Source organism: Lonchura striata, chromosome 10 (genome assembly GCF_046129695.1).
Source record: "Lonchura striata isolate bLonStr1 chromosome 10, bLonStr1.mat, whole genome shotgun sequence".
Taxonomy (NCBI): domain Eukaryota; kingdom Metazoa; phylum Chordata; class Aves; order Passeriformes; family Estrildidae; genus Lonchura; species Lonchura striata.
In genome coordinates this window covers 17,518,832-17,590,367 of record NC_134612.1, presented here as the reverse complement: position 1 = coordinate 17,590,367, position 71,536 = coordinate 17,518,832, and the positions used below count along the sequence as shown (strand labels likewise).

At 47.5% G+C, this 71,536-nt stretch overlaps 1 long non-coding RNA gene across 1 annotated transcript; it reads left to right on the top strand.

The window, feature by feature from the left end:
* Positions 1–23,685: 23,685 nt before the first annotated feature.
* Positions 23,686–25,632, top strand: LOC116183974 (uncharacterized). The gene is made up of 2 exons (XR_004148692.1): positions 23,686–23,744; positions 25,475–25,632. It is a non-coding gene; the product is annotated as an uncharacterized LOC116183974 (long non-coding RNA).
* The last annotated feature ends 45,904 nt before the right edge of the window (positions 25,633–71,536 follow it).

Genomic DNA, 71,536 nt, shown 5'->3' with positions numbered 1-71,536 from the left:
TCAGACAAGCCCAAATTGCTGTGATTTTCCCCTGACAGAGCAACTGTGAAATTGCAGTGGGACAGCGTGGTGTGACAGATTATGTGGGTGGCAGGGGATGATAGCAAATCCATGGCCCTGGAGGGGGCTGAGCTGTGCTTCCAAGCACAGATAATGTGAGCTGGCTGAGCTCAGTCAACAGTTTGTTTGCAGGACCTTGTTTTGCTGGAAAAAAATAGACCCAGAAAAATCCCAGAGCATTATTTCCTTCTCTTTTTTTCATTTCCAAAAGTTTGGCCCTGCTGAAGCTGGTGGGTGTTGGACCATGATGTGAGTCACTGCTGGTCCTGATAGCATCAGCCCCTGCTCACATGTCTGGGGTTCACTGCAATTCCCTGTAGCTTGTAACTCTCAGCATTCAGGTCTGCAGCCCTGCTCCAGGTGTGTCACTTTCTACACTAAATGCAGCCTCTTTCTCCTCTTGGGAAACCTGAGAATAAATGCCCTGGGAACCCAAAGCTTCCTGCTACAGCATGTGCATTTTTTCTCAGGACCAGTAGACCTCCTGAAGCTCCCCAAAGGGGGAAACCCTCTGCCCTGGGTGGCTGTAGCTACTTCTAGACATGGTGGTGAGGATGTGATGGATGTGGAAGCCTGCAGGTCTTTGTTAGCTGCAGCAATGAACAATCCCATCCCTGAGGGTGTTGTGTTGGGTCTACCTGCTCCATGGGGTCTAGGTTACAGTGGCACCAAGTAGAATGGTGACTGGGGAGCAATTTATCCTGAGTGGTGGCTCCTGAGGCTGCCGTTTGGTCCTTGGTGGAGCAGGGGTAGGCAATTGCTTCCTCTGAAGCTATTTATTGTGTGTCACTAGTGCTGGGGACACTGCCCATGTGTGCCATGAAATAAATGCAAATTTATGCTTGAGGCCCCTGTCTGTGCCTGTGGTAGGAAGAATTTTTAAGGCTGGTGATGTCCTCACGATGCTGGCTATCTCAAGAACACGGCCTGGAATGAAAATGACCCCAAAAAGGTTTGGTGTACAGAGAAATGTCATGGTGACATCTGCTGCTTCTGGACTTGGTGAGGCCAAAACTGTTGCCCTGGTGCTGGGGCTGCTTCAGGGATGAGGCGGCTCGTACAGACATCTGTGCCAAGTGACTCATTTCCTCCTGGCCACAAGGGGAAACTGCTGCTGCCAGCATGGAAACCCACATGTTTGTAGGGCCTTTCAGTCACTCCAGGGATCATCCCTCTTGCTTTCCATTTCTGGGGTGGGACATGGCAGCTGGGCTGCTGAAGAGTTGCTAAGGCTGGAAGGCAAGGCAGGAGCATGGGGGGGTTGCAAGAAGGAGAAGGTGTCTGAGACACATCCTTTGACACTGGTGCACACTGTGGTACTGCTGAGGAGACCCCCGAGCCCCCACAGCCACGGCTGGGTGTGTGCCTTGCACCTTTCACCCAGTGCAACATCCATGGCAGAGGCCTTATGTCCCCAGCATCAGTTTCTCATGGTGCCATTGGACATGATGACAATTGGACACAATGACAATGCAAATGTTGAGGCCACCGAGCCACTAACTGGTAAATGTGCTTCCCAAGCTGCTGCCTCTCATGTCCCAGCCCACCAAGCTCCCCCACCCAAGAAGGGTTTGGCTATTTAACCCTTCCACTGGCCATCCCTTGGAGCAGCAGGAGGAAGACTGGAAACTTGTGGCTGTGTGCAGACAGGGGAGTAGAAGAGGACTCGGGGGCTGAGGGATGCAGGAGAGGACCTGAGCTGTTTGCTGCCTCTGTGCACTGCTCTGAACGGGCTCGGGAGCTGTCGTTCTTCATGAGGGCTTTGTGAGCCTTGCTGTGGAGGATTATCGACAAGCAGCAGCTCTGCTCTCATTACAACCCGTAAATCACCCACCGCGGGTTGTTAGGGGGTGTGCAGAATGGCAGGAAATGCATAATCTGTTCTGTAGGCTGAAGGTGAAAACAGTTTATAGATCACATAGCTGGAGACAGGAGCATGGGGGGGTGGGGGGCTGATTTCAACAACTCACCTGGATATATGAGACCCAGCGATGGGCCATTAGTTCTCTTCAACATCTGCTGTGGCTTGTGCTTTTTGGGACAAGCACATTTACAATGTTTTTCAAATCACATCTTAGTTTTTACTCATTCTCCAACCAACCCCTCCAGGACATAAAAATTCAGCTGATGATGAGCCATGGGTTTGGGAAAAGCAGGTTGTTAGTCCTGAGGGCAGCAGTGGGCAGAGAGGGATGGTGCCCTGAGCTGAATTTGTGGAGAGCAATTTCTGCATTATTCATTCATGAGTGTGCTCGTTGGGAGTGGATCTGAGCATAAAAAATGATAGTGAACATTTGTAGCATCACAAATTGACTGCACACAGGTGATTTCACTTGCTGTCAGGACGTGGGGGCAGAGTACAGGTACCTGAGCACGTCACCAGTGCAGGGGAGAGACTGGGCACACTGGGCAAGGGAGAAGTCTGAAGCCAATGTCTGCCTGAGCCACTGTCAGGCAGCGACTCAGACACTGTGCCCTTGCTTATGGACAGAAGAAATTTAAACATCAGTTTTACAGCTCAGGGAAAGCTCTGCAGCCTTGGGCCATGGCTCCAGACTGTGCACCCATCTCAGAGCAGGGTGCTGAGCAGGGCTGGAAGCTGGGGGTTAATGGTGCTTGCTGGTCTGACACAGCTGCACTGGTTTTGCCTTCAGACCAGTTAGAAACTGCAGAAACAGCTACAGAGAAGCTGAGAGTCATTTTGTTATCCTGGACTTTGGGAAGGCTTTCCCCATGATTCCCTTGCTCTGCCTCCCTCCTCTGCTGTTTCCATCAGGCTTGGGGCACACAGGAGTGTGAGAAGCTGCTCAGAAAGCTGAGGGATGCAGTTTGGGTGAGGTGTGGTGTGCCTGGTCTTTAGGAAAGCTTGCTGATTTGGGTGGGGGCACCTGTGGCCTCCTGCAGGACGAGGATGTAGGCTTGGCTTGCCCGGGAGGACTTCCTTGCAAATGAGCTCTGTCCGATTTCTCCTTAATGTTATCTTCAGTGGGGGCTGAGCTGGGACTCACAAACCTTTTTTCAGATCTCAGTCTGGACTCCCTGGGGAAAGCCAGTCTGTGAAGAGTGGGGGCCAGAGGGCACAATGTGCAGGGGATAAGCTGTGTCGATAGCTAGCGTAGGTGGATGAAGATTCTGTGTGCTACCATGCTATAAACAGTAACAAAGACACCAAACCCACACAGACAGGTCGCTGATGAGACACCAGCAGCCTTAACAAGACACTGAGGAGCCATCCAGCTGCCTCCAGCAGGTGCTGGTGGTGAGATATGCTTCATGTCTCATCAGTGCTGGGGAAGTGCTGACAAGGAAAACAAAAGGTGTGAGCCGGGATGGAGAAGGAGAAGCTGGATGGAAAATGTGTCTTTAGATCCATTTCTAAGTGAGAAAAATCTTGAACATATTAGAAGACTGCAAGGGGAGGGGTTGGGCCACTCAGCAGGGTTTGGATCACCCCATGGCAGCACTGCAGCACGATGGGCTCTTGGTGTAGTCACTGAGAGCACCAGTCTGGGCTGTGCATCCGTGCAGTGACTCCAGCAAACACTTGTGCACCAGTGCTGTGAGCAAAGCTGAGCTGGATCCCAGATCCTGGGCCACTTACTGCTGGAACTGCCAGCCTGGGAATGTCCTGTACCTTCCTCTGATGCAACTAACTTTGGGAACTGGGTGATGAAGGAGGGTACAGCATGGGGTGGCTGTCACTCCCAGCCTGTCCCATCTGCTTTGTACCAAGGTCAGAAATGTTTTGTGTTGTTTTTTTTTTTTTAATTTGGTTGGCTTTTGGAGTCTTTTTTTCACCCCCTAGCTGTGTAATTTCATCTATAAAATGCTGAAGTGTCAGCTGGGATCAAGTCCTGCCTTTCATTTTCTGTTTCTGCTTAAATTAATATTGATGTAGTGTTTATCTTTATTTAATATTCATGATGATAAAAGACTTGGAGTCATTCCCTTTTAATTACATCCCTCTCACAGAAACAGTCTAGTGCAATTAGAGGCCTTCCAGTGCATGAAAGAAAAACAAAGTTTTTGCCCCCACTTCTGGAAGTGCCAAGTGGGGTTCCCAGGGGCAGCCCCCTTCCCTCTGCTCTGGTGGCCTCTGAGCAGGAGTTCCTATGCAAGGCTCCTCTGGGCTGTGCTGTTAGGGAATCCACAACACTTGGTGACCACCTGCAGCCCTCTAATGTGGAGCAGTGTCTGGGAGAGATAGGAAAGAGGCAAATGTGCAGCTCCATTGGATGGGGGCAGGTGGCTTTGAGTGCAAGGAAAAGCAGCTGGGGTTTCCTGAGGGGGGGTTGTGATGTGGGAGCTCCATTTCTGTCCTTGCAGCAGCCCCCCTATGCTTGGATGGGGGGGAATTGGAGCCCCTGTGCTCTCTACCCTCCCTTCTGGCTGGGGATGTGTCCTTGTGCAGCTCAGAGTCTGTCCTTTCCCTCCCAGCAATAACCACTTAAATAAAATCTGGGAAAATGACCATGGAGTGATGCCTTGATGGCAAGGCAATGAGCAGCTCTCCTCTTTAGCACTCAGGCAGCATTCCTCCTCTCGCCCATTACCTTATCCACGAGCAAATTGTTATATTGAGCTGTGCAAATTGCCCAGGAGCTTCAGCTGGGAGCCTGAACCTTTTCTGACACATCAAGCCAATCTGTCTGAGCGTGCCTAATGTTCAGACATGGTCTGGTGATCAGCATCTCTTTTGGCAGCTGGGCCAGTGGTGGCTTCTGCTCTTGGTGTGGTTGGTGACAGGAGGCAGCAAGCCTGAGGACTTCCTGTGGACTGTGACAACTCTTCCTGCTGTCTCAGAGCTGGGTTTTCACAAGTCTTTGAAAATTTGAGCCCTGAAGAGTTGGATGTCAGCATCCTACATGGAAACATCCCATGTTCCACTCTGTTTGGGGACCCCTGTGCCAAAGAACTTTCTGTTCTTGGGCTGCCTTTTAATCAGATAATTAATCAGATAATTTAATCAGATGTTGCTGCTCACATCCTGCTCACAACCAGCTGATTGCTACCTGCAGCTTTCTCATGTTCAGTGGCTGTTTCCAGCAGCAGTGTCCTTTGGCTGAGACAGCACCTTAATGAGGAGCTCCTTTAAAGTCTCTGCTCTGTTCAGGCAGGGCTGAGTGCAACAGGCCGATCATTTTCACCCTGAAAAATGTACATAATTCCATTTTACATAGGGGATAATCACTGCAGAACTGACTCTTATTTCCATCCTTTCCCTGCTGTAATTACTATCCCCCTGCTGGATGTCTGTGCATGATGAGTGAAAATTTAAACTGCCCTGGGTGATGGGACATAGACCTTGCTGAAAAATTTAAATGTCTTGTATCCAGAGAAGGCTGGCCCATAAATAAAGGATGAAGTCTCCACTGCAGGAGGGGGAGAGCTAGTGCAGCTCCCTATTTAACACCTTCCTGCCCACCTCCATCCTTGCTTGGAGCTGTGGTTCTTCTCCTTGCTGAAATCTAGGAACTTGTAGGAGCCCTAGAGCGTCAGAGGCTGAAGCCACAGAGCTAGGGGGCCTGGCTGAGTCACTGTGTGTGTTTTAAGGAAGCCTTGGATTTAGGAGTAAATTGAAACAACCATCCTGAGTTTAAGTGGGCATGTTGATCCATTTAGCCTAAGAGCTAAAGCTGCTGGTACCTGTGGAGCAGAGAGGCTTAGCTAGAGCAGAAGTAATAGGCCAGTTTTCTTCATTGAAAAATGAGGACTACAAGTAATTAATCTCCTTGTGACACAGAGGGGGTGCTGGGGGAGAATGATTATAACATGCCCTGAGCACTAGCATGAATAACTCACTATCCCTTCAAAGGTCAGAATTTTTTTAGTTTCACCGTAGAGAACTGTTTCTATTCCCACATCTCTTCAGAGGTACTTTACACTCATAATTTGCAGATCAGCCCAGACAGTCACAGATGAAATGACAGCTTGGTGAAAAATCTCTCCCAGTAGTAAGTTGCTATTTCTGTGCATTACTGACTGTGCTGCTTGAGTTCACTGTAAAGAACAGGAGTTGGAGACCTAAGGCATCATCAGGTCTGACTCCCTTCTGTCACATGCACAACATCACACAGACTTCAGGGATCCCTCCCCCATCTTCTGCTGCCAGCAAGGGCTCAGCCAGCACACAGAGATAAGGGTCAGTCTCCCCAGCATGTCTGTCCTCAGTCCACACTGATTTAAGCAGTTGCACTGAGGAGGAAATTGTGTGGGATGGACCAATGTTTCAGGAAGAGGCAGTGACTCTTCCTACCTCACAGGTGGTAAATTTGCTCTGAATGTGAAATCTCTCATTTCCAGTTTAATGTCCCAGGAATGAGCTGAGAGGCTCCTGTCTCTCACCCCAGCACCAGGCACCTTTAGGCAACTGAAAGTCTCAAAGATGTTAAATTCCTCTTCAGTTCATTGAAAAGTGGAAAAGAAAGACCCAAATTGGTGTCTCCAAGGGATGAATTCAACAGCCTCAGACGTGCAAATCCACTTGGGAAATTCCCTAAAAAGCCACCTCCATGTATCTGCTGTCTGTGGAAGACTGGGTGTGATGAGTGGGATGCAGGCACAGACATGTTAAAAGCTGTGCTTAGATGGCTCTGTGGCACCTTCTGCCATCAGCTCTCAGGGGTGGGGAGAGGCAGTAAGACAGGCAGGATGGAATATTTGCTTCCATTAACATGGGTAATTACTTTGTCATTCCCTTTTCAGAGCTGGTGCAGTGAGCTGTGCAGAGCAGATGGAAATTGCATTGGTACAATTTGGGGGTGATGTAGAAATTGGCTAAACTGCCAGGACATCCTTCACTGGGGTCCTGTGGAGGTGGGTGACTCCACTGTAGTGGGTGTGCTAAAAAAAACATCTTATGGGTGGTATGGGGTCACAGGGATGGGGGAGCTCATTCCTGGACTTGATTCTTAGCGAGGTTTGTGTGGGTTCCTCCAATTAAACCATTACACTTAATTACTTGGAGCTCCCTGTGGAGGCTAACAGGTAACAAACTTGAGAGTTGATCTTTATTAACTGTGGGTTAGGATATTGGGTAGGGAAGTGCAGGTTGCTCTGGAATTTGCTGTCTGAATCCTGGAGAAACTCTGCTCCCATCTCCTGAGTGTCCCTGTCCCAAAGGCAGGCAGTGGAACACAGTCCCTGTTAGCACTGCATTCTCTGCAAGGTGTTTCCATCAGGTGGCTCTTCCCCTTCCCAGGACTGAAGGGGCTCCGGATTTTGCAGGATGACCTCAAGGGCCACAGATCTTTTGTTTGCAGGGCTTCTTTAGAGGGAAACTCCCAGAAATGGAATGTTACCCCAGAGTGCAATCAGGAAAGATCATGTTGGTGGCTTGGGGGCTCTGTAACAATCTGGTAGAGGTGACCAGAGATGCCTATCTGTTCCATCTTCCTGCATTCCAGCTATTTTTCTGTGCTGGAGACTTTAGATGGAGATTTTCTAAAGGCCAGAGCAGTTTATCCAGCTCTATTCCAGCTGTGTTCTGCCTGCAGCAAGTAGTTTGTAATAGTTCTTTTTTCTTGCCTTGTGCTGCCTGTTCACACCTCTCTGGTGTGGCCCATCCTCCCCCAAGCACAGTGAGGAAGCCCTTTCATCTTGCAGCTTCACTGTGAAGAAACAAGGAACTCTGGGTTTGTATTAATTTTGAAGAAATAGATATTTTGATTGTCAAGTCAATCCCAGGTTATTTTGGGCAAATGCAGTTTGACAGACCATTATTTTGAAGGGACATGGATCATTTAACTAAGCCTAATTGCCTCTGTGTGACAATTAGTCACTCGGGCTGAGGAGGAATTGGTGTCACCATCATTTTGCATCTGGGAGCCAGTGACTAAATCTAACAAAAGTGTTTGAATCAGAACTTCTATGTACATACATTCATTTTTATGCAAAATTGGCCACATCTCATGGGTCTGGGCAAGACTGTGTGAGTGTGTGGTTGTGCTGCAAGGGTGCAAAGAAGTGCTGGGGATTTGGGAAAATGAGGAGGAGAATGAGGTTTTCAAGTGCCTTCTTGGCTGGAGATAATGGGGAGCTGCTCCTGTAGGTATGGGGAGCAGTGCTCAGTGCCAGTTTTGCTCTGAGATACAATTAACCTCTTGGCAAGGGTGATAGGCTCATGTTTGCAGTATAAACCTAGTGGAGGGAGGAAAACAGCCAAAGGTCTGGAGAAGGGAAGGGTTCCACAGTCCTTGGACTGCTCCATCACCTGGTGGAGTCACCTTGAAAAGCAAGTCAAGAAGCTTGAGACCAAGGGTGCAAGGCTGTTCCTCAGGATGAGGTGAAAGACTTTCCTCTTTAATTTCCAGGAGGTAAATGAGGCTCTGTGGTTGTGTCCTGGCAGTGGTCAGGGTTACACAGCAAGGAGTAAGGGCTTGCAAGTTCCACTGCCACCCCGTAGCACGCCATGTGATGCTGAGGTGGTTTATTTGCTATTTACACTTTCAATGTGTCAGGTAAATCTTGCCAGATTTTGAGGCTCTCAGTTGTCTTCAGTGTTGAATTCAGTGGTGGGAATGTTTTGTGAAGGAAAGGTGGGAGGGCAGTGCTCCTTTGCTTCAGGTGCCACAGGCACTGGAATGCCACTGCAGAATTGGAGGGTGGTAAGTGGCTTCTGGGAACTTGCTCTCCTGTCCCACAAAGCCCAAAGTTTCCAAAGTCTTTCACTTTTTCAGAGAACTGCAGACTGTCAGCTGAACGTTGCAAGCCAGCAAAGGAGCCAGGAAATGAACTCCTCCATGAAACAAAAATCAAACTGACTCATTTGTTTTCAAGGTTCTTTACCCCAGCAAAAATGAAAGCCATAATCACACAGGGGAAATAGGAAGATAAATTGGGTGTTATTTCAAGTATCGCTTGCTCACATAATTTTATTGTGATGTTTGCAAGAATGGGTATTTGTTCCAAAGCTTTGGAATCTGGATTCAGACAAATTCTTGTTACTCTAAGCTTTTAGAAAAAAAAAAAAAAAAAAAAAAAGATGTCTTATGCCTCATAGTCATAGAGCACAGCTTGAAAATTGTGGCCTGAGATTGACTTAGAAGCTCAGCAACCAGAAAATGAGTAAGGAGAACTCAGAGGACACTTTGTCAGATTCAGGCCAGGAGGCCTTGCCTTTGCACACCTCTGCCACGATGCAGTGCAGATAATGAATGTGTCTCAATGTCTGGGGACACCGAGGGGTTGGTGTGTGAGCAGCCTGTGACCAAAGCAGCCTCCTGGGGAGCTCATTTGTCTGCAGCATCTCTGCAGCTGGAACCTCCTGGGAACAGGGGAGCAGGGTACCTGGGTTATTTGTCTCACTGAATGCAGGAAGGACTTGGTGCTGACGTCAGGGAAGATGTTGTGAGAGCTGCCAGACCCTTTGACCACCAAATTTCTGATTTTATTGTGCCCCAATGCTGTCATCAGATGAATGCAACTCCCGCTCCTCCTCTGAACAGCTTTGACAGCTGCTCTGATGGAAACAAAACTGAATTGGCCCCTCTCCTGTTTTGATCAAGACAAATGTGCTTTCAAACAGCCAAACACACATTCTCAGGACAATAAATTTTAGGGACATATCAAGTAATCTGTGTGTGAGATGGAAAGCAGTGCAACATTGAGGGAGATTTGGATCTAACACAATCTTTTCATGCTCTTGAGAAATCAAATACCCTGACTCACTATGGCCTTAAGGGAAGGGAGTGAAGGGGAGACAGAATCAGTGTGGTACAGTTGAAGTAAGATTGTGCCAGGTTCCCTCACATCTCCATCCCACTCCCAGCAGATGGATGCCCATCACAAGGAGACCCTGGTGTTACACACACCATTTCACAGCTGTCTGAGCCAAGTGAAGCCTGGATGGCTGCTAATGTGCCTTGCAGAACTGTGTCCCCTCTTCATTACTGATGTTTAAATCCATTAATTTTGCCATTGCCTTGGTGTTGAGGATCCAGCACAGACAATGTTGAGTGCTCCTGGAGGCAAAAGTCTGGCTGAAAACACCTCCCACTCCACTCAGCTGCTGTCCTCACCCACACTGCCCAGGAGGAGCTGGACTCAGGTCCTTTGGTGCAGGTGCTGCTGAGAAGGTCTGCTTCAATGAAGAAGAGAGAAATGTCCTGGTGAATGCAGGGGATGAAAAGTTTTATCTTATCCCTGTCCTGCTTTCATCTCCTCCCCCACAACTTGTTCAGTGCTGTTTTGGGCATTGTCCTCCTTTAACTGGCCTATGATGCATTTTCTGAGGTGGGTGGCTGCCACCTGTCACTCCAAGGTGTCACACCTTTGAGAGCAGAGATTATTTCAGAACAGAATAGTTATGAAGTAGCAATAAGAAGAAGCTGGGGTTTTAAGAAATAATCCCAGCAGTCTTTGAGGGAAATTCTAGCTATCCTTTTGCCCCCAAGAAAGGGAGAAACAGTCAAAAGAAACAAGGTAATATTCAGCAGGAAGAAGCAAAAATTCATCTGATATGTCAATGCTCCCTGACTGGTTCTGGCCAAGTAATTCACATCTCATGGATGTAGCCCAGCTTGTCTGGACTCTAAGGCTGTCACAGGAGATGATCTCAGCCCTGTAACAATCCTGTCCCAACCAATAATCAGCTTCACTCTCTTTCAGTATTTCAAAACTGAGTTTGGCTGACTTCTGTTCCTAACTAGGAGACACTGAGCAGGATCAGAGTCTCCTCTGCAGGGACCCACTAGTGAGCATCTCATCATTAGGAAATGACAATATGCATAAACGTGTAGGCTAGGAGCTGTTCCTCCCTTAACTTAAATATTGAGTCTCTGGGAGCTACAAAGCCTGGCTCTGCTGCAGTTAAGAACTTTCCATGTGATGTCCAGAGCAGCAGCAAAGTCTCTGATGCTCTGCATGGCTGCCTGTGCTGCTTAGCTAGAATATTGCATCTCCTAGTGAAATGGTCAAAGCTAAAGGTGGGGAGGAAAACCTTCTTGCACTCATGAAAGTGATTTACCTGCCAATATTTCCAGTCCTTAAGGGATTTCCTTGTTTCTACTTTTGATGTACCCTTGCCATGCCCCTGAATCTTATACCACAGAGTGAGCTCTCCTCTCCATGGAAGTGTAGTGGGGCAGGTTGTTGGCAGATGTGGGTTTCTTAGCAGCTTCAATGGGGACAGGTACATGCATCTTAAACATCAAGCTCTCGCCTTGGTTTCCCTCCCCACCCCTTTTTCATTTTAGGCTTGTACTGTTGACATAAACTGTGTTTGAACTGCTTGCAGAGTTGACAGCCAGTAGTCAGGCAGCCTGTTACACTGATGCTGTGCTCTGGTACCAGTCACTCCCTGAAACGTGGGGCAGGAAAACGTTTGGTCCAACTCATGGCAAGAAACCATCTCCCACTGGTGTGTAAATAACTCCCCTTCTGCTGATCTGCAGATTTATGTTTGTCTTTCTGGGTCCTTTGCTATGTCCCACAAACACCCTGTTTCCTGTTTGCCTTCCTGATCCCTGCCCCAGTGCTCAGGTATCCAATGGAGAGCTCTGACTCCCCAGTAAAACTGGGATGAGGCAGGGAGTGGGGTTATGCTGAGGTGAAGCCAAAAGGCTGTAGGAGGGAGCCAGGAGGATTTTTGTCCTGCTTGGTTCTTCTACTCGTTTTTATGTCCTGTGGGAGATGAAGCTGAAGGCCTGGGATGAAACTGTGGGATGGCTTTAGACCATGAATCTTTGACCTGGAAGACAAAGTTTTGTTGGCAGAGGGAGTTCAAGACAGAAAAGGAGGCGTGTGTGACCCTGGCCATGATGCAATGCTGGGACTAGGACAGGTCAGAAGAGTTCCTGGGGAAAGATTTTCCATGCAGTGCAGGTCTCTGGGCATCCCCTAGGGCCAGAGCATCCTGCAGTAGAAAAGGCCAGGCTTCTCCAGATGGAACATTGATGAATTTGGATGGATTTGCTGTCACAGCCAGCTCCAGCACTTGGACAGCTGCAGATCTGACAGCTCCCACAATCAGCTGCGTGGCCAAGTCTGTGCTGGGGATGGAGCTGCTGCCAGGCACGCCACAGGTGCTGTGGACATGGGTGGCAGGTCTGCGAGGTCTGGGATGTGTCTCTTGGTACCTCTGGCAGAGCAGGGAGTCAGAAGTGTTTGGAGGAGCAGGAAGTGGCATCTGAGAGGTGGCTGTGGCAGCAGGGAGACAGGGATGTAAAGAGGGAGGGGGAGTCCAAGGACCCATATTTCTGGGCTAGGGGGCTGTCCAGCTGTGGCTTATTCAGGTGGATGCTGTGGGGAGCAAAGATCCCTCCGTGCGGGTTTGGGGGCCAGATTTCCTGGCTTGCAGCCACTAGAGGCTGCCCTGCTCCAGCTCCTGAGCTTCCACTCCTTGGGATAACTGCAGCTTTGCTGTCTGTGCTGGAGGAATCAGGAGAAGACCTGAAGTTTTTTTTCTTCTCTCTTCTACTGGCAGGTGTTGCAGCAAACCTGTGACCTCAGGGCTGTACCTTGTGTCCCTGCTCACAGGCAGAGGAACTGAGGTACCAGAAGCTGCGTGAGGGACATTATCACAGAACCCAGTGCCTGTCTGTGGCTGCTGCCACGAAAGGGGGCAGGAGCACACCCTGTGTGTGTCTGTGTGTCTGTCTGTGTGTGTAATAGCAGCACAATCCGCAGAGCTGCTGGGGGAGCCTGGGGGGACCCGATTCTGGGACCAGCTGGACAAACCTGATGGCTGGGACTGGAAACACCAGAGCTTCTCTGGGAGACCTGTAGCGTCTCCAGCTGCAGATGCACCCTCAGTCCTGCACTCATACACCTCTGCAAGCCCAGCACCCCTTTGCTAAGTCCCTGTGCTGGGGGAAGATCACTTCTTCTTAACTTCACTGTCGACACACCCACTGCAATGTCCTATTCAACAAAAATCCTGCTAGTATGGTCCAGGCATTTCTGCCCTGCATGGTGGCAGATGCAGAGATGTAGCTGTAGAAAGGTAAGACCTGAGCTGTGCTGAGTGGGTTGGAAATATCCCTGAGACAAATCCTGCTGCCCTGAGACAAAGCCATGGTGATGGAGATGTGAATTCCAGGCAGGATGCATGAGGTGATCCCATGGGGGTGCTGAACAGATTATCCTGATGGTCCCTCATAGCCTTCAGATGGCCCAAAAGCTTCTGGGCTGATATCACCACGTCCTCAGCACCAAACCTGCCTCTCTGTCCCTTTCATTTGAGGGGGAGTGTGTGGGTCCCACCCCGGTTTGCAAGGTGCCACACATGACACTGGGCTGGCTCACGGGCCAGGTCTTGTGTCACTGGATCTGGCACAATTCCTCGATGTCCCAGCCATCCCAGAAACAGCTGTGTGCTCCACCGTGTGGCAGCAGGCAAGGCAGTGCTGGGGAGGGATGGTTCCCAGGGAGTCAGGCAGGTTTGGGGTGCTCATGGGTCAGAGCCACCACTCCTCTGTTTCTCCTTTGATCTCATTCATTGCTGCTCCTCTCTTTTCTCCCGTGCCCTACAGAGGTTGTCATAAATCTCTGCTCCTGCCCTGCTGCTGATGGGCTGCGTTCTCCAGAGCCAGCAGGATCCTCAGGTGGTGTAAATTGATGTGGCTACCCTGTGATGAGGGTTCTGGCACACAATTAACCTAGATGAGGATCTGCTCTATAGTCTCTATTTCATTGTTATCGAAGTCCAGGCTTGGTTTCCAGTGCCTGAAAGTCGCTGCCTTCTATCACATTTGGTCTTTGGCAGACCAGTGTGTTGACAAAGACATTTTCGTTTATCTTCTCAGTGCATCTGTTGCAGCCGGATTCTTCTCTGACCCTCATGTTTTCAATAATCTTTTTCCTCCTTCCCTCCAGCATTACAGAGCCTCTTATTCATTTGAGAGGTAAGTATTTATGTATGTGATGGTGAGGAAAACTTAATCAATAATGCCTGTGAATAACATTTCTTTGTGTGTTAGACCCATCAGATCTACCCCCACCCCCACCCTCCTTTGTTTTGTTGAGCATTTGGAGTGGGTTTTTTGTTTATTTTTATCCTTTCCCTGTAGAATTCACATTCTGCTCTGGGCTCTTTTTTTTTTTTTTTTTTTTTTTTTCCCCATAGTTCAATTGTCAGAGGAAGAAAGTGTACTCCAAGTAAAAGCTGATCTCACCAGTCCCCTCCACCTGCATCATGTCTGTCCAGGGGGCTGCTCACCCTGCAGCCCCCAGCCTTTCCAGGAGGGATAGGGAAGTCTCTCCCTGAAAATTCAGTCTCACATCTTCTGAACACAGACTTCTCTGTTGGCAAGTGGTTCCCCAAATCTCCACATTTCAGAACTGAGTGGTGAAATGCAGCTCCAAAATCCTCATGCACAGATTTGGGTTTTTTTGTTTGTTTGTTTGTTTGTTTATTTCTTTTCCCTCCAGGTGATTTAAAAATAAGAGACATGAAATTGTGTCTTCCAGAGCAAAGAGTCTTAATGAGGCTGCAGCTGCTCTCTTTGCAAGGGCAGGATGCTGTGGGCACTGGACTTGTTGCCTTCTCAGGGTGAGCTGGGGCAGCCCAGAGGTTGCTCTTGCCAGGGATTGTGATGGGATGCTCCAGCTCCTGCTGTAGCTGAAGGGCTGGATGCTAGGAAAACACTGGTGGGAAAACCCCCTCTAATCCTTATCCCTGCTGTATTTTCTATGCAGTGGGTGCCAGATGGGTCTCATGTAAACCACACTGTGCTGGGACAGTCTCAGTGTGGACCAGTCCCCACCCAGTGGTTCAGCTCAGCTCTTCCACACCTCCCCACGGCGTTTCTGGCTGTTCTGGCCATCAGCATCCCTGGGGATCCTGCTCTGGACATGGCTGAGCTGCTCTTCCTGTGCCCTGCAGCACGTGTGGCAGCTACATGTGCATTCTGCCCGGTGTCTGTGGTAGTCAGAGGGAAGCTCATACACCGTGGTGATGCCTCTGTGTTTGTGGGAAGCAGCTACAGGAAACTAATGGACCATGAAATTATCCAAGGAAAGAAAAAAGAAGGAGAGAGATAGAGCAAACTGCACTGCATCCACAACCTGCTCCACTCTCAGCCAATTTAATGCACTGGGAAATAAGATATAGTAGTTTTATGCTGAAGACAGGAGGGGCTGGTAAAATGGCTCTTTCCAGCTTATTTGAGTGACCTAGTGTGAAGCTACACTGGAAAGATCGATTTCCTGGGAGAAGCTACAAGGAAATGTTACTGCATTAAAAGAAAAGGAAAAAAGAAAAATAACAACAACAAAAAAAAACCATCTTTCAGGGGAAAATGGATAGTCATAATCATCCTTCTGATAGTAAAGTGGACCAATCTAGTAATCTTTATCCTAAGGGATCCCAAAGTGTGTTACCAAATTGTGTGTACAGAAATTCCTTGCCATTTTTCTGGAGCTCCACATCCAGTGGGGGAAGGACACATGGGGGGAAAATGTGCTTGCAAACAGAGACTGCAGGGAGAAATTGAGAGATATGAAATAGCTACTTAGAGCAGAATTCAGCAATGGGGCAGCATCCCTGAGTGAGAGGGATGGAGGTTGCTAATGGCCCTGAGTGGGTGCAAGGAAAGCAGCAGCAGCTTTTCATCACCAGGCTCCCTATCTAACCTAATCTGGTCTAATCAATTCTGCTTTTTACATTCCTGCCACAGCAGTGTCTGAGATGGGAAATGAAGTTGTCTGCAGTAACTAGAGCTGTTTGGGAAATGCGTTATTTTTTCCCATCAAAAACGTCTGTTGAGAACATATGTTTTTGTTGAAGCAAGAGAAAAGCCCTCTGATTTTTATTTAGTCTATTCAAAATCTGGAGCTCAGGGTTTCAGGTTGCTGGAGTGTCTATTGGAATTACCGCACTTCTCAACTCACAGGGAAGAATTGTCTGGGGAAATGTTAAGTGTCCATTTGATCAAAAAGCTTCTTTATTGCTGTGTTGCTGCAGGAGTAGAACATGACTAGTCTGACTCTGCCAAAGCATCAGTCAGAGATCATTTACCCATCCTGCTGCAAGCTCACCAGGTGATGATAATCTGTTATGGCTGCACCTTTTTCCACAGCTTCCTATATAGAATCAGAAAATACCAGGTTGGAAGGGACCTCAGGGATTATTTGGTCCAAAATTCTTGGCAAAAGCATGGTCCACACGAAATGGCCTGCAACTGTCTCCAGCTGAATGTTAGAAGTGCCCAGTGATGGACAATATACCACTGGGAAGATGATGATGATTCCAATGACTAATTATTATCATAGTGAAAAAATTTCCTTTTGTGTCCAATAATCTTATTTATCCTCAGGTTTTGCATGCCCCAAAACAGAATCTGTCACCGAGACCCAACCCAGGCCTCAGCAACAACTTCAATTCCCTGCTGTCAGGTCTGAGAGGGACTTCAGAGTGCACCTGCTCAGGACCTTCTTTTTATCCCGCTAGAAATATCTGGAGAGGGAATTTCATCTGATAAGAGAAAGATCAAGAGGAAGTTCTAGGGCTGTTTTGTGCTGCTTGAACCTGTGCAGTAATTCAATTTTTCCAGTGCCATGTTCATCCTACACCAGCTGAGGATCTGAAATCTGTTTGCCAGGTTAATTTGCTTGCAAACAACAGAAAATTGACACCAGTGCTGCAGCTTAAATGCTACATGAGAGAATATAAGCTGATGTGAAAGAGCAACCACCCCCCAAAATAATGGATGGTGGTCATGTGCTTTGCTAAATACAGCTCCAGCTGGGATGCAGAAAGTGGAAAACATATAAATAAGAAAGAGGTGGGATTGTCTGATGTGACTGCTTTGAGTCATGCACAAAGGCAGCTACAGGAGGTGGATGGGCGACCAGAGCACGTGGGTTTTCCTCCACCTCTTCTGTTTTTTCCTTTGCAAAGTCTTTTGTGGAAAGAATAGAAAGAAGTGCCTGGCAAATGAAGCTGCGCTGGGGGTCTGTGGTCCTGTTGTGGGATGAAGCTAACTGAGATCCTCTCACCTGGCTGAGAGGGCCAGCTCTCCTCTGGTCCCATGTACCAGAAGGAGAGGTAGCCCAAAGTCCCTCATCCACAAATGATATCCTGGGTCATCATCTCCATCCTGTCCACATCCCAGACCAAACCAGGTGGTCCCAGCTGGTCGGTCTCAGGGTGGTGGGCTGCCAGAGCTACCACAGCTCATGCTGTGGCCATGAGAGCTCTCTCGGGTAAAGAGAACTCTCTTCCCATCATGGGGCTGCCTCAGATTAGTCCTCTTGAATTCCAATGAGCAGCGTGTCCCACTGTGTCACCAGAGTGGGAGCAGCCTGGAGCAATGCCGGGCTCCAGCAGTCCGTCACCGCTCAGCCAAGCACAGAGCCGGCTCTCTGCTTATGAAAAGAAAGTTACATTAGAAAGGCCTTTTACCCAGATACTTAATTAAAATAATATTGAAACAAGCAAGACACACTGTGTGCTAAGCACACGGTCACAGCTTCCCACAGCTCATTTGCAAGAGTGCTCAATAATGGCTGTGGGTAATTATTTTTTAATCAGCCAGTGTAAAGAACGATTGGCATGTTAACAAATGGCACTTATTTTCTCTTGCTCCGACGGGGCGAGATCAGAGGCGATGTGGTGCCAGCCAAAGAGTATCCCCTGGCACAGCAAAATCCTTCAGCTCACCATGGCTGGGTCTTGTGTTTGGAGATGCAAAGAAGTGGCTGGGATTAGGAATGGCTGGGGGCAGGCAGGAGGAGGCTGCGGGTATGGGGCAGCCCAAAAGCACTGAGGTGCTTGGGAATGAGGCTCTGGGTGCAAAAACAGGAGGAGGAAAGCTAGACCTTATACCTTTGCAGCTATAAGGCTCCCATCCTCCCTCCCAGGTGAGCCAGGAGATAATTCAGGACTGCCTTATGTCTGTCCAGAACCAATTCTTCAATCAGGGAGATTTGGGCTGGCTTTCTCATTAATTAGCTGAAGTGTCACCAAAGCTCAAATGTGATTTTGAGGGCAAGAGCAGTGTTGCCAGCCCGTGGTGAGATCTACCCCTTGTGAATATTTTGCCCTTCCTAATTGCCTGCTGTCCCACTCCCTGAAAGTCCAGACTGGCTCAGAAGCAGGGCAGCTCTGAATTAGTGCAATTAGACAAATTTCTCTCCTTTTAAAAGCTAAGTGTCTGTTACATTTTATTCCTTCCAAACAGCAGAGCTATCAAGGGGGCACAGGACCTTTTCTCCAAGGTTCCTGCTTTTCTCCATCTGCCTGCCTCCAAGGCCAAGCCTGGCTGAACCCTGAAGAATGAACTTTCTCAATTCTGGCTTTTTCTTCCTCAGTTTGTCACCCCTGCTTTGACTCTCAGAGGGCCTTGTGCTCCCAACAGTGCTTGGGTAACTTTGAACATTAATAATTCTGCTTGTTCTGAAATCACATTCTGGGTGCCATGAAAATTAATGAGGGAGCCTCTGGAAATCAATTTGCTGCTGTAAAGTCTCCTTTCTGCAGAGCTGGGTGCTTTGGGCCTTAGGGGTTTATTTTAGGATGGCAGCGTTCCGTATCCTTGGCCAAATGATGTTCTGTCTTGGGCTTTTGCTGTGGAAAGAAGCTCCTTATTTAACTGCCACGCATTTTCTGCCTCCTTTAAGAGACAAGGGTTTTATCAAGTCTTGCTGTGACTCTTCAGGTCTGGGTTTACTCAGCTGACTTAGACTCAGGAGGGTGCCAGCAGTGTCTCCTCAGCTTGCAGGGTTTAGCCATGCCATTTCTCCCAATCTTTCTGCATGGCTCTAGTTCTTCCTTCTGCTGCTCCCTCCTCATCCTACAAATTTCAGCCTCCTAAGTTTTCAGGTTTTGGTCCCTTTAGGAGACATCCTGGCAGGTGAGGAGGAGCAGAACTCTCTCTACAGTGCCCTGATACCACTTCTCAGCTGAGCAAGCAGTTGCCTTCTTGTGGCTCAGTGACCAAGTGTTCCTGAAACCTCAGCCCCCCTGGCTGGAGAAAGTTCAAAGATGCTTCCTCACTTGGGAAATTCATTGCCATCACCACAAAGGGGGCTCCAAAGTCTTCCAGGCAAGCTCTTGGTTTCCCAGCAGCTGGCTTCATGTGGCCTTTGTGTTCCCACGAGACTGTGTGGGCTCATCTTCATCTCGTCTTTCCATCTGGTTGATTTATTTCATTAAGTTGCAAAATTACAAGTGACACATTCCTCCCACAATTGAGTTGTTTTTCAGGGTGCAAAAAAAAAAAAAAAAAAAAAAAAACAACTTATCATACCACCCAAGTGTTGTAACTTCTGATTTTCCCATCTGGGCAGATGTGCTTGGTGCCTCTGGAATTTCAATATCCACATTGCACCAGAGTTTTAAATCAGCCACTGTGTCCAACCTCTCCTTTGTGAAGTGCTGTTCAGGGGGCAGAGGTGGGCCATGGAGATTTCCCATTCCTTTGGTGTAAGTTTAATTTATTTTCCATTATGTTTTTGCTAATTGTTTTGTTTGGTTCCCCCCAGGTGCAGTGAGTTCTCATGGTTGTCTTTCCTTGCAGAGCCTCCAACACCAATAAACCCAAGAGCAGAGTAAGATCACAGCAGGGAGCTGGCCAAGAGGATGCTGATGCTGCTCCCACTGGGGATGACTTATGGGTCCTATCTAGAGCCTTGAGATGGGTTTGAATCCAACACCACCAGCCAGCAGATGATCTGTCTGTCCTCTTCCCTCCTTTACTTTCCACTCCCAAGATGAGACTCCATCTATTCCCACCCTATTTTCTTTCCTCTGAGCCAGTGTATAATACATTTTGTGTCCTCATCTTTGAGGTGCCCAAAGGTCAAATTTGTCAGAGAGCTTTTCCCTTTCTGCTTTTTAAAAGCAATTTGATTAAAACAGGTCTCTAAACCGTGCCCCTGCCCAGGCTCAGGGGAGCCAGCCAGGACTCTTCTTCTTGCAAGTCAATTTTCCCTCCCAGTCAGTCCATTAAAATGCTTTTCCCTGCCGGAGCTGTTCTGGGTGAGAGCACTTTGCTTTATTAATATGGACATGTTTGCTTGGGAATTGGCAGAGGGGGATTTCTGAGTGAATTTTATCCTTTGAAACAATGCAGTGGTTCTGGCTGTTTGTGGTTTATTTTCCTAGAGTAAGGATGAGATGGTTTTGCTGGGGAACTGACCCGTTAGGGTTCAGCTCAGCTGGCTGGGGGACATGCTCAGGTTAGTAAAATACCAGCAGTCAGTATTGAGGTGCTGCTGTGTCTCTGATCAAACCTACATTTCAGGAAAAGGGTAATCTGGGTCTTGACCCATTCCAATCATGGGGACAGGGACAAGGTGAGGGATGCTGTGTGCTCACCTGGCGCCTGGGGCAGTTGCTAGAGGTGGTGTTCTCTGACTGTACAACACATTGTGCATCCTAAGCAGTGTTTGCATGCATCAACTAGACAAACAGCACACTCTCAGATCTGGGATAAATCACCTTTCCAATCTCAGAAGGCTCTCCATATCCATTACAGTTCCTATTTGGACTCACTCTTAGCTGGAAAATGAGTACACATCTCTGCTGGTGGAGACGTTCAGCGTACACCCACATCTATATTTGGAGTTAATCTTGTAGTCACTCTCTGCCAGATCCAATAGAATGAACTCCCCTTTCTTCATTAAATCTCAGGTGGAAATTGAGATTAAAGTGTGAAATTGATGTTGCCCAGCAAAGACCTTTCTGGAATGGCCACTGAATACAGGGACCAAGCACACATGGGTACTTGCAGGGATGTGTGTGAACAGGCACACATTCTGTCCTTGCTTTTGAGATCACACACATTGACAGCCAGTCCCTGCTCCCCAGCCAGCACTCAGGCTCTCAGCAATATCTAATCTCTTCCTGTTGTTAGTGATGATTGCCATAAATACCCACAACACGAATGTGACTTCAGCCAGGCAGTTAAATTCCATTTGTTTTCCTATGATTTAAATCCCACTGTGTTAAAAAGTGTAATTTCTCTGCCTTTCCCCACTGCCCTCTGCTCTCCTCCATATGGAGATTATGAGCTGGGGGAAAGTAAATGTCTTATGTGAAGTAAAAAAAGAGAAAGCTAATGTTGAAATAACTGCTGTTGAAGGAAGATATATTTTTCAAACACATCCTCTGTGCTCAGCATGAGGCAGCAGCTGCCCGTGTTTCAGAGCATTATGGTACATTAGCCTCTACATGCAGTGTTGCTTGCTTTGTTTATTATTTTAATTTCCACATCTCTGGCAGGCGTAGATGGTGCCAGGGTGATGGCATGGGAGGTGTGAAAGGCTCTCCTCTGCCATGCAGTGGGGCTGGGGCAGCAGCTATCAGTCTCCAGGCAGTGACCTAAGGGAGCAGGGCAGGGGCTAGGACACTGCCAACCCAGCAATGAACGTGGCAATTTCTTCTCTTTGCCTGAAAAAAGGGGTGATCTGGAGCCTCCAAACTCAGCCTGTATGGACACCCTGGAGCCTTAGCTACAGGGTCTTTGGCAGGATGTTGTCCCAGCTACTCCATCCTTACCTGCTCCAGGTGTGGAGCTGTATCACTAACAGTGTGGGAAGGTCAGTGTCTGTCTGTGCAGAATGATCTGGGTGAGATTAAAAGGGGTTATTTTTCTTCTTTATGACAGCAGCCTTTCTCACTGAGCCCTACGTGCTGCCCATGTAAAAGCAAAGATAGGAAAATGTGGGTTCCAGTCAGCCCTCATCTTCACTCTGTCCTGTGCAGATGGATTTTCTTGTCTTTTGTTTAATGACTCCAGAAAATTAAGGCAATTTTTGAAGAAAAAAAAAACCACTTTGTAATGCGGGGAGAAAGAGAGAATATGTTTTGACATTCTGTCTCAAAACACCATCCTTTTGTCTCCAATAAGAGTCTTTGCTGCATTTGACCTGAATTCTCAAATACATCTGTCCCTCCTGAAGGTCTGGTTTTCAACAAAAACACCCCTCTTGATTCACTGGATAAAGTTGCCCAGGTCCACTCAGGAGGCTGCCCACAGAGTGCTCTGGAATGCCAGGACCTCACAGGGCTGCTAAATGCCCCATCATTTAAGCAGATTTAAGCAGAATATCTGTGATTCTGTCTCTGACTTCATCCCTGGGCTGTGCTGATGGCTTCATCTGTCCCACTCCATTGCCTGGAGAACTCCAGAAGATGGGAGGCTTGGGAAATATCTTGCTCCTCTGAGAAGCTATTTGCAAATATTAACATAAAACCTATTTGTATGCATTAAAGGCCAAAGTTAGGCTGAATTCCTCTTATCGCCAGAGCCCTGGTGAGATGGGAGGGAGCAGACGGTATCTGATGGTGGGTGGATGGGAATGAGAGGTTGGGTTCATTAATGACACTTTTCCCTTTCTGCCTGGTTCTGGTACCAGCACAGATTTGCAAGGTAATGCAGCCAGATGCTTGGAAAACTGTGTCTGTTTGGCTTGGCAAATATGGAAAGGAAATATAAATCAAAGTAAACGAATACTGACAGCTCTAGAAATGGACTTGCCTTCTGATAACAAAAGGACACTGGAATAAAATATTGCCTTGAGAGCCAAATGATTTGACAGAAAAGGGCTGAGCAGCTCTGGCAGCCAGGTAAGCAGCCACATTGACCAGTGCTGAGTGCCAAATGGCTGATGGCCTCACTGAGCTGGTTTGGCCATTCCCTGTGAGCATTCCAGGGCATGGCTGTGGTCACCCAGCCTGAGCTGCCAGTGTCACAGCCAGTGGGCCTGTGTGGTTGCACTCAATTGTGCCTTCTCAAAACCAAGTGGATCCTGGTCCAGGATCTGGACTTCAGGCGCTGACAATGAGGAATCTGCTCTGAGCTGGCCCTGCAGAGAGGACAGGAGAAGGTGGTGTATGCCACGTCATCATCCCATCTGCCTTGAAACCCCTTCCTGGAATGGAGCAAAACATCCTCTGGAAGTGCCCATCTCCCCTCTGACTGCAGGGAGAGCAGGACGTGGCCAGTTCCAAGGCAGCCAGATTGCAGGGAATGGAGTATATTCCTGCATTTAGTAGCTTTTCACACCCCAATGGAACAGATGGGAAAGGCATCTTGGGGCCCCAGTGGGAAAGGTGCAAATCCATCCTGCAGCCCTGCATACCAGCATGGCCAAATGCTCATCCATTGCAGCCGCTGCAGGTGAAGAGATAAGAAGAAGCAGCAAGACTTTGATTGCTGTGAATACCCAGCACATGGAGGAAACAAAGAGAGCCATTTATCTCCTTTACTGCTTGGTGCTGTCAGCAGGAATGGAGCAAACAGCTGCCCAGTCCCACTTTGTCAGAAAATCCTGCCCTGAGTATTCGTTTCAGCTGAGAGCTGAAGAGCCTGACACTAAACATAAATCACAGTCAGACGTGAATGAAACTATACATGTGTATGTGTCCTTACTCTGGTATTATTGTACAGCCCAAAGATGGGAATTCAGAGTCAAATTCTTTAGGTTCAGACAAAAAATTCTGGTCTAACCTCCCCATAGTGCCTCTGAATCAGGCCAGCATTTCCAAGCCAAAAGGGGCAGCTTCTGCCCAGCCTTTATTTTAGGTAGGACTGAAATTTGGAAAGATGAAATGAAATCACATGGCTTTGCCAGACAGCTGACAGTCAAAAATAAATGTGTTTCCATGGGAAAGGGGGAGAATTTTTAGCAAATGTATTAAGGCTTGCTAATCTCAAAACTCTGTTTCACTTTCTTTACAAAGCCAGTAATTGCAGAGAGGATCTGGAGGAGCTGGAGCCACTTGAGATGAGTGACTTGTAAGTAGAAACTAGTTTGAATTTCACTTTTTGGAAGTGATGGTGAAGGGGCAGGGTTGGCTGGTTTCTAATGCAGTGTTTTCCAGGTATGTTGTATAACTTTTTTTTCTTCCAAATCTCTGGAGTGGTCTATAATGAGCAATTATAAAAGGCTAATCTCATTAAAAGGAAAATCTCCTCATTCATTTAATTCTTAAATCTCTTTCTGTTGGGAGGGGAATATTTAAATGAGCTTCCTCCCATTATAAAGTTACTCCATGGTCTGTTTTTCATCACAGTTAAATCAGAACAGGGGCATGAGGTGCTTTTACTTTAATCTGTTTTTAATTTGATTTTCCTTAAATGAAGTTGGATCATTTCTGGTGCAGAGTCCTAGAAACCAGGGAGATGATGACTAGCAAGAGGTCATTTATTCTGCTCCATGGTCCCAACAGGGACCCTAAACTTTCATTAATGATCATTGCAGCCATAAAGAAACCCACTCATTTTACCCATTGGCCAATAAATACTTTATAGTATTTAATGGAACTCTTCTTTATTTAAAGGTGGGATGGAGAAGAGCCCTTTGTAGAAGCAGAATCTCACGGGGAGAGCTGTCAGCAGGGAGGAATGTTGTCTACACATCATGGGGGGCTGGAGAGAGGGACTCAGAGCTGGAGCAGCAGTTGGACCTCGTGAAGCCATGTCTGGGGCTGGGGATGCTGGGCAGTGACAGAGGGGACAGCAGCACCCTGACATCATGGGGGAGGCAGTCTCAGGCTCTGCACCAGGACGATGCTTTGTTATCTGGGCTGTGCACTCCAGCACTGCCAGCCTGCATGCCTGGATAGCACTTCTGCCTGTGCCAAATTCGTCACTGGGCCTTTCTTTTGCTCCCCTTCTGTCTCTTATCAGCCACCACTGTGCCTCAGTAGCCACCAGTGCTGTCAGGAGACAAGGCTGTGCCTCCACCACTGCCCCCTCCTCTCCCCAGGGCAGGACTTGGCCTCTCTGACCACTCAGTGGGGGAAGGCAGAGCTCAACAGGACAAAAGTCAATCTCAATAATAAAGTAACAGACCAGGAGAGGGAGAGTACCTGGAATTACTTTTCATTCAGAAGTCAGCCCAAGATAAGGCATCAGCCCAAATGCCAATATGCTAATGTTGATCCTTCAGCAGTGTTCTCTGCCAGCATCTCTACCTTGCTTGTTCCACATATGTGACAACCTGTCTCGCCTCAGCACCAGAGATACATATTTTGCATAGAAATTAGGGCAAATCATGCCAATGTTTCAATGTGATTAAAAAAGGCCAATACCCTTATGCCATCCTCTTAAGTGTCCTCTTTCTTTTTACCCATCACCCCTGTCCTGCTGAGCTTCCCACCACATGGAAGTGACTCCATGGTTTTGAGTTTGATCCCTTCCTTCCATCTGCTCTACTCTCCAACTTTCCAAAGGCAAATATCCAGAGTTTGACGTGGAAGGGTGGAAAATATTTTGCTAAGGGGAGGAGAAGAAGAATGGAGGGTTTGTTCAAAGAGAAAAACTTCAGCATGATGAGGGACATTGCTTGAAATGGTCCAAAGCAAAACCTGGGTTTGAGACAATGTCAGAAAATGGCCAGGAGTAAAACTGGGACCTGGGCCAGAGTGTCAAAAGGGTTGATTTGGCAAGAAACTGGAGTTCTTTCTCGGAACAGGGCTTTATCCTGGCTGCCCTTTCTTTCTCTGTATTGTTCTGTGTTTTAGGCTACTCTTCCTTTCTGCAGTGAGAGAGAGCCCGTGGATGTTCTGTGCCCTGTAGGAACAGAGGAGCTGCACAGAAGCAAGGTTCAATTGTTATCTTGTCTAAAGGCATTCACAGACAGTCAATCCTGTCTCTCAATAAATGAAGTGTTTCCTCTCCAGTTTATCTCCCTGGACTACAGCAGCCCAGATTGCTAATAGGCAGCAGCCTCTTCCCTCAGCAGAACAATTCTTTCTCATTCATGGATTGTTCTCCTCAAATTCAGTCATGACAGAAATGGAAATCCATTTTTACACCTCTTGGGCTTTTTGTCTGGAAAAAAACCCTTTCCTGTTGATGAAATGAGTCCAACATTGAAAGTCTTTTTAAACCTGCAGACAGATTGCTTTCTCTCTTGGTCTTGATTAATTTAAATGTAAAATTTAGGTGAGTAGTTCTTGACTGTAGGAGAAGGCTGGCTGTGGAGTTTTGTTTTCTAGGAGTCATCTTCCCAAGCATAGTAAATAAGCACAAAATGAAATAAAACTAAAGAAATATTATGAAACACCGTATTCTTATTAGGAGATCTGCAAGTGATATTTTCATTTTGGAATCAACGGGTAGCCATTATTATGGAAACAGTAACCTTAATAAAAAATTACTGTGGTAAAATGATCTGTGCAAGGAAGAGGTCTAAATCCCCATATATAATTTGGAATCCAAATTGCTGACTTTAAAGGAAAAAAAGTTGGAAAATGGTTTTGTTTCTTTTCTTATGAAAATGCTGACTTTTAATGCCCCCACCACCAAAAATTCCATTGAAAAATGCAGAAAATATTTCAAGGGAAAATTATCCAATACTATAAATATCACTTCCATTTTTGATTGTAAAGATGTGATTTATTTGTGAGGAATACTGCAACTTTCTAAAAACGTCTACCAGTACTTCATCAAGCTGCCTGACTCCCAGCAAAGTGTTCCTGCATGGAAAACCAAAGCCCAGCAGGCTTGGCCAGCCTAAGTCCCACCAGCACAGACAGCAGGGAAAGGACTCTGGGCAAACCCTTCACCAGCTCTCCAAATAAAGATAGGTATTGTAGTTCAACCTACTCTTAAAACCTGCAGGGATGGAGAGAGGGATGTGTGGATGGATGGATGGATGGATGGATGGATGGATGGATGGATGGATGGATGGATGGATGGGTGTTCAGCATCCCCCACAAGTAACTCTTTTCCCTGCTTGGCTGGTGATGTTCTGGCTGTGTTGGCACAGAATCTACAGGATAATTCCTCATTTTCAGGTGCTATGAGTGCCCAGATACTAGAGGGGAAAACAAGTGTAGCCTTGCCCTGAAGTCAGAGCCTGGGATAAACCCCAGCCCAAACATCTCCAGCTGCATGAGGGCTATGTTTAAGGAGAAACCTTTGCTCCTTCTTCCTCAGGGCCCCAGGAAGTCTGTGGGAACATAGGAGATCTGCTGGTAAAACAAGGTTGGAGAAGCAAGACCAGGATGACAGAGCTATTCCTGCCTATCAGTTCTTTCTAATCCTGAGGCTGCAGAAACAGCTGGAGCTCCTGCTTACACTCCTTTCTTCTGAGCACAAGAGTCCTCACAAAGATGTGTATTTTTTCCAAGTGCACAGCTTTCTGGCTGCTATTTTTGCTGTGCTGTTTGATATGCTCCTGTGGTGTGATGATATTTCTGTTCTATCCTTTACATCTTCCCTGACAGGGTGCACAGTGCCTTGCCAAACATCCACAGTCATGAGCTTGCCTTCTCCCTTTGGTAGAGAGGGAAACTGAGGCAGGGGAAACAGCTGTCATAGTTACTCAGGGGAAGTAGGAGACCTCAGGAGCTTAGCTCTGGGTTCAGTTTTAGCAGCAAAGCTGTCCTTCCCCTCTGAACTGGGCTACTTTAAGTTGCCTCCGCGTTTTATTATGTACAGGATTTTCGTCAGACGTGCAAAGTAAATTAGCACCGTATTCACAGCCATAATCACCTACCAATGATCTCATACATGTGGCACAAAGGGAAAGGATCTGCATGGGATTCTGTTCTGCAAGTATAATCCGCCCATAGCCTCCTTGTTAATTAGCTCCTCTCAAGCATCCAATCTGTGGCAATTATAGCAATCAAAAATGCATTCATCCCCCCACCCCTCCTGCTCCCCATCAGCACCTGACAAGCCGCAGGCACATTATCCCAAACCACGGCAAGCCGGCTGATAGGACAGAAGCCTCCCCGCCGCCTGACTCAAGATTCATCACCCACAATACCAGCCCTGGCACAAGGCCTTGCATACCAGGAATTATTACAAAAAAAGGAAGAAAAGGAGACAGAAAGAGACAGATTTCAATTTTCTCCCATAGTTTTGGGAGCCCATAGAAAACTGACTGAAAGATGCTATTTAGCCCATTGGGTTCAATTGGTGTCATCTTCTTTTTTTTTTTTTTTTTTTTTTTTTTTTTTTTTTTTTTTTTTTTTTTTTTTTGCTGATGTCAATGAAAAAGTGAATCTCTCTCATTTTAATGTTGCCTGATTGAAAGTGCTGCTCGCCATATCACACCAGGAGGGCCAGGTGGATGGATGCCTGGGTGATGGATGCATTGTGCTGTGCTCCTCGAGGCACACTTTGTGAGAGCAGTGGTGGGATTGCACTGGGAGAGTTGGGAGTGGAATCCCACTACAAAGATCTGCCAGTTAAATGCAGATCCTTCCTCCTGCTGTTTCCCCATGCTTCTTACTCCAAGATCCCTGGGGCATGTGTGCAAGAGCAGCTCCTGGTGGGAGCCTCAGTTTGAAGGTTGCACTATAGGCACTCCTTGCTCCCATTGGGATCAATAATATTGTATTTCTTGGGCAAACTCCTTTGGTTTTGCACCAGGACCTACTATCTCAGTAATCCTTGGGGTAAATCTGCTCCTTATCTTCCTGACTGGATTTTTTCTTCGCTGTCCAAGTATACAGATAAAGAACACTTTTCTCAGTCCAGATCCTGTCACTGACCTGCATGCACTGAGTTCCAGTAGTCCTCCACAGCTCCCCATTGCTGTGTCTCAGGGCTAGCACACAGGACAATCCATGTGAGTGCTCCTAGGTCAGTCCTATGCAAAATCAGCTGGCTGAGCTGGTTGGAGCAGTGCTCACCAGCCTCCTAGTCCAGCTTGTCTGTGGAAAAATCATCCTTCGGGTAGACTGATCCCTTGGGAAAGCTGAACTCCCAATCTAATGCTCCAGCCTGCCAATGTGAGAGACACAACAGGCCCAGCTAGTTAAACCATTCTGGGTCCTGTGGACTGCATGATGCTGCCAGGCTTTTAGCTCTGAAGTGTTGAGAAAAGTCCACCAAGGGAGGGATGGTGCAATAAAGCACAGGCTGAGCTCAGAAGAGCCCCCAGATAGCTTTGGCATCCAATATTACTTGCCCCTTGGTCTCCTACAAGGTCCTCCCAGAGAGGGGATTACTGCTGTTGTTCACAGACAAAATATGTCCCTCTGATGCTCTTGAACTCCTCTGCCTGGAAAATAAATGTCAGGATGCCCACACCCCCACATGGCCTGCACGGAGCAGAGGCAGGCTGATGAGGGAAGGACTAAAGAGCCAGAGACACACAGAGAACCTCCACAAAGAACTTCTCTGCAGGTATTTGAATGACTGTATTGTGCCCTCTTCATCCATCACAGTACTCTGTGCATAGCTCCAGCCCACACAGGAAGCACATGGGGCTAGTCCTGCTTTTCAGGCTTCACTGACAGCTTGTGTTGCCCAGTCCTCACTGCAGCCCCAGATACCTGCCATGGCACATGGCACAGGGCTGCTTCAGCAGGGACAAAGTGGGTGGAAGGTAAGAAAAAGCTGTATGAGCAGGACAGTTTCTGCTGTAACCAGCTGCTGCTTTTCCACCTCTGTCTAACCAGGATAGTGTGAGGAAGAGTCCCCAGGCAGAGCCAGCCCTGCAGGCAGCATCTGCAGGATGCACATGGAGACAGCAGTTCCCAGCCACTCTCCAGGGAGGATCACAGGGCCCTGGGCACTGGCCCAGCCCCAGTGGCACTGGTGGAGACCAGCTTAGATACCGCTGACATCTGGCCTTGGGGTCCAGCAGGATTTCTTCCTCCTGGCACTGCCATTTTTATCTCTCCCCTGCAACCCTCTGCACCTTGCTTGGCATCTCCTTCTCTTGCCTCTCTACTTTCAAGCTCATTTCTCTCTAACCTGGACTTGCCACAAGACCACCCTCACTGCAGGTCCTGCTGGCCCTGAACTTTGCCTGCCCTCTGGCATGCAGGCCAGCACCAGGCAGAGAACTGAGCCCCAGGTACCAGCTCTGGCCATCTGCCATCCACAGTGCTGCTTCCCTTTGCTTGCCCAATAAATAAAGACACTGAAGAAGTGGCTCCATCACTTGAGATGATTCATGTGGCAGCTGAATGTCATGTGTAGGATTTTTCAGACATGAAATAACTTTCCAGAGCACTGTGTTTGCCTCAAATCTACTGCTTATGTCAATTTGTTTAGAGGTTCATGGTGGGGTTTCTTTCCTTTGAGCACAAAGTCTGTTTGCTATCTCTTCTCCTTCCTCATATTCCTGGTGGGGGAGAGAACTGAGTTTCATCCTGGGATGTGAATGCTTGAGGGGTGAGGGCTGGCAGAAAGAAAGCCCAAATCCTCCATGGTGGAGGTGCTGAGCTGGGGTCAGGGTGTGCTGCTGCATGGAGGTGTAGGAACCTATGCAGAGGACCCGAGCATTTGCATGGGTATGGAAATGGCTGGAGAATGGGAACTAATCAGTATATACGGAAATAGTGGGAATATTAGCTGAATTAGCTAAGCTGTCATTCAGTTTCCTTTTTCCCTTCCTGCTTTCTTTCCTTCCCAAGCCAAAAGAGCTGGTTTACATTCTAATGGCTTTAATTACTTCTCGAAAATGTGAGCGGATGGGGAAGTGCTGCCACCAACAACGCTTTCATGGTCGGCTGAACACAATTTGAATTAATTTGGCTGGGATGGCTATTAGCACTAATACTCCAGGGCTTGCCTCGCTGGTGGTGCTTTAACTTCCCGAGCCCCTGACAGAGTGGAGGCTTCCAGGCACTTGCTCAGTTGCCCACCTGCTGAGGCACCTCAAGTAGAGTTGGAAAGTGCCCCCTCTCCTTAACATCTCCCTCAGTCCTGGCTTTATTTCACTTATATGTGTTCTTATTTTGGAAATGACTTAGAGCTGTCTTTGAGGCTGTATCAAGCCATCCTTCCTGTGCCTCCATTTCTCACAATTGCACTCTGGCATGCAGAAGATGTGAAAGTGCATCCCAGCTTGGCTTTGCGCCTGTGTGCTCATCTCTGTGTGTATATGTGTATATTCTCTGTTGTGGACCGAGGGGCTGAGCTCCAGCTGCTCTGCCTTGGAGGAAAAAATAGCAGGAGCCCTTCCTCAGCTTAGTCACATCTGCTAGCTCACAACATTTGTGGGGACTTCACTTCTCTAGGATCTCTTCCTCTCTGGAAATGGCTGGGAGGTTTAAAAGCATCAGCAAGGGGATGGCAGCCCTTTGGCAGAGTGGTATTCCAAGGTTCAGCTGGTCCATATGGGCCTCATTTCTCCAGGAAGCCAAGGGGGAAGCAGCAGCTCTGCTGTTTTCTGTACAGGATCCCCTTTTCTACAGCCTCAGGATGGGCTCTAATCCCAGAACCAGCCAGAGCTTCTGTAGGCTTTCTCCTCCCTCCCTGCCTGTGTGTCCTGCTTAGGATCAGGCCATGAATGCCAACGCTGCAGGCAAGCCTTGGAGGCAAGTGGCTGCTGGACTGGCACAGCTGTGCTGGCAGTAGGTGACGTGCAGGCTTGAGCAGGTGTGGGCTGGCCAAGAAATTACATCTTCACATATTAGCACCTCTCAGAGTTGTGTTTGCAGCAGGACACTTGGATTGGTCAGAGAAGCAGAGCTTGTCACTGGCCCATTATTCCCATGTCCCCTCCAGCCCCATCTGATCTCATGGCTGCTGTGAGAGAAGCAGGATGTGTAGATGCTTTGGTCTCTCTTGCCCCTGATTTTCACCCCCCTGCCATCACATTTAGCCTGGCCCCTAACACTGCTGCAACGGCCAGGGAGAGAGATCTGGCTGGGTGTTAATAAAGAGCCTGAAGGAGAAGGAAATTAAAGTAATCTTCTGCATTGTGTCCTTTCCTCTACCCCCACTGTGCTCCCTCCTCCCTCCTCACACACACACACGCTGCTTCTCATTGCAAATGTTCTCTCCTGGGATGGATTTTCTTTGATCTGTCTGCAACCAAATCTTCACAAACACCACCAGCTTCACTGACTTACAAATCTGTTGTGCTTGAGTGGGCTAAAAAGCCTGACACTGCTTTGGATTTCATGTCCCTTTCAAACTTCAGCTGGAAAGAGCTAGTGCTGGGACCACCTCAGCCATTGCTGGAGACTGGTATTCCATATCCTCTCCTGCATTATCTGAAGTGCCTGTTTTCTGTGTCACACTGGGCTGGGGGTGGGACTAGCACTGTTGATGGTGGGGGTGCTGGTGAGTGCTGAGTGGGGCCAGGGTTACTCCTTTGGAAGCTTTTGCTCTTGGTCATATATTCAAGCAAAGCTTCCCCAGACTCTTGGGCCTGAGGCTCAGCCTGTTGCCTCCATCTGGCTCCGCTCTCTCCCCCTGCATCTGCATTTGTCAGGCCCTTGGCTGTGACTCCAGCTGCCCCCTGAGCACAGACCTGCCTCTCCCAGCTGCAGCGAGCTGCTGTCCCCCTCACCTTTTGCCCTCTCATGGAAATTCAATCTCAGCCCAGGAGTGTTCACTAAGGCACCTCTGTGCTGCTGTGAATGAAGAGGACAGCAGCGCTGCTCATAACCACCATGGGCACCCTTGCTGAAGAAGTGCCCCAAACTTTCTGTTTGCCTCGGTTCTACCCCTCATCAGATTAAAGCTGTTGCCTCTCAGGCTGTCCTGGAACACCTTGAGGTGTCCCCAAAGGGGTGCACAGCCCCTCCCAAGGGATGAGCTCCTTGGAGCAAGCTGAATTGATATGGGGTCTTTACAGCATCATGGATCAGTGGATTAAAACTTTGATACACTCCAGTGTTTAGGAGGGCAATAGGTCCATACCAAGGTCTTTGGATGCTCCAGAGCTTGATGTGAGACACCTTCTTGGACTCCAGCCAAAACCTGAGGCCAGGCAGGTTGCAGCAGGCTGCAGGGGAAGTCAGTCTGGTTCCAGCCCTGCAACTGGACGTGCTGGGATACAAAGAGAACAATCAAATATTAATATTCATCCTTGAGCACTGGTGATGGTCTGATTACTGTCTGCAAGGAAGATATCAGACTGCTCACGGCAGGGACAGCTTTCTGAGGTATAAAAGGGATTATTGTATATTTAAAATACAGACTTTGAGAAATGTTTTCTTGGCTCCAAGAAGAAAAGCTTCTTTATTTGTGGAGTTAATTTGCATTTACTGTAGCCTGCATTAAAGTTACCCGTTTCCTTTCATTCAAGGGACTTCTCCTTTGTTCACATGAAAGCAGGCAGATTAACCATCTGCAATGCACGTGTTCCTCCTGCTAATTGCCTACGGGATTCTTCCCTTTACACTCTCCAGAGCGACTTCCCAAAGAGTAAGCCAAAGTCACCACGACTTCCCAAGATTACCTAGGAGGGGAGGCTCTGCCACAGCAACATGAGAATACTGAGCATGGACAAAGACCAAGGGATGGACCCAGCACCCAATTCTACTGATGCACTCTAGGTTACCACAGCAATCAGAAGCTGTGTCTGTCACACATGGCTTCCCTGCTGGCCCTGCTAGCATCCTGCAAGCCGATCACAGGGGGATGTCAGGCAGCTTTGAAAGGAGCTCTTGACTTCTTGGGTGCATATGCAGAGTGTCACGAAGTGTGGCAGCTCCTCCAGCATTCCCTGCCTGGCTTGCTAATGAGAGCTCCTTTGATTCAGCATCCCTCTTTGCCCTTGCTGGTATGTAGCAGGCTTTTGATGGCATCATCAAGTGGGCTCTGTGGTGCTAGGTGCTGTACATAATAAGAGACTTCCTGCTCTGAAACATTTACAGTCTGAAAGGGCTACACAAAGGAGAGAGGCTGGAAACCCAGAGAAATGAAGACCCAACTTCAAAAAGGTATCCAAGAACCTCAAATGCTCACCAATGCTAAGAAACTCCCTGGAGGCCAGGGCAAAACTGGCACACCTCCCAGATGGGTATCTCACCGACAAAATGGGCTTTTTTTCTTCTTTTGAGCAATGCTTGGGAAAAACTGGCTGAGGAAGTGATTCACCAGAGTACCTGCTCTGCAGGAACTGGGCTTTGTGCCTTGCTTCTGGGCCTGTGTGTTTCTCTAGAAACATAGAGGTGTAGAGGTCCTGCTCCCCTATACCACATCTGCAGTTTTGCTAGTTGTTGACAGTTTTGCAGATGCAAATCCTTATCTACCTTTCCACCCAGAACACTCAGTCCTTGTCTCTTACAGGCTTCAAGGTGGCATGAGATATGGATGTGTATCATGGCTATGCCTTGCTCCTTAGGCAGAACACGAGTGAAGCTGGGTGCTTTCTAAAGCCCTTGGTCTAGGAGGGACCCACCTTCCAGATTTATCCTTTTTGTTGGGGATAAATTTGTCCAGCCAATGTCACTGCTGCCCATTTTCAGCAGGCCAGCGAGCAGATATCCTTTAGGTCCCTCTCAGGGACCTGATCAGACTTTGCCCAGAGATATTAACTTGCAGGGATCCAACACTATGATTTATATATGTTTTAGCTAAGTGATTTAATGACTGCAAATCACTAAAGCAAGTTGAAATATGAGCAAGTGATGCAGCTAAGAAAAGGCTTTCAGAGGAGACAGGTTTGTAAGTTGTCAGAGGGAACTCTCTTCCTGTCCTCCATTTAACATGAAAATTTGCCTATTTTTATGCTTCTAGCACCAAAAAAGAGGATTTCTGACTCATTCTGCGGGGTTGAAGTAACACAGTTTCTTAGGCTCTGAGGAAGAAAGCAGCAATCATGGGGAATACAGCATCACACACCACCCCCCCAGCAATGCTGTATGAGTTTTCAGCATCCAATGTCACACTAAATCCTTTGTGGGAAAGCACTGCATCTCTCATCTGAGCAGCCCAGAATGAAGATTTCATCTAAAGCTCCACCTTGCCTTTGAACAAGGGGATTTGTAAAGAACAAAAGCTTCAAATAATCCTCCTTCATCTTAATAAAAGGATAAGACACAGTTACAAGCAGTCTGGGAAAAATCTAGCCAGGTTTCAAATTTGGACAGGCAGCTTAAGCCAGGGAGATTAAACAGTTTGACAGACATAAGTATTTCTGTCCTCCTGAATTGTTGTGTGAGCAGAAGACAGCAATGTAGGTTCTTAGATGATCCTGGCAGTTTGCTGAGAAGAGCTGTCCAAATTCCTTGATTTCCTTCCTGTGAGGGAATACTGGTTCAGACTGTTGGCTGGCACAGACTGGCTTTTCCCCTCTGACGGCAGGGGAACCCAGCCAATTCCAGCCTGCTGAGCTCCTGGCTGGCTTTCCAAACTGCAGTGTTGAGGGTAAGTATGCCAGGAGAGTCTTCAGTGAATGAGCCTGTGTGCTCAGGAGAGACCATCTGGTTTTACTGGAAGCACTACAGATTAAAGGTCTCCTAATGGTATTTAATTTAGATTCCACAAGACCTCCAGTGGATAGCTAACAATGGATCAAAAATGTATTTCTTGAAACATCTCCACTGAGAGATAGCAAAGCTGCTGAGGCTTAGTGGATGTAAGTGTGTAAACACTGCTCAGACAGTTCCTCAGCACGGGCTTGGTTCATGCAGAACAGCAAGAAAAAGCAGACAGCTCTTAAGCTTTTTTTCTCATCTCAAGGCTTTCCAGAGGGTTATGATGGTGAAATGGGAGCTTGGTGCAAGGGCTGCATGCTGTTGGTAGGGTTTCTCCTTTGCCTGCTGCACAGCTGCATATAGGAATATTCTTGACATAATATTGGTGAATTTGGACCAGACAGATGAGAAATGTGAATGTGTTTCTAGGGAGGAAACTGGGTACCTCTTTATGGATGCTCAACATCTTTCAGATCCAGCCTTAGACTGGTGATAAGTGGGTTTGACATGCATCCTTTGGGATCATCTCCATTTTAGGGATTGTGCCTGTGGATCTTTGACCCTGCTGGATCTCAGCCACATTCACAAGAAGATTGCAACTGATTGTTACATGCAGCATTCACCTGACCTCTCACATTCTTTCTGAGCCAAGTCGCCACTTCTTCCATTTCTGCAGTCAAGGAGTATTTGCTGGGATGCCAGGAGTGATGCTGGACCATCAGGCTGTGTGACTCTGTTTTTCACCACAGTAAAACCTTATGGCAGGAGCTCTGCCCTGTAGAACACTTTGCTGCTGTTTCTCCCGCCCGTGCCAGCAGAGAGATTTCCTGCTGTAGCAGTGCAGCAAGGTACAACCTGAGCTGAGACACAACAGTACCATAAATCCTCTCTCCGATGCTCCAATTATCCCTCTCAGTGCACAGCTGACTTCAGAATCCCATCAGACAACTTCACTTAAATTCTACGAGCGACAGAGTCATTAAGTGCAGTCTGGTCACCCTAATTCCTTAATAATTTGGCATGGACATTTTTTCACCTTTTTTATGTCCATACAGGGAGGTGATTATAATCAGGGAAGTGACTTGGTTCAAATGACATAATTGGTTTTCATATTTATTCCCCCTCACTGATCTCAGTTCAAATGTGCTCAGCTCACAAGTCAAAAAGATGATTTCTTCTAATTATCAGTTCTGCAGAGCTCATCTTGGGCTCTGCAAATCCAACTGTATCCTTCGTGCCTCTGCCATGCTGTCACCAAGAATAAAGTGTTTGCAATCAGGATGGAGTCAGTCATGTTTTGTTGCTAATGTGCAAGGCAGAACAGAAGCTTATTTGCTCCTTCACCCTGCTACTGGCTCAGTTGAGTCAAGAGCAGAAAAATGCATGTTTTCAGCTCGGGCATGACTGCAGAAGGGAGATGCAGGGGGCTGTGTAGGGGGAGTAACACAAGAGGGATGTTCCTGGCTGCAGGAACAGCAGATGAGGTGAGGCTGATGAATGTTGTGGGGAATGAAGTCACTCATGAGTCAGTCTCCTTGCACAAAGGGCAAGTGAAAGGGCCATGTCCCCTTGCTTGAAAGCTTCCTGTTCTGTGGGCTGGGATTTTACAGCAGGCTTCTTCAGCCTTTGTGACAATTCCTGTAGTCAGGAGTTTGGATCACACAGTTGTATTTATAGATCCATGACACAGACCCAGGGCTGAGGCCATACTGGTATTGACTGATGTTTAAGCAATCATCGATACTGATGCCACAGATCCTCCTCATTGAAGCTGTGGTCTCTGCTAATCGAGCTCCTCCTGAACTTTCAAGCCTTGCATTTGTAGGCTAAGACCAAATCATGGCTCTTGATGAGAAACTGGGGTCGGGCTACTCTTGCCATGGGAGTGGGAAGCGACAAACAGAGGAAAGAGCCCGGAGGAGAGCCAGGAGACTACAACTTTTCCTCCCTGCAGCTGCTGCATAAAGCCACTTCTGCCCTGTGGATGAAGCCACCACAGGTTCCACACTCTGACCCATCTCCTGGCAGCAGTCACAGTCAATCTGACTCTGTGAAATGTTGCCCTTGCCAGAGGAAGAAGCGGGTACACAGCCCCTGTATCATTCTCATCACTGTGTTGGCTTACCAATGACTTCATTTTGTGCAAGAGCTGGTGCTGCTAATGGGTTTGATAGACAGCTCATCAAAATCCAGGGCTCAAATGGGCCTTTGCTGAGGACCTCTATTTAGCATGTCCATCTGTTGTGTGGACGGCACAGATGGCAAAAGCCATATTTCAGCAAGACCTCTGCACATCTCCTCACCTGGCAGCCTGGGGGATGAGCTGATGGCAGGGCAAAGGGGAGCAGCAAAGTACTGGAAAACTTTGGGGCAGGTGGAGAGGAGCAACTGAGGATCAAGCAGCTGGGGGTGAAGGCAGATTGTTCCATGAGTCATGCATTTTTAGCAAAGTGGCTTCTACCTGGAAGAGGAGCCTGCTCCATCTAGCAGTGCTTCCTGCCCCAGGCTGCAGCTCCTGCCACAGCACAGCCCCTGTCTGGGCTCAGCACAGAGCAGCTGGGCACAGACCTGGGCTGTGACAGCTGTGCTACAGAGCTCTAGCATCCTAACTCCTGAGCCATGCATCTCTGAACTTCCCCAAGCAAACCTACTGAATTTTCAGACATCTGGTGACACATTTGCTACCTCTTGTTCCCTCTCCCTGGCACCTGAGAGCTGTGGGTTTGTTTTCTGTCAGAGCTCCAGCATCTCAAGGGGATGTTGACGTGCCTGTACATGGGATGTGGATGAGATGCTCTGGGGACTCTCCTGCATCACATGGCTGCCCTGGGGCTGCAATTGCTGGGGATGTGGCTTGAAGTCCCTTTTCTTCCTTTCCAGTCTTGTGTGCCTAATTCCTCTGAAACAATCCCAAAAGGGTAGTCAAACATTTCCATAATAAGGAGCATTCTAAATAAGCAGTTTCTGTCTCTGCCTCATCTGTAGGCTTTTCTTAAGACAGCAAGTAGTTACTTTTGAAAGTTAGAACAAAAACCCAAAGAAACCAAACTGAATTTATTTCCTTTAAGCTGTTGTAGAAAATGTTCATTATGATGATGAGCTTGTCATGCTCTGTGGGTTTTTTTTTTTCAGTGCTTCTACTTGGAGGGAATGAGTAAATTCTACCTACGTTTAGTATGGACAATTTTATACACTTACACATTTATATAAATATATATGTACATATATATACCTAAGCTTTCCTGATCTTGCCTACAGCTATTTTGGAGAAAGCTTGTGTTAGTATTGCAGATATGGATACTAAACTTGATGCATGATGCAGTAGTTCTGTACCTGAAATAAAGATAAGATGAACAATTCCCACAGCTCTATTAATAATTTTCCCAGCAGGAAGAATAATATTCATCCTCCACTTCAGATTGGTCACTTTCTGCAGTGTTATTAAATATCTCTCATACATTGAAAATCACTCCAAAATGAAGGACTGTTTTCCTCTGACTTAAAACAAAAAGGATTAACACAGAGTACAAATGCAAAGCTGATAGATAATGGCATTTCTTTCTAAAGCTTCTATTATTTTCAGATTTCCAATCACCTGATGGACAAGTTCACCCCAAGTTACAGAAGCAGGCAATCCTTTTTGTTTACCCCTTTGGCATATGAAGGAGATTTATAAAGCTTTTCCCATTTCTCTGAATTTGGGACTGACAAAGCAGACAGTCACAGTGAGTTCAGAGCAGACATTACCAAGACTTTTCAAATATCTTGCTTCTGAGGATCTGCATTATTTTGCTATTTAGTGGATCCATCCATCCATGCACCCATCCATCTACAGTGAACCTCATAGTTATCTATGCACTGAAGTACAACCATTATTTTTGCACAAACACACCAGCCCACCCATCCACCCTCATATTGTGCTGGGGCTGGTAATGCAGCAGGAGCTCCCAGACTGGCACCTTGTGGTGCTTGTCAAGGAAAACCATCTTTTCTTCAGCAAATTGTACACTGGTCCTCCCAAGGTCACCTTTCTGATAAATCAAACACTAAAGGATTGCCTTGGATTATATTTCACAGCCTCTGAATAGACTCCTGTGTCTCAGCATGGCAAGAGCTGTCACACTGTGAATGAAAGAAGCTCCCTGGGGATTTTCTCTTCCAGAAGAGTGTTTGGGAGCACAGGTGTAGCAGGCAGACAGGGCACGGCAGAGCCAGGATCTTGTGCTCTGCATTTGTTGTCTACCCCTGCACATCTCACTTGTCCTGCTCCCATCTCATCTCACCACTACTCTGGTCTCTGTTCCCTGCATGGGGAATGATGCTGTCCCCATCCTCACTGTCTCTTGTTGGCGAGGAAGAAGCAGGGAGGCATGGAATGAGGGGAAGAGACAGCATTGAAGAGAGGAGAAAGGTGCTGGGACAGCTGATCCGTGACTCACAAAGGGGAGGGACAGGAACCTACACCCCTGTAGAGGCACCAGCCCAGGAGCAAGCATCTATCCCTGCAGCAAGCAGTAGGGGAGGCTTTTGTAGTTGTCCATGAGAGACATCTCCCCTGTGGCACTGCCACATTATTACCCCTGCAAGAGCTCCCCTTCTCCTTCTTGGGTGTTTAGAGACTGCACAGGGCAGCCCCAGCCCTCATGACCAGGACTTGGCTCCATCACCTCTGTCTGGTCCCTCACTCCTGCCCCTGCAATGCACAGCAGCAGGCAGCTCTCATCAGCCCCACAGGCTGGGAGGGCTCTGGAGGATAAAACACTGGATTTTCCCTTCTGTGAGTGACAGCAGCTAAAGCAGCTCTCCTGGCAGCTTCTGTGGGAGCAAACATGCTGAGAGAACCCTCTGAAGAGCAAGGCTCCATTTTCCTTAGGTGCTTGGAGGCAATGCTTTGCCACATGGAGAATAGAGAGCTCCTGTCCTCAGGGCAATGGAAAGTCCAACCCACTGCCAGGTGCCTTGGAGAGTCCTGCTGCACAAGGTGGCTGTAAACCACTCTGTGTCCTCCCTGAGGTTACCCAGTGTCCATCCCAGCCATGACAGTGGCCCATGTGCAGAGCCTCCTGTCTGTCTCCAGCACCAAGGGAGGAGCAGGAGCCTGAGGAGCCTCCACTGGCTGCTGAGCACCTCCAGGAGCCCTCAGACTCCCAGGCCAATTAAAATCCTGTTAAAATGATGTGCCTCATCTCCAAATCCCTCTGGGGAACTTGCACCTCATTAGTGTAATTGGGAGATATTTCCACTCTAGCAGAGCCTACTGAACCACCAGGCTGCTGTGGGATTGAGTCCCGTAGCTTGAGACACAACAGGGTGAGGGGACCATCAGCTCTGGCCCCTCTCGGGGACCTTCTGCATTCACTCCTTGCAGGGTTCAGCCAACATTGCAACAGCAGCTTTTCAATAGCATCTCTTGTTTCTGTGGTGCCTGTGTTGCAACGCCTCTGCCCCTGGAGCTCCACTCAGTTCATAAACACTTGCCACTGTATCTAGGAACCCACAGGTTGTCTGCAGTTATGAAAAGCTCCCAATTTATCCTCAGGGATTAGGAGGTAGTGTTCCAACCCTCATATCACGGATAGGGAAACTGAGGCAGAGGGCTGTGAATTAGAACATGAACAGAGCTGTCTCCTCTCTTCCCCTGGAGGACTGTGGGGCTAAAAAAGGTGGATGTGGGGAGTTCTCCCGCAAAAAAAAAACTCCTCCAAAGCTGTTTCCAAAGAGCCAGGGGAAGGGAGCAGCAGTTTCATGATGTGGGTTCTCTAAGGTGTCCCTTCTTCCTGGGACAGTCTGGATATGGCTCTCCACCTTCTCTCAGACTCCGCCACATCAGCTATGCTCTGGCTCATAGCGGGGGCACAACTGGTTTTAATGGAGCTGGCACCGGAGGGAAAGGCTGGGGGAGGCAGGAGGTGAGGTGAGTTAGCAAAGCTGCCTTTTCTCTGGCCTTCTTTCATGTGCAGGGAATTTAACATACCAAAGGTTTTCCTGGATGAGAGTTGGTTGATGACCCTGAAATAACTGAGACAGCAGCATGGGGAGGTGTGAGACAACAGCATGGGGAGGCTGTGAAGTGGGGAGGGGCAGCTCCGCCAGCTCCTGCCCTGTACACGGACACACGGCAGGGCTGGGGAAACTGAGGCCTGATTTCCTGATCCCCGGGGAGCTGCTGGGCTCCTGGGAGCTGGTGTCCTGCACACAGCTTCACCAGCGTGGGTTCAGGTAGCACCACTGCCACCCAGCTCCCAGCTGATCAAGTCAAACACCTCACTGAGGGAGAAGCAGCAGCACTAAACAGCCTCATGCTCAGCACAGCAGTAAGTTCTTCCTGATTCCCACCTTAGTGAAGCAGCTGTAACCATATAAAATTGCCATTTTCCTGAATATTTTTTCAGCCTGGAAGGACCATGTTTGCTACCTAATGCAATAGACACAGACTGGGACAAAGTAAATTCAGTGACAGCATAAAGACAGACGGTTTTGATAGAACCTGGCTCAACGAAAAACAAATTTGCATTCCATTTAAGAGGTCTTCTGCTTCCTCTAAGCATTGGCTCCAAGCGGATATAGAGCAGGACTTGTATGGCAGGATTCTCCCCTTCCTGTCTTAAAAGTATTATGAAAGATTAGTGCCTGCTGTCATCATGGTTTGCAGGCATGTTATTGTTATTAATTATGGTTATTACTGCAGCGCAGTCCTACGCAGCATCTGGCCGCGGGCTGCCTGCAGAGCCGGGCTGCCGGCGCGGAGAGCGGCTCCTGCCCGGCAGCTCGGAGCCAAGAGCCCGCAGCTGGCCGGGCAGCGGGAGCTCACCCCCCTGCCCAGCTGGCCTGGCAGCCAGCACCCGAGCCAGCGAGCCCGGCTGCCAGCGGGAGCTCTCCTGCCTCCACCACTGCCGCTGCCTGCCAGGAAAGGCGGCACAGAGGGAGCGCAGGAAAGGGACGCATCCCTCTGGAGAGCAGCCACGCCGTGGTGCCTGCAAAGCTGGGTGTGAAACAGGAACGAGTGTTTTCAAGCAATGGATTTATCCCTGGAAGTTTTGCACACCTTCTCTTTCATCAGCTTGGGATGCTTGGAAATGCTGGGGGATTTTTATTTTTTGGAGGTGGGGGAGGACTTTCGTGGCTTTATAGGCTCTCCTTCATCTCCCCTCTGTTGTCTCTTTGCTTTCTTTCTTTGAAGAAAAGTGAAGAGAGGAAAGGAAAAAGGAAACACTCCAAATTGAAATGGGAGGGCTTGAAGCTTTGCTGAAAAGCAAAGGAGAAGAAACCTCTCCTGGTGGCCTTTCCCTGGGGGAAGAATGAAAGGAAATGTGGTGAAATCAAAGTAGTTGTGGAAATGTAAATCAGTAGTAAACACCATGGGGGAAGGAGTCTGTGAATATTTAAGTAACTCTACTTAGTTGTATCAACGGCAGCTCAGCCCCCTCAGGGAGGAGGAATGGGGGGCACTGCCACCTCTCCGAGCCCTGCGACATGGGACCCCCAGTGCCCCACGGCAAGCGATTCATCTCGGGGAACTAATCAGCCCTGCCGGGGAGAGATGCTCCCTGCTCCACGGGAGTTTCTATTTTTGCCCTGACTTACACTCATCTCTGCTCTAATGGGAATGGCCAGCGTTAACGAGCATCTCTGGATGGGGTGTCTTGGCTGGCTGTTCTTGAATTCAGGAGCCCCATCCAGCCTTGTCACCCCCAGAAGTGGCTGATGGGCCTCAGCAGGACCTTATGTGTCACTCAGACAGGAGAATTAACAAGGACATTTACTTCATCCAGATGAATTATTTGCTGAAAAAACTGCTGCTAAGAGGAGCAAGGAGATGCTCTTTGTAGGAAAGGGTACTTGCCTTTTGTAGGTAAAATCCATGAAGATCCTTGCCCAAGAATTTGAGGTCCTGGGAGAAAGGGCTTAGCAGGCACAAGGTTTTTGGAAGCACATAACTCTAGCAGGGGATTGCTCAGTAAGTGGCTTGTTTGAATTCTACAGAGCCAGGGAAAATGTACTTATCTGGAAGGACATCTTGTTAGTGAGCATCACAGATCCACGTGTGAATGGGTCAGTCCCAAACACCCAGAGTGGAGGGACAGAGACCCTAAGAACCCTGAAGGGTGAGCAGGCTGTGTCCTGAGCCTGTTGCACCAACAGCTATGTACTGGCATGGACACAGAGTCTGCAAAATTCAAGGCTCAGCTGTGACTGCATACCCAAAGTAATTCCAGCAAATTCAAGGATGTCTGCTGCTATTTAAACCTGGAAAAGAGAAAGCCTTTGATTTGGTTTTACATCTCTGTGTCTAAATATCTTCTTCCCATTGTGTCTTTGGGTAGGAAAATGAAAGAAGGCGAAATAATGGGATAAAAAGGACAAAACCATTTATTTTATGCATCCTGATGACTTCCTTCTTTAGGTCCTGGCATTGCTATGACTGTGGGAGTCCTGGACCCCGGAGGTCCCAAAGATGCCCAAAATCCTCCATGTGATTTCTCCTCCTGACAGCCAGCACTGCTTTCTCGATTGGGAACGCTGGTCCCAGGTCCCCTGCAAAGGCAGGGATGGGGACTTGTGACCAGGGGGGAAGAAGTGATGAGGAGCTCCTCAAACTTGCCAAATGAGTCTAGAGCTGGTAGATGGCACCGGCAGACTGTTGCTCAGTCCTCAGCAGCATGGAAGTGTGGCTGCAGTTCAAGAGCCTATTAAAGAGCCGAGACATACAGACTTCATTAGCCACATGTCAGAAAGCACTTTTTACAGTAAATCCTACTTAATAGCCATATGCTAGGAGAGAATTAAATACTTTTTAGCTCTCAGACAGTTATGTAAACTTCAGAGAGGAGAAAAAAAGATAGTGAGTACCAGCAGAGGAGTCTTCAGTACATACTGGTTATTAATGTATTTATCTAGGTCGTTTATTTATTGAAGATATATTTTTTTTCTGGGACAGGCCTATTAAGTCTGACAGCTTAATCGACACCCAATGGGAAAAATGTCATTTTAAAAAGTAGTTAGACTCCCATTGATTTCAATATAAACTCCATTTTTTATTTTGTATTTTTCCCCAGCCATCACAGTCAGTTTGACAGTCTCATTAACAAGATACTAAACTGCCCCACTCTTTTTTGAGGACAATAAATTACTATGGAGAAAGCTGCTGTTGTCTTAACAGATGCTTTTCACAGTGTAAACATCCCTTGACTGATAAGCAGAGAGGGAAGAAGCATGCAAACTAGCCTTTTCATGCTAAATAAATAACAGGGCTGGAGAACTGGCACTGAAATCAATGCTGTTTTGCTCTGCAAAGAATGCTGCACTGGAGGACAGGATGGTTTAGGAGATGGATAATGGGATACAGAGAGTTTGCTTGGTTGTGGTTTGCCATGTTAATCCATCTGACTGTGGGGGACAGGGGCTCTGTGGCTGTCTGGGATGTGGCTGATGAGGGCTGTGCTGTGGGGCTGCATGGCCCCACCTTGCTCTTGCATGGTCAGAGTGGGTCTGTCCCCACCAGATCTCTTCATCCAGGTGATGGGCATGGTAAGGCTTGCAGCCGGAGCTGGCTAACCTGCAACTCAGAGGCTGAAGGGACCAGCCTGAGGTGACACAGGATCATGCTGCCATGTCATTTGGCACAGAGGAACGCCTGCCAGCCACAGCATTGTCTGCATCCAGGCATTGGCCAGGATCCAGGGTTAGCTGATGGCATGTGGGTGAGAAACCCACACCTGTGCAGTAGGGAAGAGACTGGGGGCCACAGAGTTCATTAGCAAGGGTCAGAACCAATTTGCCAGCCTGGACTTTCTGAATGTCCACTCCACAAGAGATGGGGAGGACAGACCTGCAGCTGCCTCTGTGTGAATACCAGCTCCACCTGGGCAGGGACAGAAGGAAATGGCCAAGCATATGGGCCTGCAGGCAGTGGCTCAGCATCATCTGGCTTCTTTCAGCTCTTCCCTGAGGTCCCTCCATGAGTTATTTAAGGCTGAATTCCCCTTTGGCAGCAGCAAGTCCACCCAAGGTGGTGTCATGAGACATCATTCCCCAGGATGGCAGCACCTTCTTTCCCAAAGAACAAATTCCTGCAGACAGCCACCCTGGCACGGGTTATCCCTCAGGGTTGGCCAAGACACCTGTGAATCACTGACCAAGGCTTGCAGTGCAGCCTCATCTTTACACTGAGTGCTGCTGGGCAGCATTGGTTGGTTATTCCTTTTCAACCACAAATAAAGGGGCAGAGGTTTTGTTTTAAAAATGAGATTTTTCCAGGCAAAGCATTCTGAGACGGGCAGCTCTGGGTCAGGGCAGCTTTTCCCCTGCCTAACAAGATGGTCCTGGCTGCTGTCACACCCATGGTGTTTGATGCTGGGGTAGCACCAGAATGTCACAGCTCCCGCTGTCCTCCAGTGCCTGGGACACTCTTAGGGACATATATTGGTCATGCTCAAAGCCTCTCAAAGACTGTCACACTGGGGCACCAAGCAGAAAATAAGAGAGTTACGTTTTTCTGTATTTCTACATAATGCTTGTATTTGACCCTGCTCAGGATCCTTTTCTTACAACCACCACATGGGTGCTTCCTCAAAATCCTTACTAACTGCAGCATTGAGTCAGAAAGTTCCTGGTTTTCCTGGCATCCCCTTTCTTCCTCCCCCTCAAACCAGCCCTCCCCATCTCCACATTCCCAGCTCAGAGCACTGCATTAATGCTCCATTTTATTGCATGCTCTTAATGACGCATCTGCAGATACTTCCCCTCTCTAACTGAGAAAATTCTTGCTGGGATGGAAATTTTAAAATGAGAGTCAGATTGTTTCCACATCACAAGGCACAGCCAGGCTTTAAATACAACAAAATTCCTGAAATCCGTTATCCTGTCACCTAAGTATTTAAATAATTAACTACAGAAACATCCCACAGGCTTGGCTGAGAAGGCGAGAGTGTTTGCATACTAATTGATCACTAAATGCAAAGCAAACAGCTCATGGATCTGTCAATAATTACTTTAGAAGAGGCAGCCTGGTCACTAAAATGAACTTAATCTACTCAAAGACTCAGCAGCACTTACAGGTGTAAGCACCGGCTCTGGCTGTTCACTTTAATGACTTTATTATTTCAATGTCATTAGCCCTGTTCCTCTCCAAGTTTTGCTAATGGGCACACACATAACCAGCCTTTGCTACTGAATCATTCTCCCACTTCTTTATTTATTCCTTTCACTCTGTGGGGGCTGCAATTGCTTTCTATATCTATGCAGACACATATATTGATATTCTCTCTTTTTTTTTTTTTTTTAATTAGAACTGAAAGGACAATTTTCTTGCTGAAGGTGGCAATCAGAGGAAAGCACGGTTCATTTCCAAGGGGCTCCCACCTCCAGATCCCCAGCACATGCTGTGCATCCTGGGCTCCCTTACATAAAGACACATCAGAGCGAGGAAATGAGCCTGGCTGCTGTTTAACCATTGGGATGCTATTGCAGGTCTTTTCTAGGATCCTGGGATGCTGAAACAAAGCCAGAGCATCCTCTGAGCATGTTCCTTCCTGAATCCATCGTGCCCTGGCTCCTGGTCCCCCCCTGCGTGTCTCTCCAGGACCTTGTCTGAACCATCCCCAATGACACTTGATATCTGTCCAGCTTCTCTCTTCTATTCTCTTCTTTCCCTGCTGCCCCAAAGCTCCTGCACCATCTTGTCTTCAAAATGCTGCCCTGCCTGGACCGAAACCCTTGGATCTTCACAAGGGAAGCAGCTGCCTTGCCTTTCCCGGGTCCCCCTCCTCGGCTTCCCTGCGCTGCGGCGGTGGCTTGCTGCAGCCTCCAATAATGAGAGCTGGTGCCAGGGACTCTGAAGCTCCCCTAGCAAAACTCTCCCTGGGACTGACCCAAATCCATCTCAGAACTCCAGGGGTGGATGTTTTTCAGGATTTTCTGTGAAATGACATATCAGCAGCCGCATTCACACCGTTCCCAGGTGGGAGACGGACGCGGTGGGGCAGTGACTGAGGGGAGACAGATAATTTTACACGTTCTGGATATCACTTGAGTAAAAGGAGGCTGGAAGTGAATAGAAGGAAGTCTTGGTCTATGGGAAGCTTTACAGACTCCCTGAGCTCTGCTGAGCACTAATAATGCCCTTCAGTGTGCACACTACAGGTGAGCAGTACCCAGGACTCCTCTGTCTGTGTCTCTGCCCCCCATGGCCAGGTGCACATGTCCCTTTCCTTTTTTTTTCATGCTGGCACAGGGGATCTTTCAATCAGCCACCACTGCATTTATGCAGCACATAAGACTCCCCAGGCCATGCTGGGAAGAGGTGGGAATTTCACTTCATGATCCCTTTAAAAGCATTAGCATTTCTGCATTAAGCAGTGATCCCTTACTGCCTTGGCTCAAACCCCTTGTTTAGTCCAAATTATAGAAGGATGGAGGACCAGACTCAATCTTTTCAAAGTCAGTCAGCTATAAGATGGAAGGAAAGTTTCCCTGAAGGCATCTCAGCATTGCCTGGAGGTGGTGGTAATGTTTCTTTGAGGCAGTTGAAGTCACACATCCCCCAGTGCAGGACAGGCATGGCAGCCAGCTCTGACTCTGCCATCCCCAGCCCTCTCGAGGATGAGGTAGTGATGAGGGTTGCTTCTTTTAACCCAGAGTACAGAGCTTCTTGCTAGGAGTGTGAAGAAGTGCCTCGTAGGAGGATTATTTGCCTTGGCATTAAGCTTGAATAAACAGGCAGAGGACACCGGGTGAGGGATGGAGGGCGCTGAGCTCACACACACTAATGAATGTGGCATCCTTGAGTGTGTGAAGGAAGGGAAGGCAGACAGAGCTGTCTGTGTGGGAGGCCTCAGCACTGGCAGTACACTAATCAGTACAGCCTCTGCCTCAGCCCTGCTATTGCTCAACCCATTAGTTGAGCTCTTATCACAAAGCTTTCTCACAGCCACCCCTTTGGCAGCTCTGGCTCACAACAAAAGGCAACCTTTGGTCTTCTTCAGAGCATCCTACTTACATGATCACCTGTGACCAAAGGGGGGCTGCTTCCACATCCACCAGATGCATCCTACATCCCACTGTCCAAATTGCAGCCTCATTAAGCCAGTCTCTTTTTTCCAAGTCATGTGATGCAAATATTTATTGAGCCACTTTGCTCAAGGCATCTCCCTTTGTTAGAGATGGAAATAATTTTAAAAATCAGGTCATTTTTCCTTATTTTGTGGGATGAAGGGATGATTTGTGTTGCTGTCACAAGTCCCTCTGTTATCTGTTGTCAGCAATGTCCCAGCCCCTCTGTCCCTTGTGCCCATGTGCTGTGTGTGCTGGTTTGCAGCCTTTTTTCTCCTTTGTTGCATTAATCAGTAAGGTAGGAATGAGAAGACTGGAAACAGCTTTTTTAACAATCCCTGCCACCACTTTACCACCAGCCTCTTTGACTTCATGATTTATTTCTTTTCAGGAGTGAGCTAGACTGTGAAATCACTTTGAAGTTTTGCTCCTGAGAGGAAACATCAGGAAAGTATTAATACAACCAATTTTTTTTCTGTGCTAGAGGTAAAAAAGAAAACCGAGGCAGAAATAAGAAGAGCTCCTGCAGAGTTGTTTACTCTAGATTAAACTGTCCTAGACTCTCCAGATCTTAACAGCTTTAGCTGAGGAACAGGCTGAAAGTGATTAATTTATAAGGTGACAAATATAACTAGCAGGCAAGAGGCAATTTGACTGTTTGGCTGGGAGCAAAGAGGCTGTAAACAGGTTGTTTCACCCTGTGAACAATGTATTTGCTTTCAAGTTGGGGATAAAATTCAGAGCTCTGGATATCTTGGGTTTTGGTATCTGACCCAGAGCTTTTTGGCCATAGCTTTACTGGTCTTGCTGACAGTCTTTTACCAGCTGATGGACATTCATAGCTCTGTAGGGCCTGAAGGTGAAAGAACGCCCTGGGAACAGCTGCAGCGAGTGGTTCAGCCAAACTCTGCTGGGTTGTTGTGCTCAGGTGGGCAGGGGAACATTCAGAGGGAAGGCACATCCAGGGGGATGCAGACTGTCCCTGTTGCAGCTGTCTGCCCCAGGGGCTGACCAGGGGCTGGAGCTGCATTCTGGATGCAGGCACAGTTACCTGTCTGAAAAGTTCTCTGCAGAAAATCCAGATGATCTCTCAGGACTAATGACATTAATTGTGCCTGGATGAAAGCAGACACACACTGCTTAATTTATTCTTCCTGTATTGCTGTTGATTGCTTGTTATTCTATTACCCCCCCACTGGATAGATCTTGTACTCAATTATTGCACTGACGACCCGCCTTTGCTGCTAATGTGACACTCTTGTTTCCTCTTCACTACAACAGCCTCTGAAATAACATAATGCACATAATTCATCAGTTCAGTGCAGCAGCACACGGGGCTGGGTGCTCTGTGGCTCTCACATGCCAGAGCTGAGCGATGCCTGCAGCAAGAGGCACCATCCTTCTGTGGTGCCAGTTTAATAAAATATTCTGGGAGCTGGAGTTGTCTCTGCTGCTGTCCCCAGGCCCCATGTTTTGACCAGGCACCAGAGGCTTGAGAGCTATTGATCTGGGTAAGTCAGGGAGTTGTGAATAAGTTTGTTCCCTCCAACAGAAGTAGGGACCTCAAGGAGATATGCGAAGGCATTGGCTCACTCCTGGTAGCTACTGCAGCTTTCCCACATGTCTTCCTGCTAAAATGTGCTCTGGCCTAACAAAGACAAGAATTAGAGGAAGGCTGAGGGCTGCAGGAAACAAAAATCTGGCAACTCACAATCAGGATGTGGGATGCCTTTGTAGGCCAGCACATCAGGCGACAAGGTGCGACACAGATTTGTATTTTTCCTGAGCATAACTTGGGAGATCACCCCTTCCCACCCACAGCTGTGACACGATGCCTTTAGTGCAGCAAGACAGGAGTGCTGGTCTGCCTCCCAGAGCCCCCGTTTTAACCTTCTGCATGGTCTGGCCAGGCTCAGAGGGGGTCACAGCCCCCCAGGCTGAACGAGGCTTGGAGGAGCCATGTCTGCAGAGCAGAACATCCTCATCCTGCCACAGTGATTTGCCTGTCTTGAGGTGCCCACTGAGCATCTTGGGTCCAAGGTGCTTTCATTCCTTTCTGAGCTCTCTCTGGAGCTTTTGTCTCTAATGCCTATAAGTGCCTGGCAGCTCCCCTGTACTCTCTGTGTAGCTGTGCCCATTCTGTGTAAGCAGCACGCTGGAAATGGATTCCTTGTCCCAGAAATGTGCCTGGGGCTGTCTGGAACAGACAGATATGGAAGAGTGAGAGGCTGGTCCCCAGCAGAAGGGTTCAGAGTCACTCTGACCCTGCTCCAAGCAGAGCCACGGTGCCTCCCACTCAGCCTGAGTGAAGACTTGCTGCTCCCTGTGCAAGAAGGGTCTGCATGGTTTTCCCTTCCTCACTGCCCCCTTCATCATTGATGTATTTCAAAACAAGAGTTTTTGCAGTTCATTTTTGCCAGTTTCAGAGAAAAAACCCTTCCTCAAGGCAGCAGCTCTCTGACTCAACAGCTTTGTTTACATCACTGCCTGCAAACAGGCTTCCAGAAGCCAGGCTCCTACTACTCTCCTAATAAAAAAGTTTCAAAGAAACTGGTTTGAGGGAGGCTTCTAAAAGATACTACATATTCAGGTCTTAGCAATATTGCTCTCTGATAAAGCCAATGCTCAGGATTGTTTTTCTGAGCTCTGACAATTGCAGGGCCATTGGAAAGACCCCATGCAGGTGTGGGGAATGTCTTCTTCCCTGAACTGGAAAACATAAAAGCAAATTATTCACAAAACTCAGCCCCTGAATGGCAGTTAAAGCCATACTGGGGCAGATCCTTCCAATCCATGGCCAATCCCCATTAAATGAGCCTCCTTCTGCAGCCAGCAGTGTTTTATCAGCTCCATGAATTCATGACCCAGGGCTCGCTCCTGGCCTTTGGTGATGACTCTGTCTGACTGCTCAGCCCCTGGGGCATCCCTACTGCTCTTCCAAAGTTTCTCCCATGGACCAACAAATAAAACATCCCTGCTGCTAACAACTGATCTTGGAGATGTTTTATTCCCCCTTCACAAAATGTCCTGGTTTCTCATAAACACAGGAGAATGCAGCCTTCAGTTCTGCGTGGTTCAGAAGTGCCATTAGGGCAGCCGGCAGGCACTGAGCAGCAGGCAATTTAGGATGATAGTGTGCTAAAACAGTTGAACAGCCCACAGTCAATTCAAAAGCTTTCTGGCAGCTCTCCCCTCATTTTTGAGATTTCTATCTTACAGACCTAGATAAGAGCAGATTAGTAGAGATAAATTGGATATCAGCTCTGCCTAATGTGCCAGCAAGGCTAGATTACAGCTCTCAGATGCTTTGTAATGCTTGGTGGTGCTGTCAGAGGTTCCTCCTAGGTCCTGAAGGAAGCTTTTGTGAGATGTTGCCCAGAGCACAGGGGCCAGAGGGGAGCAGCCAATTCCAGTGCTGAGTTTCATGGCAGTGGTTTCTGCCTGTTTTGTACCCAGATGCTGCCTTGTCCTTGTCTGGCTGTACTATCTGCCTATTCCCCAAATTACTCCATGGGCACTGGAAAGAGAAAGGGGTCTGTCAGAGCATGAGGAGGACTTCAGGCTTGGTGCCATCTCAAAATTTCTCCCTGGAGACATTGTTCCTCCCCTGCTGCATGCAAAGCAGAGGAAGGACCCCCTGTGAATTTATCCTGTTTGAAGTCCTGAGAGGCAGCGAGCTGCCTCCAGTGTGGGCGAGCCTGCCTTGGTGCCTCTACAATTCCCTGTGATCCTTCATCCTCCTCTCTGATCTTGTCCAGATGCCACCACCACTTGTAGCATCTTTGCATCCAGCTGCTCAGCATCACCCAGCTCTGATATGCAGAGATTCACAGTAGAGGGTAGCTGTGAGCAGGTTCCTTTCTGCCCATAAATACAGATATTTTTCCTTTTAAATCGTGACTATATGAACTCCATTTTATTTACTCCATTACCCACAGGCAAATTGTAAAATGATAGCCCTGTACTTCAGCTGGAAGGCTGTGCTTTGAGCAGCTTCTGCAGCTCAGAAACTCTTATTAATGCTGTGCTGTGAAGGGAAGGGTTGGGGACCAGGGAACGTGTGATTATTCAAGATAAAAATAATGGGAAATACTCCAAGAGGAATGTACTAAAAAGGCCCCCAGTCTATCAACCACTGAGACCGGAGGGTGTACTGAAGCTGCTCAGTTTAAACCTTATTTGCCACTCCAGGGGATTTTGCTCACTTTCCTGATTTAATCCACCTACTTTTGTAAGCAGACAGGCAGATGGACAGGGACTGACCCCTCTCTCACTCTCACCCTGTTATCTACTGACTTCCGACTGTCTGACACCATCATTTTGTGGTCTCTGCCTGCATTTTTTAAGGTGTTCAAAGTTGTTCTTTGAGAGATAAATCCTCCTGCAGTTCAGCTGAAAAATCTGAAATAGTCCTGGCTGGAGTAGGGATTAAGCAGCAAACCATTATTTATTTTCTCCTCAATACTCAAGTCAGACTTTTCCTGCTGTTCCTATGAGGTGTAGCTCATCCTGCCCCTGCAGACCCAGCCTCTGCAGAAGGGCACTTCTGGCATCAGCCTGCCCTGGGAATTGAGGAGAATCCCCTGACTGAGCAGAGGATGCTCTGGGGGATGACTGGGGACCACAGGGGACACAGGAAGCAAAACAGTCCCATCTGCTCACAGAATTCCCCATCATTATGCATTTCATCTGTTTGTCCTAAAAGCACTCACATATCTGGAAGGAAACATCCTTGTGCACATTTACTTTGATAATATGCTTGTTTTTATCAAAATGCACTAACTCTGAACATTAAGTTGTGTTTACTACCCCTCTGGGGATGTTTTGGAAACTGCCTGGCAGTAATCTGGCCTCTAGCTGTAATCAAAATGGGAATCCCCAGAAAAATCTATGAAAGATTGTATCTGGGGTCTGAACCGACAGGTAATGGAGCCTTCAGAGATAATAACTTCATGCCCTTTTGTTGACTGGCAGCTTCAAAATTGAATGTCTCTGGTTGTTGCTCTTGGGAGCAGAGCTTCCTGTGGCTGTTCCTCGGCAAACAGTGATTAAACTGAAGCTTTATGCTGCCAGGAAAAAAAGAAAAAGATGGAAAAAACTAGCTTTGTAAACAAGCTCTCAGGACAAACCCTCCGGTTTGCCCTGATCACCTTGTACCTTCTCAAAGTGAACATAATTCTCCATCTTCAAAGTCCTGAGGTTTACTTAAAGATTACCAGACTAAATTTTTTCAAAATTTATTTTTTTGCTGTTATTACTATCAGGGTTGGAAAACTAATCTGTCTTTTTCATTTTGCCATTGTTCAGGTTCTTATTTTTTCAGCTTGACTCTGAGCTGCATGGGCAGAGGAGAGCAAGACAGGGACCTTGAGCCCTGGCTGCACAGGACAAAGATGTGGGGATCACTCTTTGTCTGGGCAAACCTCTCTGCTGGCTCAGTCCTGCTCTCTTGGCTGCTCAGAGAGTCTGTACCCAAATAGGAGCTGCCTTGGACAGACCTAATAAGGTGCTAAGGAATAGCAGGGCTGTGTGGTTATCCTTCCTGGCACACAGAATTACAGCCTGGGCACAGCCAATTCTCCACTCCCAGCTGCTGCATCCTGTATTTGCCTGCTGAGTAAATTTCTGACAGAACATTTGAAAATTAGACACTCCTAAATGTAATAAATGAGCAGTCACAGTTTCCTCCCCCCCTCCCCTATCCTTTGACTGGTTTTTCCTCTCCATTTTCTCTTGTTGGTACTTGGGGTCAGACATGACTGCAGTGGGTTCAACACATGAGCCACCTACAACTGCTCCTTTGCTGTGCCAGGGCTCTGGAGCAGACAGACACTGGCTGTGAGGCCAAGGCAGATGCTGGTAACAAAAAATACTGAAATTAAACCCAGAAAAATCCATCATTTTCATTATGCCCTTCAAATAAAACTCTCCTCCTGCTGAACAGGGACTTATTATTGCAGCATCTTGAGAGGAGGGATGTTGCCATATAGCTAATGTGATGATTTCAGGTACAGTTGCTGCTGCCTGATTAAACATCTCTGGGATCAAGCAGACTGCTTGGATTGAATGGGCCATTATTCTATCCCGCTAACAGACTCACAGAAGCATGTTATAATTAAAATCAGGATAAATGTCATCACTAAATTTTGATAAAAGAACTTCTGGCTTTGTGCACATCCAGGCATGTTGGGTGAAATGCAGAGGACCGATTCTGCAGCTTCCTTCAATTCCTTTCCCTTCAGCACAAGGGAGCACATTGTAGTGGTGCATTAGGGAATTTAGGGTATAAAACATAAGATAATTCAGAACTTGAAGGACTAGACCAGATCTGTTCCTATTGCCCGAGCCAATGATAACACCTGCCATGCCCCGGGTTCAAAGAAGCTGGCACAGGAGTTGGGAGCTGTGTCCAAGCCCTGCTGTGGGTTTGGGGATGCACTTGAGCACTGTGGACAGCTTTGTCTTGGAGCTGATGTGGAAGATGGAAGTAGTGGAGGAGATTGGAAAGCTGCCATAGGAAGAGACAATAAAAGCTGGGATTCTTAGCAGGGAGAGGAGAAGGCTTGAGAAGGATTAATCAAGGAGGTTTTGGGTAAGGTGACTTATTACCTGCACCCCACAGCATCCTCACTGAAACTAGCAGGACACCAATTTAAACCAGGTAGATGGTGACAAGGACTTGCACAGGGGCAGAACATGTCCTACACGTGATGCCTGGAGACTCTGGGCTCTGATAGTGTCAGAGGGGCTGCTGCAAGAGCAGTTGTTATTAAGGCTGTCCTTCAATCCATAGCATGGGGCAGAAGCAGCATGGAGCACAGCAAACTCTCCTTGTTTCCCAGTGTAAGATACTGAAGTAAAGGCTGCACAGTTCCTGAGGCTGCTTTGCATGGGGGATGTTTGTCATGAGCAGCGTGGGGTGTCACTTAAAACCTGATTCATCCAGATCCCCCTGGAATGACATATTTAATATGAATTATCTGTTTTCCTCCAGCAATTTTCTGACTGCTCTTCTCTATAGATCTGTGAGATATAGAAAATGCCATATAGCTCCTTTCATGCAGCCAGTGTGGAAATTAAACATCTTACCTCTGCAAGGGACAGATTTTCCCCTGAGCAGGAGCCCAGGAGCAGAGATGGCAGGCTGGTTTGTCCCTTCTGGTTTTAGAGACACAGCCTTGGGCACAGCCCCTTGGGGACATGTGCTGTTTGTGCCTCACACCCAGGTAGCACCCTTGCACCAGTGCAGCTGGCTTCTACCTCTCTTTCCTGCCAGGAAAAGACAGGAAAGGGATAAAATCCCGACAGGGAGGCTCCAGTGCAGTGCACCATGAGATGCCTGAATCTTTTTGTAAATGTGAAGCCCCCAAATTTGTATAGGTGAGATATAAGCAAGGGGATCCCATCCACACCTCCCAGCCTCACACAGCCTGGGTAATTTCCCAGAGTTTTTCCTCTTGGAAGTGTTTTCCATAATTTCTCTGGGTTTTTCCCTCCAACACCACCCTGGCTCAGCACCACCTCATTAGTCCCACTGAGGTTTCTCTCTGAGGTGCTGTGGATTAACCCCAGACAGCATCAAGGCCCTCACAGGCATTCACTCATTCCCCCACCAGCAGGATCAAGGGGAGAATCAGAAGGGTAAAAGCCAGGAAACTCATGGATGGAGAGAAGGACAGTTCAATAGGAAATAAAAAATGCTCAAACAAACAAAGCAAAATGAGGACTTGATTCACTGCTGCCCATGGGCTGGCAGGTGTTCAGCCATCTCAGAAGAGCAGGGCTTCAAAAAGTGTAACTGTGACTTAAAAAGACAAACACCATCACTCCAAATATCCTCCTCTTCCTCCTTCTTCTCACAATTTTATGTATTGAACATGATGTCATACAGTCTGGAATACCCCTTTGGTCAGTTTGTGTCAGTTGTCCTGTCTGTCCCAGCCTCTCCCCCATCCCCATCCTCCACTTCATGGTGGCAGTACAAAAAGCAGGAAAGGCCTTGGCTCTGTGTAAGTCCTGCTCAGCAATAACAAAAACATCTCTGTATTTTCAGCCCTGTGTCCAATGTAAATCCAAAACACAGCCCCAGACCAGCCACTGTGAAGTGTTAACTCTAGTCTAGTCTAGTGTAGTCTAGCCCAGCCCAGCCCAGCCCAGGCCAGTCCAGGCCAACCCAACCCAGGTCAGGCCAGGCCAGGCCAGGCCAGTCCAGCCCAGCCCAACCCAACCCAACCCAGCCCAGCCCAACCCAACCCAACCCAGCCCAGCCCAGGCCAGTCCAGGCCAACCCAACCCAGCCCAGCCCAGCCCAGCCCAGCCCAGCCCAGCCCAGCCCAGCAGGATTTGCTGCCCCAAGCCCTGAGCACCAGGGGAGCTCAGTGCCCCGAAGGCCCAGCCGGGCAGGCAGCCCTGTGGCTGGGGCGTCTCTAGCCCAGTCACACCTGCAGCAGCCATCACGGACACATCCCTGAGCAGGAGCGTGGGCTGAGCAGTGCCTGGCTCTGAGGCTGGAGCAGGACCATCGGCTGCTCCACACAGCTCAGCCCCATGGGCAGCTCAGGGCCAGCAGCCACGTGTGACAGGAGTGTGTGACAAGTGCCTGTGGGTCCCTGCCTGCGTCCACTCCTTGGCCTTCCTCTGCAGGTACATGTGCCTGCAAGCACACGTGTGAGCCTGCGTGTCCAGACTCCTAACCCCATTTCTCTGGGAAGAAGCCACTCCAGAGCTCTTTCCAAGTAACAATTCCAATGAAGAGATCTGCGCAAATGGTGCGTAAAGCTTCTATGAATCAAGCCCTTAATCAGGGCGTCGGCTTTCCGAGCACATCCTCCAGGCCTTACAGCCCTTTAATGCATTCATCACATTAAGAGTTAATTTACACCACGCGGTTTGAGGCGAGTTCTCAGCCCTTCGCTGAGGATCTGCCTGAAGTGTGAGCTGTGCATTAACAACTCAAATGTATTCCACTCTCAGGAAAAAAAAATTACCCCGGATATTTTTGCCCTTCAAGGGAGACTCTGGGCCGTGGAGCAACATAGCAATGGTGTGTCAGGACCACCACCGCGTTCATGAATTTTAGATGCCTGCGAGAAATTATCTATTTTTCTGGACCCTTGCTGGGCTCAATCAGTCCCTCCGTGGTTGGTGACAATTAAAGAACTAATATGATGCAAGGAGGATATTTTAGACACTGCTTGACACCAAGGCACCCATCTCACTGGCTTTGGACTCTTTCCTACCTCCCAGGACATGTCCCTTCTATCTCTTTCCCCAAAAAGGATCAGCACGTTTAATATGCTCCCAGGAAAGCTCCAGGAAATGGGCTTTCATCTCTGAAGGTTGTGTATCTCTATGCAGAAATTACAATTATGTTAGAAGAGGAATTCATTGCCTAATACCCTCTGCCCATGCAGGATGCTGGGAAGGCTTGGGACTGGACTGTGGAGCACTGTGGTCCATGCAGCGTGGATATCAGAAAAACACATCTTCCCCTCCATCTCTCTTTTCTTCTTCTCTCTGTTTTTAAAGCAGATGACAAATTTCAGACTATTTTCCTCATTTGAGACAACGCTATTCTGGAACCAAACCACAAATCTGCTGGTGAAATAAAAAGGCCATACAAAGGCTTTGTTAAGCAGCATCTTTCCTGGGGAGATCTTGCAGAGCTTTGCAAAGCTCTGCAGATCCAGAAGGTCACAATAGTAACAGTGTGCTGTTGCCCTCATACTCTCCTTTGTTTTCTTTCTCATAGAAACTGGTCAAAAACTGAGACACAGAGGGCATGAAAGAAGATTACAAAGCCACACTGCTGGCACTGGGACACTTCCCCCTCCTCTAACCCACTGTCCCCCTTTGCTGCACCAGCACTGCTGTAAGGCACAGCTCCCTGTCACATCCCAGCTGCAGGTGTGGGTTCCACTGTGTTAAGTAGAGTCACACCCAGAGAAGGGAGATGAAAATCAGCTGTTCCCCTAATAGAGATGGCCAGAAAAGCTTTAGTTTTGGATGAAAAAAAAGGCTATTTTGATTTAAATGAATATCTCTTTCAAAACATATCAATTTCCGAACAGTATTGTCTTGGGAAAGGAAGTTCAAATTATCCTGTATTCATATCGTGGCATTGGATGATTTTCATTTTTCATCTCTTTTGCTTCAAAAACAAATTCACAGTTTATAATGCGTATAACTCTCATATAGCTTTAAAGGTCAAATCAAAAAGCAGCTTGAATTTACTAAAAACTAGACATTGCAATTAAAACAGCTTTTACAAGCTGAGAATGTTGGAAGAGTTTAAAACTTCATGGCTTTCTACTTCAGAACTGGGGGAAAAAAAAGAGAAGGTTTGTGGAATTTGAAAAAAAAAAAGAAAAAATGTGGAATCATGAAAAAAATATGGAGTTCCCACACTGCTTTTCTACTAATGGACTGTTATGATGGAAGAAGGAAACCAGAATTCACATCCCTCACCTGTGTAGTTTGGAGATTTGGATGCCTCTTATTTAAAAACAAAACTAACCAAACCTGCTTTATTTTTCTGTCATGGGCTTCTCTCATTTTGTCCTATTCAAATTGTTTCACTTTTCTACAAGATAAATAGAACAGACCTGTTAGGCTTTGCCTGGACCCTGCTTAGAGCAGCATCCCTCTATCAGAGTGTTTTCCTCTTCCTTAGTCTGACTAATTTTAAACAGCCAGAAGATGCCATTGCTGTGTCGTCATTCATGGTTAGGTGAAATTTGCCCAATTCTCCAGTTAAAGACCCCCACATTTCTTGGCATGTCTCCAGCCTCTGCTCATTTCTCCTGTTGTTTCCCTCAGTGTTCCTTGCTCAAGAGAAAGACTCTGCCTGTGAGCACCTTCCCAACATATCAAAGCCTGGCCACAGCTGAGATTGTTTCTCTTCTCTGTTTCACAAGGATCTCGGTCAGGGTAATGCCACTACCCACCTTTCCCTGTGTTTATGATGGATGAGGAAAGTTGGGTGGTGTTTTTGAGAAAGCTTCAGTTTCCCAACCCAGGAAAATACTCCATTGACTTTTCCAACAGAGTAGAGACAAATTCTCTGCTGCACAACAGGCAGGCAAATAATCCTCATGCAATTTATCTCAAATCTCTTGATCCAGTCTTTGAATCTAGGAGCTTAAATCATGTAAATACATATGAAAGCCTATTAGCTCCTTTGATCATATTAACCTGCTGCTGTTCACAATTAGTTTGAAGTCTTTGTCTGAAAAGCTTCACATTAGTGTAAGAAGAGACGCAGGGGAGGAATTCAGCCTGTCAGAAGAAAATTACTTCTGGGAAGGCAAAAATTTCGTACAGTTATGTGATTCAAACATAATTCTTGCTAGTCTAACATGGAAACCAAATCCAGCTGCAGCAGAAAGAGCTCCAGGATGCCACTGAGCCCTCTGCAAGGCTTGTCTTAGGGCAGACGGTCTCTGGCTGTGGGTGGACACAGCCTACAGTGGGGTGACAGCATGGAAAAAATTACAACATCAAGGTCTGGACATTAAAGAATTTATCATCTAAATAAACAAATATTTTTGGGATAAAAACCATAATGTTGTTCCCATTTTAAGGTTTATCAGTGGTTACTCTAGATGAAATGCTGAGTTTTCAGTCCAGTATCTTGTCTTATTCATGGGATGATCCCTCCCTCTCTGGAGGGACTTGATTGTGTTTGAAAATGTGTTGCTCAGGTAATGGAAGAGAGGATTTTTCACCTTGTCTGTTAATTATATCAATTTCATTGCCTAGAATACCCTTGTCTGGAAGGAATGGCCATCTTGTTGCCTCTAAACACTGTCTGACATCATTCTTGGAGTGAGCTATTGGAGAAGCTCACTATCCTTGTGAGATCTGAGTTTGAACCCATTTCTTCTGTCCCATTCACCTGATTTTTTTTTTTAGCCCCTCCAATTAGGTGAATGGATCAAGGATCAATGACAGCATTGTTTTGCTTATAGAAGTCATGGAAATTAGTGCTTATAATTTGGATTTCTGCCTTCATCTGCCACTGTTTGAGGTGGCTGAAGCTGTAGCATCCCAGAGGAAATGTACAAAGCAGCCACATCTCCACTTGTGCAATAGCAGCAGTGCCTCTTGTCTGTGAAGATGATATAAGTGGTAAAAAACTCCATCTGAGCCAGGCAAAGCCAGGTTTCCAGTTTAATTAAATGTGAGGATCTGTTGTAGGGGGAAGGGAAGAAATCTAACCCTGTTCAGTGAGAGTATTCCAGAGGGAGCTGGTTAAAATAATCCACAAGGCTAATTAGCCATGTTATTTTCTTGTTGTTTCTGTGTGCCCTGCATGGTATCAAATGTTTATAGTGGCTATACTCCAGTCATCAGCAAAAGGAAACAAAAAGCGTCCTCTAAACATGATGCTGGAAGAAAGTTCACTCTACCACACCTTAATCTGTGCAAGACTCTAGGAGATCAGCATCTTTACACAGCTCCTTGGTCTGCCAGTGCTAACAAAATACAGTGGTTCTCCCTGTTTCATGTGTCTGGCATGCTGTGATATTCCTGGATAAAGCCTACCCCACCCTGCTAAAAAATCTGCTACGCTCCTTGCTCTGCAGCTCACCCTGCTGCCATGCCTGTAGCTGACAGCCAGTCCGCACAATTGGCCTTAATGCTTTGTTTTTCAAGAGGGAGATGGGGTCAGATGAGAGCTACACATGCCTCGTGTTTTGTATTTGCACTCGTCCTGATTTAGTCCTTGCAGAGGTTTAAGCAGAGCAGCAAAGAGGCTCTTGTGGCCATTCTGAAGGACACTGTTGGCAAAGGCACTTGTGTCCTGACTCTGCCTCACTGAGCCATTGATGAATTGTGGCGGAAGTTCACCAAGGTGGTAAGAGGAGAAGCAATCCACTTGTAAACCTAAAAAGAGTTTGGGAAACCTTCACCTGAACGTGATAACCTGGTTTGTATCAGACAACAAAGTGTTGGCTTAAAAACCCCGGCCAAATATTATGGTACACAGAGCAAATCCTTCAGCAGTGGGAGAACTGTGCATACAGGACATCAGTTGCTTGGTATGTGGCAATTTCAGAAGATGTGGGACCTCATCATTGGCAGGAAAGGTGCACATTACAAATGAAACCCAGTCTCACACCTGTTCTTGCCCTCCTAGCCACAAACAAACACATTGTCCCACCAGGCAGGGAGCAGCAGCAGGGCGAGAGGGGGTTGCTCCTGTTCCTGCAGGCAGAGGAGATGGCTCCCAGTTACACACATCCAGCAAAAGCCACCTTGGGTGGTCTGTGGAAAAGCCATATTCCTTGGACAATTTGATAGGGCATGATACTGGGAATAATAACAACATCTGAGCATTGCTGTGCTTCTCTCCTCACTGAGCCAAGTGACACGTGCTTTTCTGGCACTGTGAAAGACTGTTTGCTAAATGACACAGCAGCCAGGCATTTCCAGCCTTGTGATAATTTGGGGAATTGTAAAGGAATTAATTGTTTACCAGCTGGATAGAGGAAGGAGAGGAACCAGGAATGCAAACACTCGAGGTACCTGTTCTCTGCTTCCCTGCTAGTAATGATACTCTGAGCAATGATAATTCAGGAGCAGCCCTTTACCTGGCAGAGATGATTTTCCAATTAGCCAAACTTCCAGGTCACCTCATGAGAGCTCTGTGCAGAACTCACCAATGCATTATGCAGATCTGCCTGTCATTTCTACCCTTTCAATTCACCTTGATTTCTGCTCTTCAAAAACTAGGAGGGTCAGGAACAGGTTCGTACCTGGATATGTTCCGTATCCAAGAAAATGCCAGAGATTTGCTTCACAATAGTTGTAGCAATGAGGAAGAAGTGAAGGCAAAGGGAGCTCTGCTGCTCTCTCTGGGGTTTGTCCTGAGTGTTGGACTCCTGCAAATGCTACTGGATCAATGCCAGTCTCAGGGATCTCTGTAGCAAAAGGGTTGGGTTGGGCTCAGGGAGAGATCTGCTGGTCCCCAAGCACCCACTGAACTCAATCAGCTCCTGCAGAACTACAGAGAGACCTGGCTGTCCAGTGAAAGATATAGAAACTCACTGCTTCACAGCAGCAATTCCTTGCTGATGGATGCCAATTGCCACAGCCTCATGGGTGGGTCTTGCTTTGAGCACACCTGGGCTGTGAGTACCAGCTTATTTAAAGCATTTTCTTCTCCGACTCCTGTGTCTCAGAGGCTTTCATGTGGCCTTTCCAGTACAGCCTGCAGGACATTCTGTGTCTGCCAAAGTACCCTGGCTGAGGGGACTGAGATCTCCATACAGGCTGTTCCGAATTATAATTGAAATTGCAGCAGTGCCAGGACTTTTCAGGTTTGCAGGTGTTCAAAAGCCTGAACACTGATGGGAAACCTTCCTGAAAAGATATGGCCCATTCAATCAGAAGTGCTTGGGTATCTGTGTGGAGCTTTCTGAACTGTGTAGTCCACAGTGTCAAAAGAAAGGGCCAAATTAATATTTCTAAACTTAAGATTTTACTAAAATCCACTGCTTCTCTGTTCTTTGGCTTTCCCTGACCAAAGACCAACATGCAACCAGACTTTCTGCTCATTATCTTTAATCTTCCTGGAGCTCAGGGAAATAGAATCCCAGGGGCTTACATTTACCTTTTCCTTTACTAAGGAGTCAATTCACCCTTTCCTTGAGATCTGTGAGGATGCTCACTCTGGTGACCTGCCTGGGCAGGAGAGGAAAATGAATAACCATAAGGAGGCAAATGTGACCCAATGAAAATTACTGCTAACCTTTAACTTTCCAATGAAGCAGCCATTTCTTGTGCCTGGTGACAGCCTGTGTGATGTGTTCAGGGCTCTGGAGAGGGGATATTCCTTGTGATCAGAGTCAGGACACCACTTGTGTGCCCAGTTTGCAGTCTGCTTTCATCACTGCTGAGTGCTGACAGAGTGGCAGCAACACTGAGGGAATGTCTGGGGATTCCTGTCCTCAGTCATCAGCCCTTGACATAGGCATGCTGAGTGCCTCCCAGCATGAGCCATGTACCTTTAGCTGAAGGATTTTGATGCATGCTGAGGTTCTCATGATTTTCTGAGTCTGGCCACAACTCTGTTGCTTCCTCTGGGACTGTTCCTTCTGCTTCTGAGGAGCTGGCAGGAGCCCATCCCCTCCCAGCTGGCAGGGAGAGTTTCTGAAGAAGCACCCTGAAGCTGTGTGCAGTGCTCAGGGCCAGCCTGACAGACCAGGACTGTGCTCACACCACTGAGAGGCAGTCAGGTAAGGAGAATCTGGAGAATATCCTGAATATCTGATCCTGGCTAGATCTGTGCCAAAAACAAGCCCACAGCCCACAGTTGCATCTCTGTCCCAGGCAGCCTTTTTGAAATGGATACTGGGAAGCAAATAAAAATGGCAGAGGGTGGTTGGAAGCATGGAGAGATCTCAGCTATAAGATCAGAGCTGTATGGACATGGTAACTTTTCTATTTGTCTCTTGATGTGTTTTGGTTCAAGCCCTGCAAGTCACTGATGAAGAGACAGTGAATTATGTACACTCAGAGAGTAACAGACACACAGACCTGAGAGAGTAAATGGTCTCTCTGATGGACTATTTGCTGTGGTGGTGTTTAGTCACATTTCTCTCACTGTCAGAGCCAACAGGGAACCTATTTTGAAGAACATCACCACACAAATACTGTAAATCCCACTGGCTCCAGCAATGGGGCTTGCAGGGATGAGTGTGTGCTACGGGAAGCCAGAGTTTGGGAAAGGTACTGGAGCCAGGCTGCAGGCTCCTGGTGTGCCAGAAGTCCCTGTACTGAAACTTTTGCCTGAGCTTCTTGGGCATAGTGGCACATTTCCCAGTCATGATCCCTTTTTCCCATGGGCTCCCAGAGTTTTGAGCCATGCCAGATATGTCAAATGCTCTCAGGTCTGCACCCTGAAGTTTCTCAGAGATGAATTACCACATGTAATTGCTGTGATGGATAACACAGCAATGTATTGAACGGGGCCCTGGAGTCATTCAGGACCTACATTTGCCCCTTTTGTTCAGATGGAAAATTAAATGATTCTTAAAATAATAAATGTGCACCCTGGAGAGAAATACTCAGCTGCTCCCTCAAGAGGTGCTCTGCTGTTGTGTTGAGCAAGGCATAACAAAGGTAATTGAAAAGTTATTACTTTGGGGGCAAATTTGTCTTGGCTTGTACTGCCTTGCAAATAGATTTAGTTGTGAAGCAACCCATGTACTGCAATGGGGGAACAGCTGTGCTTCAGGAAACCAGGCCACCAGATCTGGGGCCAGACTCTGCACCTCCCTCTTCTTTCTGTGGTCTTGCTTCCTCTTGCTAGGACCAGCCTTTCCATGTCTTGCATGTAATTTTGTCTTCTCTGTGGCTGTAGTCAAATGGTGACTGTGAGAATCTCTGTCCTTGGAGGTATTAAAAACTCAGCATGATGAAACCAGAGCAACACAATCTAACTGTAAACCTGAACCCTTTGTGGAGAGGGGAAGATCAGAGACCTCCAGAGGTCCCATCCTGCCTCAGCTGTGCTGCTGCTTTGGTGCTGGTTTGAAAAGAAAAGGAATTAAACCTTGCTAGTTCTGCAGAGGCAAGAAGGCTGTGGGAGATGCACTCTGCCTCACCAGAGAGTTGTGTCCCAGACTGAGGTACAGCTGATAAATACTTTGTTGGTTGTGCTAAACATCTTGAAGGTGTTTTTGTGTCTCTTAGATGAGGCAGTGACAGTGACTTTGTCCCCTGCAGCTCAGAGAGGGATGGGACAATGCACCTTCACCTATGAGAAGGTCATTGATTCCTTGAGATGTTTTCAGTGATGGTGCAGGAGGGATTGTGTGAGGACCCAGTGTGCACCTGGTCATCCCTATCCTGCACACCCTGAAGAGAGAAAAGCTAGAGAAAAACAAAAGGGAAAATTTGCTTCTCGGTGTCAGTCTGGGACTTGGCCTGGCTCTAGGGAATTGGAGAGAAATGTTTTAAAAACAGGTTTTCTCTTTTTTGATTTGTTTGGTTTATCCAGCTTATTTTAAAAAATTAATTAAAGGGAAATTACAGTTTTCACATGTCGGTTCTCTGTTTTTAAAAAGCTCTCAAATAATTAGACTACTCAAAGTAAACGGCCTGTTATGCTTTATTACCTGATGTGTGCTATGACTCCATTAAAGCCCTGTTGCACTTCTGCCATTTTTCTGTATTTCAAAATGCTTTAAAGATGGGACTCAAATCATCAACGTTAATTGCCAACCAAACAGAAATGAACCTTTTAAAAGGGAAACAATTTTATAGCTCTAATTTGATTAAGTAGCAAAGCATGTTGTTTCCATTTTAAGTGGACAGTATAAACATAAGTAAAGTTAATATTTATTAATCTTAATGTGCATGCCAGGTAATTGCAGTGCCCACCGCAGCAGTGAGGGCTGCGTGACTCTTGCTCTCTCGCTGTATGTTTGCACACCCCTCGGGTAAACAGGAAGGAGAGGAAGGTTTGGTGCTAATGAGTATGAAATTCTCTTTCCAAAGGGCTCCTGATTTTAATCATGTGGTAAGAACTAGGGATACAGGTAGGTAATTGTGTTTGGTGACCATGGCCAGAATCCAGGAGAGAGTGAGCAGCTCTGGGAGAAGCTGTGGCTTACACATGCAGTCACATATCTACTCTTCTGCATGGTAGTCGTTTCCCACACAGAAATCTTTCCATACTTCCAAAATTGTTTTTGTAATATTGTTTTTTTTAAATTCTTTTCCATTTTCTTGCAGTCTTGAAGCAAATCCAGCTGAGGTGTGAAGCATCCTAACACTGTGAGCAGGACCAGCACTGTGCTGTCACCAACACAAGTTGTGGGTCATTGCTGGAAGCTGAGTCATGAGTTCAGGAACTTCTGGGTCCGTTTCTGGCTTGCTGTGACTCTCCCTGTGCAGAGGATGACACAGGCCAGGGCAGAGCTGCTCTTGCTGGCTGGCAGCAGCAGGGGTTGCAGAGCAGCAGAGCTTTAGCAGACACTGGAGAATGGTCTCCCCTTGGCTGTGCTTTTGAGTCCATCTCAGGACAGCCACGTCTGAAAGGATTCTCCTCCAACAGGTTTACTTGCCATGTGCCTGTAATTCTGCTCCCTTCCACCAGTGCAGTGATCTCCTCAGCATCCTGTCTGGAGGACACAGGGCTTTCTGAAGGAAAGGTGCATTAACAGGGGAGTGGACATTCATGGGTGGGAGAAAGGCCATGACAGCTGCCCAGGCAGATTAGGCCCATCATGTTCCTAAGTCAGAACCATACTGGGGCAGAGAGCTTTCCTGTCTCTGACTTGCCTGTGCCTGAGTTGAGCCCACTGTAACCACATGGGCTTCACATGGCAAGCTGAGTGTTGCCTTCACCACACCATGGCTGTTCAAATCCCAAGCCTGGGTGGGACCTGCCAAGGCAAGGCAAGATTGGCCCCACAGCCCTGCAGATGAGGCCAGTTGGTATGAAGCCCGTGGCATCTGGATCAGTACTTACTCAGATTAATACAAGCTATTACCAAGACCATTTGTGCTGGGCAGAAGCAGATGTAGAAATTTTCTAACTTCCTCTCAAATGACTTGGTTGAGAAGAAAAGAGCCCCAGAGCATCACAGGTCTAACATTTGATTTCCCCATCAAGCCTGCTCAGCATCTTGCAGGATTTGCCCTCCTGCATCCTGCCTTTTAATTGCTGACTGATTGTAATATAGGATTTTATTTTCCCTATAATGACTCTTGGGGCCCCCAGATGTTCTCCTCAAGTGTGGTTGCGTCAGCACTAGAGATTGAATGACTGATACCAGCAATTTTTACAGCTTGAAAGAAGAGAAATATGTGAAGGGGATTTAATTTAGCTCCAATATTGTGTCTTCATCTTCAAGACTCTACAAGAAAATGACACCAAAAGGTTATTTTACAATGAGAGGAGGGAGAATTAGCCTGAGAGAGGGAGAGATCACCAAGCTGGCTTTCTAATATCAGTTCATTACAGAGAACACATTTGCGCAGCCACTTTGCTGCTGTTAATTTAAACCAGGATGATTAAAAGCTGTAATTGCACCATTTTAAATAAATGTCCACTATCTGGATTATTATATTTTTAATTAGTATGTCCCTGTCAAATGTTTTTATCCCTCTGATTGATTTGTTTATACTGTATTTATTTATAATTCCTTGATCTCCCTGACCCTGCTGCCTCCTGAGAACACAGTTTGATTGTGATTCCAGCAAATGGAAGACGACTGAACCAGGAAAGAGCAAAAGGCATCAGGTCAGCTTTCCCTTATGAGATCTTTGTAGCTCTCCTTCTTTGTCTCGTGACCCAGGTGCTCTTCTGCTCTTTTTTCTTCACCAGGGCTGTGGGGGAAGATGAACAGCCTGGAGGACTGTCTGGCTGGGAGGCAGGAGAGGAGAAAACTGAATTGTTATCCAGCAAAGCTCAGCCTGTGGAGCTGGCAAGAGCATCATCCTGTGTGTTAGGACCCATTCCTTAACCACTGTTTCACAGACAGGAACCTGCTCCTGTGGTGTAAGTTCCAGAATAAGCACTTAGACCCATGATACCCCATTGCATGTTGTTGTCTGCCAGGGGCAAGGAGCTGCAAGCAAGAATGACTTGTAGAGATCATGATCTGGATGCTCAGGGCAAACCTGAGAGCTGCTCTGGGGCACCTGAGAGAACACTGTTGCTGAGACTATTTGGGATGCTGCTTGCTCCTGTAGGACTCCAGGGCATCTCTGGTGATGGGTTTATCTCCTGTCACATGCAGTGTCTGCAGGATAGGGACTGTCACTTGCTCTTTGTTCTGCACCCACTACAAGAGGCTTCTGATGACTGGCAAGGGTTCTGGGACACTCTGAGAGCATGAATGCATAGTTTGCCTGCCAGGCAAATATTGCAAACTTCCAAACACTTGACTTTCCCTCATTTCCTACAGTCTCTAGAACCCTTAAGGAATGGATCAGGCCTTCAGCATAATAGAAAAGGAGTCTGCATGTGTCGCCTGGCTGCACAGAGTATGTGGCCTCACCATATCAGCTCTGTCAGCTTTTTAATGGCTTTTCCTCTAGCAGTGAGCCAGATGCAGCACTGCAGCTGCTGTGTGGAGTGGGAGGAAGCCTGGTGAGAGCCCATGGCCACAGAGGCTTTTGCAAAGGCAACATTCTTACTGGGCAAATTTTGGTGTGGACTGAGTGACAAGGCAATGGATGGACAGACTTACCAGGTAACTATACTGGAATGGTGTTTGGGCATCTGTAGAGATCATTTTCAGGAATAAATGCTCATGGGCACTTGCTACTAGGAAAAATGGAGCACAGCACTGAAGGAAGCCTCCTGGAACAGCACATCCAGTTGCCTGACATCAAAGTTCAACACAGACATGAATTTGCTCTTGGAGGGCCACATACAGGGCAGCCAATTATGTTGCATGTAAGTGACACAGCTCCACTCCAGGTATGTCCTTTAGCACAAAAACAGAGGGTGTCACAAGAACAGAGCAGCAAGGAATGGAAGAACAGAGCCTCTGCAGGCATCAGCCATGTTCTCATTGTGAATCATCCAGCTACACAGCCATAAAATTAGGCAGAAACCACACATGAGCACCAAAGCAGGATTTCATGAGTACTTGAGCAGCCCCTGGGCAGGTACAGCACTGGATGAATGGGATAGGTGAGAGGGTGGCCATGATTTTGTACAGCATTAGAGAGAATTATAGTCTGCAGCAAACCAGTCATTTTGGTCAATCAGAAAGGGTAATTACACTGAGATCTCTGGGAGGTAATTTTCTTGTTGGCTGGTAATCAGCCTGTGTGTTCCTTTCTTCTTATTTTAATTAAAAATATTGGTTTGCTATGTTCACCAGGCACCTAGCTTGCTCTGCCTGAGCACAAATGTTTAATAGCATTTTGTAATTGACTGAATTGTCTATTAGTAAAAAAGCCTTGTAATTTAGAGAGCATCATTAGTACTTACTGTTATACCTGACACAAAGCTAAGGACTCCCACCTTAAGAATTTAGAGACAAGAGGGGTGTTAAAGACAAATTAAGTCAATTTTACATGAGACTACTTGGAAAAGTGGAGCTGATGGATGGGTCAGGCATTGGCATTCTGCAGTCGTCCATAGCAGCTCTGCTCTCTCAAACTCTTTCAGTCTGACAAGTGAAAGTGGGTTTGAAAGTCAATGTATTGATTTTACCTAAGAGAAACCCTCAACTTTTACAAATGGCTTTCTCCTATGAGTTTCCTCTTTCAGCCTTTGTCTTTGGCAGGCTCCCTGGGCAATTGGTGGTCAATGTTAAGGCAGGTGGAAATGCTGTTTGGATGCCCTGATCTCTCTCTCATCTGGGAAGCAGGGCACGGTGTGTCTGATACTTTGCTAACTATGAATGTTGGAATGCTGGAAAATCCCATGGCAGGGCTCCTGTGAAGGCTGTTCAGGAAGGGTCAGGGCACAGCTGGTTCTCTGACCTGGCCAGATTTGTGTGCTCTGTGCTCAGTTCTGACCCAAGGTATCGGTGCTACCCACCTTACTTTTTTTAAAGGGCAAAAAGAGATAACTCACATGGTTATTCATGTAGGAGTTTGTTCTTTATTCGTTTGTGGTTCTCACCATCTGCCCACTGATGTGTGTGTAGAGAAGACCTGGATAATTTTGACGTCCCAGTGCTTTTTCTGCTGGTGGTTCTTCCTGCACCCAGGGACATCCCCCCAGGGAGAAACATGATATTGGCATCCTTTGAGGGGACCTGACTGGCTGGGAATCTCTTGTGGGCTGTTCAGCTTGCAAGGCTGTGTTGCTTTTGCAGGGTAATGGCTGTTGCTGCAGTCTTCCAGGTGGCAGAATGGCATCAACTCCTTCCCCTTCATGGACCGTCCTGTGATCTCTGTGGATCTAAGAGGAGATGTTTCCACCTTAGGGTATTCCCCAAGGGAGGAGAAGGAAGAAGCTTCTCTGGTGTCCTGTTCCGTCTGGATGATGGCCAGGCTTTGCTTCACACAGCTCTGCAAGAAGAGGGAGAGGTTTTCTATGAAAAACTCCAACTTCCCCAGGCCACTTTTTCTTGCATTCATATATAAAACTCCTCTAGACCTCCATACTCTATTTGGAGAAAATTTTCTAGAAAATTGTTTCTGAACTATCACCTTCCCTCCTTCTCTTACAGTTGTTTCACTTGCCCTGTGCTTGGCAGTAGGGCTGTCTGTCTTCTGGAGGGAAGCTTGTACCTCAGAGTCACTTGCATCCTGAGTCAGGGCGAGGTGGTGCAGCATCCTCACTTTTGTCAGCTCACATAAGTTATGCAGTGTCGGAATCTGAGGTATTGATGATTCTGAGATTGTAGAAAGTCTGTCTTTCTGCCCCGTTGCCAAAGAAGAAGTCATAATTCATCTGTGCTGGTTTCCAGGTTGTTTATTCTGTTTATCTCTAACATGTTCTGCTGCCCTGCCACAGCTCTGTCCTGCAGGGCAGCGTGTGGGGCTCTGCCCTCAGTGGCATGTTACAAACATTATACACCAGAAATTACCTGTGCTATATTTACAATAATGTGCCAATATCTGTCACCTACGTTGGACAGTGTGTCCCCAGCCTAAACCAACAGAAAAATGCCAACACCACAGTGAAACATGGAGGGCAGGAAGAAGGAGAAAAAGGACAAAACACACCCAGTTTCCTCCATCTTGTCCCCTTTGAACCCCTTATCTAGAATCCTAAAATTTTACTTTTGCACCCATGCCACGCTTAATTATTACTTATATCAAACACTCAGAGCTTGTAATTCATCCTGTAAGACTGAAAACTCTTTTCCATGGACAGAGATCACAGACAGTGTCTCTCGGGGCTCTGTCCAGGGGGGTTCCTGACCCCCTGCCAGGGTCCCAGACCTGCCAGGGCAGCCAGAGGGAAGCCCTGGATTCCCACAGTGCAACAGTTTTCAGGGTCTGCAGTGGGAGTTTGTTTGTCTGCTGCCTCAGTGTTTCCTTTGGAAAGTCTCCATGAGCATGTGGGCATCCAGCAGGATTGCATAAAGGTTGCTGCTGATGGTACCTGCAGAAGCCATGTGATCTTTCACAGCCACTTGGCCATCATCTCAGAAAGCTTAACTGGCTTCCCCTCAGAAGTCAGGCTGCCTTGGGGCACTAAAGATCAGCGTGTGGTCAGATTTTCCCAACACCCTCTTCATGTGTTAGTTTCTGATTTTCCTCTATGTCTCCAGTCAGGAATTCTAGCACTAAGGTAAAGAGGTTGTTCATTACATCCTGAAGCATTTCCACTAAGGCCTCCTGAGCCAGCTTCTTCTCCTGGAAGAGAGAGTTACAGGATGACACAATTACAGCACAGAATGATTTGTTCCTTCCCTCATTTCTTATCTTCTTCCTGCCGCTGGTTGATAAACTTGATTGATTGAAAGCTGGCTACAA